Source organism: Trachemys scripta, chromosome 1 (assembly GCF_013100865.1).
Source record: "Trachemys scripta elegans isolate TJP31775 chromosome 1, CAS_Tse_1.0, whole genome shotgun sequence".
In the NCBI taxonomy this organism is placed as follows: Eukaryota; Metazoa; Chordata; order Testudines; family Emydidae; genus Trachemys; species Trachemys scripta.
In genome coordinates, this window is record NC_048298.1 from 195,511,200 (window position 1) to 195,583,288 (window position 72,089).

Here is a 72,089-nt window from a genome sequence, read left to right on the forward strand (position 1 = left end):
AAGGAGCAGTCAGACCAAGTTTACAACATAAGAACAGTGCACAACTAGACAGTGGGAGACCAAAGAACCTTAAGAGGAGGAAAGCTTGGAAAAACTGTGGAAGATGTGGCAAGATACCAAGCCAGAGCTGGCAACAATAGCCAGCAAAAGAGGCAGAATGTACAAGGTGCCACAGAAGAGACACTTTGCAAGAGTAGGCAGGTCCCCAAGAGTAGTGCAAACAATCGAAGTAGGAGTGTTGTCAGACGATAATGAGTCCATACTTCTGGGAGTAATTCTCAAGAGCACAGACAACAGCTTGGTATATAAGTATGAATCTAAAAGGTCACTGCAATTTAAAATATAGATAGATAGATAGATAGATTGATTGATCTCAGGATGTAGAGCTACAAAGACCTGCTTAGGAAAGTCAAAAGAGAATTAAAGAAAATGGAAGATTGGTGTGTGGGAATGACTGTGGTACCAAAGCCGAGTGGCAAAATCCAGATTTATGTGCACAGAGAAAGACATTTGCTTCCCACAGATGACCAGATGTTAGCTCAGTTATCAGAAGGCAAAGTCTTCTTGAAATTAGATGATACAGCAGGCGTCTGGCAAATACCCATTGCTAAATAATCTATATAATTAAGTATGTTCATTGCACTCTTTGGAAAGTACTGTTTCAGTCACCTTTCATTTGTCATATCTTCAGTACCAGAACATTTTCAAAAGAATCTCTCAGACTGTGTCAGGTTTTTCTGGCATTCTTTGCCATGCAGATGATGTGTTGGTATATGGCAGAGATTAAAATGAACATGATGAGCAACTACATGCAGTTTTGAGACAATTCCAACAAGGCATTACTTGCCTCACCTGAACCCAAACATGTTTCTGCTGTCAGAAGATTCCTGGCATGACAAGCTATATGGGGAAATTCTTAGCAGATTAGCTCATTGAACAAAACCCTTAAGAGACTCCTTAATGAACACAATATGTGGATTTGGGACAGTCCACAACAAAATGCATTTAATAAAATAAAAACTACTGACATCTCCACAATATTTGGTAAACTATCCAATAACTGTAGCAGCGAACACATCTTCATACGGTTTAGAAGCAGTGCTCACACAAAGGAGGAGACCAGAGACCTGTTGCATTCATATAAAAAAAGTCTCTCAGAAACTGAGCAGCAATACATTCAAGTGGAAAATGAGGTTCTAGAAGTCACTTGAGCCTGTGAATAGCTCAGTGTAGATCTGTTTGGCTTGAATTTTAACAGACCACAAGCCCATAATGGTATTATTGGGCTCAAAACCACTGGATGACCTTCCACCACGGATTAAAATATTTTGACTATGACTAATGTGATATTTTTTCCCTTCAACATTGCACACATGCCAGGGAATGCAGTCTCATAGCAGCAGACACTCTATCTAGCACCCCAGTTGAGCAGCCACCAACGGAAGAAGAAAAGGCTTTAGAGAAAGATGTCGAAGTCCACATTGACTTTGTTCTGGCAGCAATTCCAGCATCTGCCAATCAACTTCAGCAAATTAGAGATGAACAACAAAAGGATGAGACTGCCAGAAATTCACTCAACTTTGCCAAAGAGGGTGGGGTTGAAGGAGTCAATTTCTAACAGACCTGCTGCCATATTGGCAGGACCTAAATGACCTTCATGTGGCTGATGGCCTGCTTCTGAACAGACAGTGATGCTTATTCCTATCATACTTCAGAAAGAGATGCTCCTCAGAATCCATAAGGGACACCAGGGTATAAATGAGTGTTGTGCTAGTGCCCCAAAATATGTATGGTGGCCCAGTCTGAGATGGCAAATTCAGACCTTAGTAGAGGGCTGTGAGATATGTAACAAGGGAAAGAAAATATGGTTCTGGTGATTGTTACTCTCTAAAAAGCTACCTGACAGACACTGGCAGTGGATAGCCACAGATTCCTTTTACTGCAAAGGACACACATACATAAATACATTATTGCAGTCAACTATTTCTCCAGATATATTGACTTGGCTATACTTACACAGACTTAAAGTCACAGAAACTAGTTAATATTTGCAAGATATGGAGTTCTTGAAATCCTCATACTTGATAATACCTCTGAAACATTCTTAGCATTTGCAGAGGACTTTGATTTTGAACATCATGTTAGTAGTCCATGTTACTCCCTTCTCCCCCGAGCAATGGGGAGATAGATAGAAAGCAGGGCAGACTTTAAAAAGACTTTTGGAAAAATCAGTGGACCCATATAAGTCACTTGTGGCATATCAATTAACACTGCTTGCATCTGGATTATCTTCAGCAGAATTTCTGATCGGAAGATGACTAAGGACACCTTTACTGCGGCAGTGATACAGCTTAAACCTAAGTGGCCTAACCTGAAGGAATTTCAAAAACAGAAATAAAAACTTCCTTCAATGTTTGGCACAGAACAAAAGCACTGCCTGAATTGAGACCAGGGAACAACGTTTGGATCAGAAGCTTTTAGCACTGTTTGGAACTTGGCAGAAATTCCTAGACCCTAACTAGTGGCGGTTCCAAAAGACCTTCTCCGGAGGTATGGAGGTCCTCTTAAATATTTCCCAATGCAATGAAGAGAGGATTTAGACCTACAGGTATGCTGTCAGGAAGTGAGCCCCTTCCACAGGGCACTCCATGCACAAACTCAACAGACGTGAGAACATGGTCTGGAAGACTGATCAGACCCCCTCAATGACTTGATGTTTAGAATATGGCCCAGCACTATTTAAAAATGCAATTGATAATGTAAATAGTTTTTAAGGAATCTGACATTTATTTCAAACTGCGTGTGTATTGATTTATAACCTAGGTTTTAATTTCTTATTTTAAAGAAAGGGAGAGCTGGAGTGGTTAGAGTTCCTGGTCCTCCATATTTACCAGAGAGGACAAGGATGTGTTGCAACGGGGGGCTTAAGTAATGTAGGAACTTTCCTGGTTAGGGAGTTCTCTCATTGCTGCTTAAAGCATATCTTTTATGTCCTCATGCTATCTTCCACACTACCATCCCTGTAATAGTAGGGGATTACATGTAACCAGTTAGGGATTTAAAAAAAAAAAAAAAGGAACAGTGAAGATTTTAGACTCAGTCACAGAGCTGTTTATAGGTTAAATTCTGCTGTTGAAAAGCAGAACAAAGGGGGAGGGGAGCGAGACCTAAAACAAAAACCAGCAAATAGGAATATACACAGCCAGACATGGCAATAAAAGAAACAGCTTCATACTCTGGTGATTAAAATGAACACTTGAGCAATGGAAACAATTGGGAGTGTAGGGGGGAGGTATTCTGCTCTGTTTTACACGATCTGTTTTTATTCCATACTACCACATCTGACCCTAAGTATGTGACACAGTCAGCCATAAAAGAAAGGATAACCATAGAACTAGAGCACAGTAAAGAAAACAGAAGTTAGAATTTAAAATGTGGAGATTATGAAATAGCTGCTTCATCAGCTTCTTCTAAGATCTGTCTTTTTTTTTGTAATTACATAAGGAGTTAATGAGGCCTATTAATGTAAAACCAAAAATCAACATTCGTTGGTCAGGTTGTATTAAACCTGCAATATTTTATATACAAATCATGGCTACAGATTTTATGCATAATTAGGTTTTGAAGCGTTCCAATTACTGGCCGTCTTGGCGGTTAACCACATCATAGAGCAACCAGTGTTTTAGAGAGAATCCCTTAGAGCCCAGTTCATATACAGCCAAGGATTCTGGGGGTGCCTTGTGGACATAATTACTCACAGGCATCTTAATTTTGCTATCTTGGCAGAAGACTAATAGAATAATGCCCAGCTCTTATGTGGCTCTTTTCAGCAGTAGATCTCAAGGTGCTTTACAAAGGAGGTGAGTGTCATAGCCCTTATTTTACAGATGGGGAAACTGAGGCACAGAGAGGGGACACGACTTGCCCAGGGTTATCCAGGAGGCCAGTAGCAGAGCTAGGAATGGAATCCAAGTCTCCTGAGTTCAGGTCCAGTGATCTGTCCACTAGGCAACACTGCCTCAAGGCAATGGGCCTGCACATATTAGTAAAGTTTTCTCACATAAGTTCAGACCGCAGGATCTGGCCCTAGTGGAATAGTATTCTGATGTTGGTGATCAGCTCTGGAGGGCTGATAAATAATAAATAATAAAGGGTCTGGTTCAAAGTCCACTGAAGTCAACAGAAATCTTTCCATTGACTTCAGTGGGCTTTGGGCCAGGTTAAAACAGCAATTTGGTGTATGTGCTTTGATAAGTCTCTGTACATCTTTGTACTTTTATTTGATGCTTCTTACATTTTTCAGGAAATTATTTTAAAATGGATATTTGTCACCCTCTCTGGTTAGTTCTCTCTCTCTCTCTCACCCTCTCCTTAGCAGAGAGGAACAGTTCCAGGGCCAGCTCGGGCTCATGCTGAAGTCAGTGAGAGTTTAACTTTGATGAGAGCAGAGATGGGCCCACAGTTCTATGGCTGGTTTCAGAGCAGAGCCAGAAAGTGACTAGAAGGGCACAAGCAGGCTGTCCGTACTCAGAATCATTCATCGCTACTTTGAAATAAAGCTCCAGGGGAGGGGAAGAGAAAAGAGATTCCTAAGCAATTTTGTTCTGTTGCTAAAGGAAAATAACTACATAATGAATAATTAATAATCTGTAATACCATCCTGTAAAAACAGCAGCTGACGTCTGAGCTTCCTCATAGCATTGTTCTGCAGTGTCATAAGCTTTTCATTTAGTCCCAGATTCTCAAAAGTTATTTAGGTGCCTAATTCCCCTTGCGTGCCTAAATACCATTTGGGGATCTGGGCCTTACTCACTGAATTGTGAAATTCACTTTTCTCAATGCAATGCTCATAACTGTTTCTTCAGTTCTAATCCGAATCCTCCCAATGGAATAATTAACACTAGGGGATTACTATTAAAAAAGGAGCCAGGAATATTATGAATGCCGGACATTCGCTGTTTCCTTAGGTTTCTACATCTGCATCCTCAGTTAATAAAGCTAGAGGTGAAATTGCCTCTTTCGATGAGGAAGACGGTAGCAATGTTACTTCTACAGGAGAAGACTTTTTTTTTTCCTGAATGAAATTTTAAGTATGTCAAAGCAATTTCATATACATATCCTCATCAGTGCCACTAACAATGTTTTCCAGAATCAGGCTCTCTTTCTTTGAGATATCCCAACAATGACAGTGCCAGTGCCAATATCCTTCCAAGAAGGATGAATGTTACATTACACTTACCTATGGCAGAAAGGTGTTGTAGGGATAGTTTCATAACACTTATGTACCCCAAAGGAGGGTTGTGGGGTTTAATTTTGTAACGTTTGTAAAGTAATCAGCCTTCCCCATTTGAAAGATTCCGCCAGAGTACAAAGTGTGAGGTGCCTCCTGCTGCCCTTCCCTGTTGAGTAATACAGAAAATAAAGTTCTAAATTTATTACATCCAATTTCTATGTTTTATCTGTCACCAAAAGTGTGTATTTAATCCCTTCTGGAAAAAAGGTTTGTTGACTTGAAGATAGCTGTGAGAAACAGAGCATTTACTGTTCTCTATGTTGATGTTTCATGCCTGGGTAGGGAAGTGATGATAAAACTGCCACAAGGTTACATTTTACATACGGTATAAAAAAACAGTGGAAAGGTTTCATTATTACTGTTCTTTAGAAGCTCACTCTAGTGCCGCTTCAGTGTGTATCAAATCATCTAAAAATAAGAGTTGTGTTATTTAACAGATGGGATAGGGCTACAGACCAGGAAATTATTAAAATAAGAGACTACACAAACACCTCTTTATTGGAGAGGGATACTCCGTCCAATAGTTAAACTACCACAAACAAACTGGTAGTGTTACAGAAGTTGGGGCCTGTTTGCACCGACTAGATCTGCACAGAGGGGACTCAGCAATTGGACCTTCCCTTTCTTGAGCTGAAGGAGGTCTGGGCTATTTGTACAGCACCGTCCATGGAACTACAGAGACTTGTACATGGGGTGCGAGCAGGTCAGGATTAAAGATGGACCTGAGATCACATCCCCCTCCAACTAAAGTGAACATTCGGGCCATGTCTACACTTACCAGGATCGATGCTGCTGCGATCGATGCAGCGGGACTCAATTTAGCGAGTCTAGTGAAGACCCACTAAATCGACCACAGAGCGCTCTCCGGTTGACTCCGGTACTCCATCAGAACGAAAACATTAAGGTAAGTCAATGGGAGAGTGTCTCCCATCGATGCAATGTGGTTTAGACACCACAGTAAGTCTACCTAAGCTATGTTATTCACATAGCTGGAGTAGCGTAACTTAGGTTTACTTACCCCGGTAATGTACACAAGGCCTCAGACATGCAGCCAAGACATATTGTCAATCGTTTGCTGAGCAGCAGTAGATTTCAGTGCCTGGCAGGTTGATTTACTCTAGTTAGAGAGAAGGCAGAGAGTAAACTCTACCGCTACTTGCAACAGCTCCCCCTAAAGGCCAGTGCATCAGAAGACAAAGAACAACGCAGCATTTCTTCAAAGATTAAATTGTGCTTGCACCCTAAGAAAAAGAACTTATGAGGCTAGATCTACACGGGGGGGGGGGAATCGATTTAAGATACGCAAATTCAGCTACGCAAATAGCGTAGCTGAATTCAACGTAACCTTTTCGACTTACCCCGCTGTGAGGACGGCGGCAAATCGACCGCCATGGCTCCCCTGTCGATGGTGCTTACTCCTCCTGACGAGGTGGGACTACATGCGTCAATTCGGGGATTGATTTATCCGTCTAGATGAGACATGATAAATCGATCCCCCAGAGATCGATTTCTATCCGCCAATCTGGGCGGGTAGTGTAGACTAGTCCTGAGACTGTAACAGCACCAGCTGTTGCCCCCTTGCCATAACAATATATTAACTTTTCTGGAGAAACTCACTGCCATAGGGCCTCTCTCCCCACTTACCTTACGATTCCAGAGGGAGCTGAAGGTTGTGGAGTGTTGACAGAATGGCTATGATGGAGCCAATCTTTCAAAAAGATGGGGTGAGCAGTAGGGAGCCTGAGGACCAATATAGGAGCACCGGATCTCTTATGTGGACAGATTTGTGCCTTCAGCAGATCTTGAGGAATCCATGGAGTTTGTGGATGAATCAGGGGAATTAGCCCCAGAGGTTCCTCCCTATCCCCAGTTATAATCCACAGAAGACTTGTAACTTTTACATTTTCCTCTCCTTCAGGATCCCACCTCTCATGAGCGTCTATGGTCTGACTCTTTACAATTATTATTTCTGGAGCAGTGAGTTATCTAACCTAGCTGTCAGTACTACGTTACTGGCACTGAAGCTCTATAGATCTGAGTTTAAAAAGGGACACAGCTTATTGCTGCATTATAAGCAAGATCAAGTGAGGGAGTTCAGTAATTTTTCACACCTGTGATTGAGGCTGCCCTGACCCTGGTCAGAGCCCTGGGCAGCTCAAGATAATATAACATGGAAGCTGTTAAACCCTCTTATGTTCGTATCAGGGCCGGCTCTAGCATTTTTGCCGCCCCAAGCAGTGCAAAAAAAAAAAAAAAAGCTACGATCGCGGCGGCAGCTCTACAGCTTCATTCTACGGCGGCAATTCGGCGGCAGGTCCTTTGCTCCCAGAGGGAGCGACAGCCCCGCCGCCGAATTGCTGCCGAAAGGGCCGGACATGTCGCCCCCCTCTTCATTGGCCGCCCCAGGCACGTGCTTGCTAGGCTGGTGCCTGGAGCCAGCCCTGGTTCTTATGTTATGTACTTTAAAAAAAAACAAAACACAACACCTCCCGCCCAGATTGGCTATTTTTGCTACCATGTTTAGAATCAAGGTGGCAATTGGATGCATTGAAAGAAAAGCCTCAAGCTAATGCAGAGCAATAGTTAGGCAAATCAGAGCACAGGCAATTTTAGAAAGATATTTGATTTGATTAAATGGGTTGATAGTACTCTTGTTTGGAATGAATTCTGTGCTGTATAATGCTATGTATTTCTATAGAATTACAAAAGAGGGTGCATGCAGTCCAGAACACAGTGTATTACTGATGCACAATAAATGAAGCAAAGCCAAATAAATATTTTGCTGGATGACTCCGAAGACATTTCTTGTCTGGAATGATTGATTATTTGTGTTGAATGCATCTTGTTGCATGTTTGAATTTAATAACAATAACAACGCGAGATTGTCAAAATGACAGGCTCAGATGGAATTATTTAATTAAAGATTATCAATCAAAGACAAATACAGCACTATTCAGAATACAGAAAGAAAGCATACTATACTACTCTGTGTAATGCAGAGCTGGCCCCCACGTCCTCTCTCGGTAACTGGTGGAATGTTGGCAGGGTTCGTTCCCAATGACAAAAATTCCTTTTTGGAAGGAAAAATTCCTTTCCCAGGATGTGTACTGTTTGTAATATCTAATTTTATTTATGGATTTTCTTTTAAGGTTATTTCAGTTTACTTGAGTGATAAAATAACAGGATTTCTAATCCAGTTTTTATTATTGCCATCTGTGATAACAGGCAGTTGCTAATGAGTTAAAAACATCTTTCAATGGGTCACTATTTCATTCATTACAGAAAACATGTGCAAGAACAGATACCTCTTATCAATCACTGAACATAATTGGAACATAAGCACCTCTTATCAATTACCCAATCTTGTTTATTATAACATACTTCTATTGGCCTCTTTCGTTAGTTTCAAGGGGTCTTTTTCCTGGACGTGAACTCCCGCAGACTGAGAGGGGCTGAGGATAATTACGTACAGCCCCAAACTTAAATATATACATTCTTGAACACTGGACCCACACTAGGTTCAGGCTAAGAACAAATACTCTGAGGCCTTAGAATTCAGACACACTTTTTGCAAATATTGCAAGGATTCTGGGAGAAGAGCTAATATGCAAATAATTATGAGAGTTTAACATATTAAAATATTAATATTTACTAACAATTTGTTTTTAAAAAAATGCACAGCAGGAGAAAAAGGTGTTTCTGTGCATCAATAGTTTTCACCTGGAGGCCAAGGGTATATGTGTTGCCCAGTGTCAAATTTATAAGTATGACATTTATAACCCACAGGTGGCTTATGTTGCCTAAGCATACACCAGAGATAGAACACTGAGTAGCCATTTCTAAAACTTTTTCAGACATATGTTTCTTCCCTTCCCCCATTAGCAATGAATCCTCATTGCAGTGCATGTAAGTTAAATCTTCTGCTTTCAGACTATTGCCAGTGCATTTTCAAAGTAGGATTTATTGGTGCTTTTGTGGAGAGTGTACGTGCATTCAATGTTGATATTACCTGGTAAAAGACTGAATGCAATAACGAAAAGAGAAAGCTATAGAAAACATACAAAATCACCACCTTGAGAGAGACTAGATGGAAATGTGAGAAGAGAGCTCTGGAGCCACTGAAATATCTACCTGCCACCACAGAAATGCACCTAGAGTTCAGAATCTATAAAAATTGCTCATCTTCACTCAGGAGTGGATTTTTCTGTGTAACTTGTTTCTGGTATTCACTAATGCCCCAATACTTCTCACTATCTCTCATTAGGAGAGAGCGACAAAGAGTCCTGTGGCACCTTATAGACTTATTGGAGCCTAAGCTTTCGTGGGTGAATACCCACTTTGTCAGATGCATGTAATGGAAATTTCCATTACATGCGTCTGACGAGGTGGGTATTCACCCACAAAAGCTTAGGCTCCAATACGTTTGTTTGTCTATAAGGTGCCACAGGACTCTTTGTCGCTTTTTACAGATCCAGACTAACACAGCTACCCCTCTGATACTTCTCATTAGGAGGAGTGTCCTTCAATGTAGACCCTAATTCATCTGAATCTCACCAAACCTGGTGTTATCACATTTTTATTTCAGTAATATACTGAACAGTCAAAGTGCCAAATCATAAAAATTTAGCTGTAGGAAAATTTTATCTAGAGTAATCTAGCATCATCAAGATTTCTACACCTCTCCCACCCACATATTCAATCTTGTACCAGGGCATGTGGGGGCTTCAGGGTGATCTCCCATCTCAATGCAGCCAGTAGCCAATGGTCCCCACTGCCATGCTGGAGCCAACATTTATTTATTGACAAATAACATTTGCAGAATTTTAAAATATTGTGTGCAGAATTTTTAATGTTTTGACACAGAATTTCCTCAGGAGTAACCTAGAGGATAATATGGTTGTATGTAATAACCAACATAGATTTGTCCAGAACAAAATCAGGCAAAACCATCCTACTTTCCTTCTTTGACAGGGTTACTGTCCTAGTGGATGGGAGGCTACTGTAGATGGGGGGATAGCTCAGTGGTTTGAGCATTGGCCTCCTAAACCCAGGGGTGTGAGCTCAATCCTTGAGGGAGCCACTTAGGGATCTGGGGCAAAATCAGTACTTGGTCCTGCTAGTGAAGGCAGGGGGCTGGACTCCATGATTCTTCAGGATCCCTTCCAGTTCTATGAAATAGGTATATCTCCATATAACTTCATTTTAGTACAGCTTTTGAAACAGTATCACATAACATTCTCATATACAAATTAGGGAAATTCCTATAAAGTCGGTGCAAATTGGTTGAAAGACAGTACTAAAATAGTTGTTAACATTGGTTCACTGTCAAACAGGGAGGATGAATCTAGTGGAGTCCCCAGAGGTTTGTTCTGGGTACAGCACTATTCAGTATTTTCATTAATGACTTGAATAATGGAATGGGGAATATACTTATAAAATGTATGGATGACACCCAGCTTGGAGGGGTGGCTAGCACTTTGGAGGTCAGGATTAAGATTCAAAATGACCTTGACAAATTGGAGCATTGATCTGAGAAAAAAATCAAACACATAACTACAAAACAGGGACTAACCGGCTAGGTGGTAGTACTGCTGAACAGGATCTGAGACTTCTAGTGGATCACAAATTCAATACAAGTCAACAATGTGATGCAGTTGTGAAAAAAAGCTAATATCATTCTGAGTTGTAACAGGAGCGTTCATGTAAGATATAGGATGTAACTGTCACACTCTAGTTGGCAGTGGTGAGGCTTCAGCTGAGGTACTGTGTCCAGTTCTGGGCACCACACTTTAAGAAAGATATTGGCATGCTGGAGAACATCCAGAGGAGAGCAACAAAAATGATAAAAGTTTTAGAAAACTTGACCTATGAGGAAAGGTTAAAAAAAACTGGGCAAGTTTATTCTTGGAACAGAAGACTGAGGGGAGAACTAAGTAAGGCTAGAATTTGGTCATGGAGGTCGCAGAAGTCACAGAATCCATGACTTCCGCAAACCTCCATGACTTCACCCCTCAGTGGCTGGGAACTGTAGGATACCCCCACTGCCCACGGTGGCCGGGAGCTGCAGGGTGCCCCTGCTGCCTAGAGAGGTGGGGGCCCCAGAGCTCCCCAGTCCCCATGGGTGCAGGGGAGAATCTCCTGAAGTTCCCCAGCCGCAGCACCCCAGTCCCCACGGGTGGAGGAAATCCCCTGGAACTCCCCAGTCCCTGCAGGAAGGGAGGGGGAATCCCCCAAAGCTCCCAGCCACTGGGTAGGGGCCATAGCTCCCAGCCACAGCAGGGCAGGGTGCTGGACCCTCCTCCCTCCCCATTTGTCATGGACATTTTTAGTAAAAGTTAGGAACGGGTCACTGTTTCTGTGAATTTTTGTTTATTGCCCGTGATCGGTCCATGACTTTTACTAAAAATGCGCTTAATCTTCAGCAAGGAAGACTTAGTTAGATATTAGGAAAAACTTTCCAACTATAAGAATAGTTAAGCCCTGGAAGCTTAACTTCCAAGCTTCCTATGCTTCTAAGGGAGATTGTGGAATCCCTATCACTGGAGGTTTAAAGGTTGGACAGATACCCGTGAGAGATGGCCTAGGTTTATTTGGTCCTGCGACAGTGCTGGGTGCTAGACTAGATGACCTCTCTAGGTCCCTTCCAGCCCTATATTTCTATGAGTCTATAAACCGAACTCCTTTTTTGTATTTGTAAATTGTTTGAGAATAGTCATAATTACTTGAGTCTATTCCATGAAAAGAAGTAAAAAGAGTATTGTGACAAAACAGAAAAACTGCCACCTGGCACCGCAGGGGTTAAAAAAAACCTTTGGGTTCCACCAGCCCCATCCCGCTATACCTGCAGCAAATGCCAGGCCTGGACGGGGAGAAAAGAAGGGAGCTTGGCTCAGTTGGGGGCTGACTGTCAAGGACACAGGAGCACCCTGTCTGCCTGAAGGGACAGATCAGTGACCGGCCAGCCAGCGCAGCCACTTGAGGCAAGGAAGGGGACCCCATCCAAGGGGAGGCTGCAAATAAACCCCAGCACTTGGGGCAACTGCACTATCAGGGCCACACCCCAAAGTGAAGAGAAGTGTAGGAAGTAGCCCAGGGAAGTGTGTCTTACCTCCCCATTGGGAGGGAGACCCCATCTCCTTTTTTTAGGAGTTGATCTACACAGGGCCCTGGGCTGGGACCTGTTAGACAGGGAGGGCCCTGTGGCCTTACAGACTGATCTACTCACTAGGTTGCCCAGCCATGAAAGACCCTATCAGAAGGGTAGAGAAGCTGAAAGACTTGAGTCAAGGGTGAGCCACCTACAGGGGCCAGGAGGTAGATTTAAGGCCCTCCCTGTTGTGAGGACATTGAACTTTATATTTTTCTTTGGACTCTGTTTTCCCAGAAGAGGGTGAACTAAATTTGTGACCTGATCTGTGGGCCAAGTCACTGCCTACCAAGAGGAGGGCCATCACAGCATTGGAGTTGCCGGTGAGAGGCACGGAAGATAGGGGAAGTGGAGACCCAGCAACCAAACCACTGGGCATCACCACCAGTAAACCCAGCCCCCACCCTAGAAAACTTTATTCATCAGAGTATTCGCAAATACTTCCCCCCCTCCCTGTATTTACCCAGCTTTAGCAGAGGATGAGTGTGTAATAAGCAATGCAGCCATCTAGAGTTGAAATTGTAACTTAACATTTTTACAAGCTGAACACCAACTAAACATTTGAATACACCACCATAAATAATTTCCAAGTTCCATTTTAAGAACAAATAGCCCTGGCTGTAGTTGCAGATCCTGCAAATATCCACAGGAAAGTAGGGTCTGGCTCTTTTTAAAGTTTTATCGTTGCCTTTATGAAGCCCAGAGGAAGGTGGACAAATTAGAGGATCCTTTCAGATCTGATGAAAGCTCCTTGAGTTTTAATAGTATTCTGCTTGAAACTTCAAGTCTCATCTCTTCTCCCATTTCATTTCTTCTCTGGCTGAGGTTGTAAAATTCATTCTCTGGTTTTAGTTTGGCAATGTAGCATCAAGAGGATGCTTTTGACTCAAGTAAAATCAGTCTCTCTCTTGTAAAAATCCAGATCTCCACCTCCTAAAATTACAGTTCTATATCCTGCAGTAATGTACTAGCAACGGATTCAAATAATTCAGTGTCTGATCCTGAGTGGAAGCACTTGTTCTTCTATAGATTATAGTTCAGCTGGTGGTTCTTGTATTACACAGAAGAGTCCTTATGTCTTCCATGAAAAGTCTTAACTCTAGATTTTTTTTGCTCTGTTTTTATGTATTATCAAGACCCTGAGCTGGTCTATAAAAACTGTATACTGCTAACGTGTGTGTGTGTGCGCTTACACGTGTGTGTGTTTAAAATTCAATCTATTTATATGACTCTCACCTTCTTCAGATGAGTGGAATTAATTGATTTAAGAAGTTAGGATTCTCATCCCACCTACTGTTTAAAGAAGAAATATACTTCAAAGGGGTTTCTAAAATGGACCCTTTCTCTACCTGGTGTCCATTGGTGCATCCCTCGAGCTCCTAGGTGCTACAGCCATACAAACAATACATAACATAATAATATAAGACATGCCTCTGAAAGGCTTCCCCACAGAGCGCCTCCTATTGGGACCAACCTAGCATAAAAACAACCACCGTCTGTCTTCCTAAATGGACATTTATTTCAAAAGAAGTTTGTTGCTGATCTTGCTAAAGCCATGCTCAGTGCTGCCTTGCACCACTTTCTCCTTTCTTCTATTTCTCCCTTCTGATGTTGCCATTGAAGGGAATAGAACTGGAGGGCATACCACCTGTCTGATAGTGCTGGGTACCACACTGCTTTTAGCAGTCAGGGGCAAACCAGATAGCACAGTGCCACTGTGATGGAGCAAGACTCACCACCATGACGCCTCCTGCTGGCTGTTCTGGAATTAGCTCATGTCCTACTTCAGGGCACCCTCCTCCAGTGGTGTCTCGCTCGCCGTTACTCCCGCTTTGCTGTCTCCACCACTCTGTGACCTGCCTTGCTCTCCGGACTGTGGTATCCTCCTCTGGGCCCCACTCTGCTGTCTCCCCCACTTTCAGGGGAACTGGCAGTCTATAGTCCAGCCACTTGCCTCGGTGGCCTGCTGCAGTCACTAGTCTAGTCCCCTGCCCCAGGGACAAACTTTAGTCTGTGCTGGCCACCTCTCTTGGGGCCAGTGGGGGCATCCCTAGCACCTTATCTGCCCTTCCTCCAGGGCCTCAGTGGTCAGCCAGAAACTCCTTCTGCTTTGCTACCTTGCCCAGCACTGCTCTAGCCATGGTGCTTCTAAGCAGCTAGTCCTTCTCCCTAGCAGGCCAGGAGAGACTGCCCTCTGCTCTGTTGAGCAGCCCTTTATATATGGCCCCTGCTAGCCCTGATTGGCTGCTGCAGCAAGCCATCTCCTGATCGGCTCGCTTCTAATTGGAGGGTTCTGCGCAGGCTGCCTCTGGCCTGCTTTAACCCTTCCTCTTCCTGGAATGGGGCAACTGTCCCACTACAGCCACCACAACTCCATGCCTGTGCTGGTGGTACGTGCAGGACACATTACTGCGGCTGAGATTCATATGAGAAGCTCATGGTACAAAGGTAGCAGTTCTGCTAGGTGAGTCGCAAGGCAGCGTCTGCAGACCAGGTGATTCGGAGTGGTGTTAAGCTTGTCTCAGCTAACAGTTGGTCTTGGGGGCAATATGGGATGTGTCAGTTGCTCAAATTGGGTAGCGTGTAATTCTTCAGGAAGTGACCCCTTAGGGCCAAGTTCTCCTCTGGGCTGAACATGCTCACACCACTCACTGAAAAGAACTGAATATCCTACATATCTGAAGGCACAATTTCACCTATCATATAACTTACACATCCATCAGTGATGCCATAGGGCACTTGCTCTTGTTTGTTTTCCTCTCTTCTCCTGCCCCATTTTATTAACGTTTTGCAAAGGTTTAAGATTTCCCCCTAGGAACGCTTGCATGAGAGGAGTAAATGCTGGCGTTGCCACTTTTCATCTGTTTATTTTGGCTCGTTGCTTTTGCCTTTTTTTTCCCTTTTTCTTTTTGGAGTTATTGTGATGAGTAAACAAGCTATGATCTGTCACCCTGGAGGGAGGAAGAGAGAGACAAAGTGCAAGGAATCTGTTCTCTGCTTTTTCTCGCTGTAATTTCTATAACAACATCACTTCAAATGATTGGGCTTTTCCAGAAATAGTGCTGTGTATTTTTCTTTTAATCATTCAAGGTCTGATGTGCTTATGTCCTCACACTGAACTGGAAAATAGTTCTTAATATATATTTTAAATCCTTCAAGATCCATACCATACCATACCCCTTTAAAACAACCAATTAAGTTGTAAGCTCACTGTGTCTTTCAGATACAAGGCAATCACTGTCTCTTGCAGAGCTGATAAGGACTACAGCAACAAAAGTTCACGCTCACAGTAGTAATTTAAAGAGAGAGAAAGCAGGTGAAAGTAAAAGATTTTTTTCCCTTGAAAACTGAACAATTACAAACCTACAGCTGCTGTTACCTGCTGTGACAACTATTGATTTAAAAACATAGATGGGAGATTTCCTTAATCTTTGGGGTTTTATTTTTTTTAGTTTTAGGGTAAATGGTTTTTAGGATTTTTGTTTTTGTTGTGCTCACTGACATTAAGGGAGGAAGAATAACAGCAGGGACAGAAGATCTACACACAGTAGATGCTTTCCTGCTTTCTGCCCTGTCGATTATCTTAGCACTGACCTCTAAGAACTCTCCTCTCGAGGGAAGGATGCAATTCAGACTATATTAACTTATCCTTGAGCTTCTCCATAGCAGAGGCTCTGCTATCAGGCTTCTAACACATGTGGTTAAGCAGAGTGTGTGGTGTATGATGGCTTCATGACTCATATTGCTATCAGTGAGAAGCTAAGCTGAAAATTATTTATTTCACAGAGGATGGGGAACTGGGCAGGGATAGAGATGAAGTTAATCATTAGAGGTAATTCAATAAATTCAAGTGCGAGCAACTCCATTAACTTCAACAGAGTTGCATCTGATTATAACAAAGGCTAAATTTGGACTTAACTTCCCATACCAAGTGGAAAGACCACTCTCTGTGGGTGTAAGATCAGTGCTGTATTCGCTAACCTCCTCTTTTCTTGGGTGATTTAATTAATTAGATATGGGCCAAATTCTGCCTTCAGTTACACCAGTGTAAATTTTTTCTTTTCAGTAGTGTAACTCCAGATTACTCCACATCTACCACTGAGCGCATAGAGATACACACAAGGAGAACTTCTGGAAGACTTTAAGACAGGGATCGTCAACCTTTGGCACGTGGCCTGCCAGGGTAAGCACCCTGGTGGGCCGTGCTGGTTTGTTTACCTTCTGCATCCGCAGGTTCGGCCGATCGCGGCTCCTACTGGCCGCGGTTCACCGTTCCAGGCCAATGGGGGAGGTGGGAAGCGGCAGCCAGCACATCCTTCGGCCCGCACCGCTTCCCGCAGCCCCCAATGGCCTGGACCGTGAACCTCAGCCAGTGGGAGCCGCGATTGGCCGAGTCTGCGGACGCAGCAAGTAAACAAACCAGCCTGGCCCGCTAGGGGGCTTACCCTGGCAGGCCGTGGGCCAAAGGTTGCCAATCCCTGCTTTAAGAGATCAGTCTTTATTCCTCTATCAATGATTAATAATGCTAGAGAATGTGAACTACACCAACCCATAAGCCAGATAAGCCACACACTTAAAGTTTTGTTGAATACATCAACATCTTGAGACAAGAATGAGCAGAAGTCAGTTTGGTTTCTACCCAGGAATATGCCCAAGGGAGGCAAGCTTTTCCCTGATGATGTTAGGTGAGTGTGAGATAGAAATACAAAGAAAAATTTAAATGCGTTCTATGGATTATGAGAAGGGATTTGATAAAATCCAACAGGACAAAATGGTACATATTCTTGAAAACTATTGACTCTCAAGATATGCTATTAATTAAAAGCCTGTATTAGGGACAGAAAGCAGCAATCTGAACGAACTATGAACTATCATCAAAAAGGTGTGTACATCAAGTTTGCATTCTATCTCCACAGCTATCCAATACATATCTAGAAGGTATGATAAGGCAAAGTTTAGAAGACACCAACCAGGGCATACAGGTCAAGGGCATATACATCAATAACATAAGATACATCAGTGACCTAGTTTGCATCACTTCAACCAGGAAAGAACTTCAGAATGTTTTTATTGCTGTGAACAATGTGCGTAAGAAATATGGAAAGACAATCAACATTAAGAAGATAAAAAGTATTGGTAAGCACAGTGACAAACAAGGTAAGCAACACCAATACCTTGATGGTTGAATGGTGGAACAAGTGAATGGGTTCCCCTATTTAGGGAGTCTAATAACATGAGTTGGAAGATGTGATGAAGAAATCAAGAGAAGAATACGCTTGCAAAAAAATGTATTCAACAGCTTCCAAAGACTTCCAACAACTTGTCAAAAGTTAAAACTGCATATCCATCCAACTGCTGAACTGCTACACATCATGGACTCTCCTGTATAGATGTGAGAGCTGGACTCTGAGAGCAGGCTCAGAGCATTCAAGTTTTGATGTTACAGACGAATGTTGAAAATTAGCTGGATCACAAAACCTACAAATAAAGAGGTGATGAGAAGAATGAATTTAAAAAGTGCACAATTACTTGAGACCCTAGATAAAAGAATAACATATTCTTATGGAGACATAGCTCAACGATCGCGGAGTGACTTGCTTCCGGCACTCTTACTATCAGGCAAGATTGCTGGCAAACCAGAAAGAGAGACAGTTACATCAGAAATATCATCAGGGAGACTGGTATCCAAAAGAGAGTGGAAGTTTTACAACTTTGTCACGATTGTGAAAGATGGAAGTTGGCTGTTGACAACCTCCGCATCAGAGACATCACTTGCAGAAGAAGAAACTCCAAAGCTGGGGTTACAACACTGAAAAGAATAAATTTACACTGGTGCACCGGAAAGTAGAAGTTGGCCCGTTATAGTGCTCAAGTGTATATTTTATATAAATATTTTAGAGAGAGAGCACTACATAGGTCACTGAGCTGCAAGGCTATAAACATGCTTCTGGGGGTACTTCCGACATCCTGGTAAACTGAAAAACAAAGCTCGGGTAGTTTGTGATCTCTTAAAGGAACGCTATCAACTTCAACACTAGTCAGTTTTTTAAAATAAGTTAAAAGTTTTAGGTACTATACCTGCCCCTGAATCCCCTCGGAAGAAGTGTGTGGTTTTACTATCACATTTTTCAGTTTCAAAATGTTCTTCTTTCCTTTGTTGTTGTGTGAAAGACCCAAATAAACAGGGCCAATGGTCTAATAAATGGACCATAGGGAAGCACTGAAACTGACTATATATAATGGGCCTGTTAAATGCACAAAGTAAACTAACTGAGAAAAATAGAGAAAAGGATCTTCCCTCTCTAATCTTATCCAGTTCTAGCAGATTGTAGCTGTTGTTTGTAATAGGATGAAAAACATTTTCAGACACAAGCATGATTTAAATTGATAGTGTCACTTTAATATGTGGTTTGTGGATAACATTGTTCACAGTTTGTGTTTTATACACTAGAAGAATGGCACAAGCTCGGGGAGGAGATGGGAGAACCCAAACTCCCCATTTTTTATCCTATATAAAAATATTACGCTGACCTCCTATGTGTTCTTTTTGGAAAGGAAAAACAAAACAAAACTGAGATTTGCATCCCGGGACAGGCTTTAGTTACATGGCCAGATCCTGTTACCTTTACTTACTTGGACTTTGATCCTGCAAAGATTTACCCATATGAGTAGTTCCATTGAAGTCAATGGGACTATTTTCATTTCAGCATAAGTCATTGAAGGATCCGGGCCTTGTTGGAATAGTACCTTATTCCAAAAATAATCCCTCTCACTTCAGTGCGATTACTCACACAGTAAGGCACTACTCGGTTTGAGTAAAGCTGACAGAATCCATCCCAATGTGAATAAATGATGAATAATGCTCTTATGGCTTGCAAATATAATGAGAGGGTTATGTAATGTTAAATCCATGATGAAATATCAACTAGCAACAGTTTCAGTAGGAGGCCTTCTTCAGGATCATCTGTAAAGGGGAAGAAAGGCAGGCTTATGTATTACATAAAGCATTACCCAAAGGGAAGTTACCGGGTTTGTTTCAGAAAATAAGGTATAATAACTGATACAGGGCCAGGTTCTATTATCCTAATTCAGGAGAACTATCTGTGAAATGTACATGGCCCTCCTCACTGTAGTATCTGAGTACTTCACAATCATTAATTGATTTTTATCCTTACAACACCTGAGGTAGGAAGTATAACTATCCTTGTTTGGGGGATGGGCACTTCAGTAACTTGCCCCAGGTCACACAAGATGTCTGTGTGAGAGCCAGAATTGAATCCAGGTCCCCAGAAGCCCAATTCACAACATTAACCACAAGAGCTTCCTTCTTTCCAAGTTGGTGGTGTCATAGGTTTCACCCCCACTCTGAACTTTAGAGTACAGATATGGGGACCTGCATGTGAACCCCTAAGCTCAATTGACAGCTTAGATCTGGTCTGGCTGCCACCACTCCCAATTACTAATTCTCTTTCCTGGGTAGCCTTGAGAGACTTCTTCACCAATTCCCTGGTGAATACAGATCCAAACCCCTTGGATCTTAAAACAAGGAGAAATTAACCATCCCCCCTCCTTTCTCCTATCTTGTCCTCCCATTGGTTCCTCTGGTCAGATGTCAGCTAGGCTAGGTGAACTTCTTAACCCTTTACAGGTGAAAGAGGCATTAACCCTTAACTATCTGTTTATGACAGGTGGTATCTAGGCTGAGTTGTATTTTTCGTCTGAAGTCGTCTCATTGGCTCCATTAAGTAAAGTACTACTCAACCTGAGGAAGAGTGACAGAATCAGTCCCTTAAGGCTGAGGAGGACAAAAAATGGGGAGCAATATAAGTAAAAGATTAGAGGTACTAACGGGGCCGGCTCTAGGTTTTTTGCCGTCCCAAGCAAAAAGATTTGTGGCTGCCCCCTGCCCCAGCCCTGGGCTCCCCGCCCAAACCTGACTTCCTCATTCACCACAGCAATCCCCGTTTACACTTGCAGTGGGGATCAAACCGTTTCTCCTATATTTATTTCACTTTAGTATAAATCTGCCCCCCCCCGTCACCCCATCTTTAGTGCTCCAAATGCACATGGAAGGCATAGGGACTAACTCTCAAACCTTGTACCCGGAAAGAGAGGAGGATATAATAAAGAGGGTTCAGGCAGAGGAGTGGGTGTGGGGGTGCTTGGGGGCTCTATACTGGCAGAGAAGTGGGGTGTGATGTACTCGCGGAGGAGGGTGGAGGAGGAGAGGGGGTATCAGGAGGGTTGCGGGAGAAGAGGTGTAGGGGAAGGGTGAGTTGCGGGAGGAGAGGGCTGGGGGAGGGTACAAGGGGAGAGGTGCGGGTGAAGGGAGAGTACAAGTGGAAGGGGTGCGGCGAAGGAGCAACGGAGGGAGGTACAAGTGAAGAGGCTGCGAATGGCAGACGCTGACAGCTGCTTCCCCAGCCCCGTGCAGGCAGAGCCAAAGGACGGACACTGACCCCCAGGTGCCCGAGCTGCGGGGGTCCCCCGGTGGGGCAGTATCCCCCTCTGCCCTGCTCAGAGCTGGGCTCTGCCTCTCCCCGCCCCTGGCGTTGTGGGGGTCTGGGGCAAGCAGAGAGGGGCTGAGGCGGAGGAGGTCCGTGGCGGGCTGGGATCCAGGGGCAGGAGGGGGCAGCTCGGGCTGCCCAGCCACTCGCCCCATCAGCGCGCAAGCCGGGATCTGCACCCCCTGCCCAGCCCAGTGGCACCCTGCACAGCCCACTCGGACACGGAAACGCCACGCCGCCCTGGGGAGACTCAGAGCAGCAGCGGTGGCGGCAGCAGGACCCCTCCTCCCTCCCTGCATCCCGGGCCCCGCTTCCCTCCCTCCCTGGCTCCTCATACACTCCGGGACCCCGTCTCGCCGCCGCAGCCCGGGCTCGGCTCGAGGGGATGATGCTCTGGCTCCTCAGCGGCAGGGCTCTGGCCAGGGCCAGCTCCCAGCTTTTTGCCATCCCAAGCACACACACACAAAATGGAGGGGGCGGAACGCTGCCCCTTGGAAAGTGCCGCCCCAAGCACATGCTTGGAGTGCTGGTGCCTAGAGCCAGCCCTGGGTACTAAGCAATTTTATACTGTCTGTGTCTGGTGAAAGTTTCCCTGCTTGTGCAGAATGTATGAAGGAAGAACTGAAAAAACATTTATTTAGTTGGTGTAATTGGAGATTACCTCCTCTCCCCCCTTAGAATTCAATTCTGGCTCAGCTCTAAACACATTAAAACCTAACATGGATTATTTACCCTGCTGTGTGTTTGCCTGTGAAGCGTATTGGTGCAGCTATAGATCAGAGACAGTTTTTGAGTGTCCATCTGTAGACAGGTCGGGCCTGAGCTTCACAAGTGCTGAGCACCAGCAGTCCAGTGACCCCCGCAACTGGAGATCTGGGTGTTCATCAGCTCTATAAATTCAGACCTGAAGGCCAGCAGGTTGCGCACCCAGAAAGGGGGCACCAACAATGAGTGGACACTTAAAAATGTGGGCCATATTTTGTCCTAAGGAACACTTACACAACCCCAGGGAAATCAGTGGGATAGTAAAAGAGTAACTCAAGGCAGAACTTGGCCATTGTATACAAATGAATGGGAGATCTTGGATCAGAATCTGATGTCTGGTGGTTGTTCTAAACAATTAATACAAATTGGGCCCAGTGCCAGATTAAGCAATCACTTGTCCCTAGACAAACATACACTTCTGGGCTTCCCTACTGGCCAGGTAACTAGATGCTCCCATGGTATGGATGCATTTATATTGATCCTGTCCTGGCCAGCATAAGTGCACTAGTGATTTACTCACCCAAGCAGATCTGGCTCCTGCTGCATGGATGTTGCTTAGTTAACCCTCTCCTACCCAGCTCAGTCAGTGACTGGTTCCTGCTGAACTAATAGCCCTCTCATGTCCGCTCTCAGCTGGGCTCTCCACCATCCCTCTTCTGGCCGATTTCTCCAGGCAGGCACTCACTGCAGTGCCACATACTTGTAGCTGGTCTTGAGGCTGTCACTGAGTGAGTCCTGAAGGCAGAGCAGAGCAGACATGGGCTGCTGGAAGTGGGGCGAGGCCAGCCAGGCCCCTACAGGGCTGAGGAGTGCTGGTAAAGGAGCTGGTCCCACAGCAGTGGTGAGGAGGAGCTGTGTCGGCTGCTGCATTTCCCACTCGCTTTTGGCCTGGCTGCCCCTCCACCAGGGCCGGCTCCAGGCACCAGCGCAGGAAGCAGGTGCTTGGGGTGGCCAATGGAAAGGGGTGGCACATCCGGCTTTTCGGCAGCAATTCGGCGGCGTGTCCCTCAGTCCCTCTCAGAGGGAAGGACTCGCCACCGAATTGCCGCCAAAGAATAAAGCGGCGGCGGTAGAGCTGCCGCCGAAGTGCCGCCGATCGTGGCTTTTTTTTTGTTTTGTTGCCGCTTGGGGCAGCAAAAACGCTGGAGCCGACCCTGCCTGGCACATGGGATTGCTGTGCCAATCAGGTTGGTCCCCACACTAATTTGGGAGCTAGGTATGTGCCTAGTTTGCCTGTGCATTAATCCGGCCCTGGGTTGGGTCTTCTACAAGACATTATAGCTTGGAATTTAACACAAATAGACCACACAGTGTTTCTGACCTCCCATCCCATGCAAGTTCATTGACTTCAGTGGTGGGGAGGGGGGGCAGAATTTAGTCCAAACTGAACTGCCATGACTCTCCAGATCTAAATCCAGACAGATGACAGCCTTACCTTGGTGGCAAGAGGCAATTCATTAGGAGAAGGAAATAAGGGGGGGGAAGGGGCAACCATTGTGCTTAGCCCCTGCCATCTCAAACTAAGGCTGATTTTTAAAATGTCGTTGTTTAGACTAAAAGCTAATGAATGTATTAAGCTGCAACTGGCCGCCCACTAAAAGTATATTTCTGTATAAAAATATAGTATCATGAAAAAAATGCTCTAGTTTCTTCAGCCTGGAAAATCCACAGGAGCACTGCATAAATAATCACAAATCTGCCTGAGCACTTTCTGGAGGAGCCTCTTGCCCCAGCCTGACTCATCACAGACAAATGCTTAATAGGTTGTGGCTGGAAAATCCCAGGGAAAGCAGGCGATTTTTATGAGATGAGCACTGATTGTACAGGACCCTGCAGCTGTTGCTGACCTGTCTCTTCCAGACAAGGAGGATTATTACATAAGAGACAACGCTAGAGACATTGTATGAAAAGTTGCATTTTAATTTCTTTCCCTGTAAAAGAAAAAGATTTGCAAAAGAAACGACATGGGTAATTGGCAGTTGGCTCGTTCTGAAGCTTGTTCAGGAGAGATTCATTTTTATTATTTTCAAAATATTGTATATAGGGTCTTTACATATACGCCCCACACCCGCACATGTATGTATGGCTGCATTCCCTCCTCAGTTCCTCTCCTCCTATCCCACCCTCTTTGTCCTTAAAATGGACCGTCCTAACTGAGAGAAAGAGACTATTTGTCTTCTAAATGCTTCCTGTGCATGTCAGCAGTGGCTCTTCTCTTGTTAATTGTCTAAGCTTTTTGTTTCTTCAATATCCAGGGGTAGCATCCCTTCAGAGCATGTGTTGAAGAGTGTGAATGTAATACCATAATCCCTTAATGCTTTTGTTTGCTAAGTATTGCTTTTTCTCTCACTCCCCTGGTGATGTCAGCTGCTTCTGCTCTCTATTTTTGTCTGATTTCTCCATAAAATCCCCCCCTATAGCTGATGCAGCGCACTGAGCAGCTTGTTCGTCGGTAACCACGACAACCAGAATGACATCAGCAAAAGGATTCAACATCACAGCGAGGACTCCAATTTAATGAAATGCCACTAATGCCTTTTTAAGTGTAGTTAAAATATTTCTGATACAAAAAAGAGGGGGGGGGCGGGTGTAGTGGGGGGGGAGGAAAGTTCGCTTTTCATTTGGACTGTCTGTGCAGTGATAATACCAGGTTTTCCCCAGGCTCTGTAGGAGTGTCAGTTTGTGTCAGAAAGCATTCTCTCCTAGCCCCAAAGCATTCATCTGCACCTGCCTCTCTGCAAGAACCAGATGCAGATGTCTGGGTGGTCACTAATTGACTTGCAGCTGTGGGATAATAGTGGGACTCACCTATCCCAATTCAGTCTCCAAAGGAAACACAGCTCACTTTTGTATGTCATCATTCAATCCAGATTTACCTCTCCATGTCCTTTCATTCCTCATGCATGGAGCAAGGGTTGCTCTGCTCCAGGTCACTAGGAGTGTAGAATGTCACATTTCATTTCACTTCCAAAATGCGCTAATGTGGAGTAAAGGTCAGAGGACGCAGAGTGGGAAAATGGGGCGAGCATTCCCTGGCTCCTGGTAAACAAAGGGTTAATGTGCTCAGCTTCCTCTGTTCCCTTGCACAGGTACTCAGGGGAAAGGCTATATACTGCTTTGAGAAAGTGGGGCTTGTGGGACTGGGCTGAATTGCCAATTGGGGAATTAGTCCGTTGGCGTGAAATTATTGGATTCACTCTTTGTAAACCATCCCCTCCCCCTGCTGCGTCATTCCACCAATTTACAGGGACTATTGCAAATTCCCAAGTAGCATTGCTCCCATATAGAGGGGCAAAAAATGAACTAATTTACTCTTCAGTCCATCCCAAGCTCCTGCCAAGCCATATCCTTTCCCTTGATCCACTGCTCAGGGCCAGCTCTAGGCACCAGCACTCCAAGCATGTGCTTGGGGCGGCACTTTCCAAGGGGCGGCACTCCGCCCCCCCCCCCTTTTTTTGTGTGTGTGTTCTTGGGATGGCAAAAAGCTGGGAGCCGGCCCTGGCCAGAGCCCTGCCGCTGAGGAGCCAGAGCATCATCCCCTTGAGCCGAGCCCGGGCTGCGGCGGCGAGACGGGCTCCCGGAGTGTGTGAGGAGCCAAGAAGGGAAGGAAGCAGGGCCCGGGATGCAGGGAGGGAGGAGGGGATCCTGCTGCCACCACCGCTGCTGCTCTGAGTCTCCCCAGGGCGGCGTGGCGTTTCCCCGTCCGAGTGGGCTGTGCAGGGTGCCACTGGGCTGGGCAGGGGGTGCGGATACTGGCTCACGCGCTGATGGGGCAAGTGGCTGGGCAGCCCGAGCTGCCCCCTCCTGCCCCTGGACCCAGCCTGACATGCACCTCCCCCGCCTCAGCCCCGCGCTGCTTACCTCAGACCCCCACAGCGCCAGGGGTGGGGAGAGGCAGAGCCCGGCTCTGAGCAGGGCAGAGGGGAATACTGCCCCACCGGGGGACCCCCGCAGCTCGGGCACCTGGGGGTCGGTGTCCGTTCTCTCGGCTCTGCCTGCACGGGGCTGGGGAAGCAGCTGTCAGCGTCTGCCATTCGCAGCCTCTTCACTTGTACCTCCCTCCATTGCTCCTTCGCCGCACCCCTTCCGCTTGTACTCTCCCTTCACCTGCACCTCTCCCCTTGTACCCTCCCCCAGCCCTCTCCTCCCGCACCTCCCCCTTCCCCTACACCTCTTCTCCCGCAACCCTCCTGATACCCCCTCTCCTCCTTCACCCTCCTCCGTGAGTACATCACACCCCACTTCTCTTCCAGTATAGAGCCCCCAAGCACCCCCACACCCACTCCTCTGCCTGAACCCTCTTTACTAGATCCCCATCTCTTTCTGGGTACAAGATTTGAGAGTTAGTCCCTATGCCTTCCATGTGCATTTGGAGCACTAAAGATGGGCTGATGGGGGGGACAGATTTATACTAAAGTGAAATAAAAATAGGAGAAACGGTTTGATCCCCACTGCAAGTGTAAACGGGGATTGCTGTGGTGAATGAGGCAGTCACGTTTGGGGGGGGTATCCCAGGGCTGTGGTGGCAGGGGGTGCAGGTGGGGGAGGGCACTGGTGGGGGGAGGGAAGAGCCCAGGGCTGGGGTTTGGGGGCAGTCACAAATTTTTTTGCTTGGGGTGGCAAAAAACCTAGAGCCGGCCCTGCCACTGCTAGGCTCCAGCAAAAGAGGGGCAGTTCTTCCTCCCATTTTGCTGGGGATCAAGCAGAAGGGAGTGTTGCTTTGATTGGGTTCTCCTTTCTCTGCCTGAGCCCAGGCAGAATGAGCAAGGCACCAGTCAGTGTGCTCAGACCTTGTGGTGTGGCAGCTCTGGTACCATGAGGAAGGTCAGGTTAATAATAAAGCGGTAAACAACTGGACTGGACTTTAAAATCTGGATCTGACAGATGATAACCTTCTCTACCAGAATAGAGGCAATTCACTCACTAAGAAAGAAAAACAGGCAGTGCCTACCAACCAGGCTTGCATAGTACCGGCCCGTCTTCCCCACATAACAATTCATGTCTTTGACACAATAAACAAATACAGAACAACATCAGTTATCCCAAATGCTGGTGGGACCTCCCAAACGTGCATATTAGGGCAGCCAGCTCAGCAGACACTGAAGTCAGCGAGTGCTCATGTTCCTCCAATCCTAAGTACCGACTTCAAAGTCTGCTGTTCAAGCTCCCTTTGTTCTGAGGAGCCAGACAACTTCCCCTAGGCTGGTCAGTTCAGCCGCCCTTTAGTGGTCTTTGGGCACTGCAGGCAGACTTCAGTGCATAAAGACCAATGCGCTGCTACACGAGCTGGCCTAAGGGAAGCCAGCCAGCTCTCTGTAATGGAAGAAACCCTGCAGCGAAGAAGACACTGCTGCTCTTTCTGCTGGAAGCAGCTGGCTGGGATGACTTTGAGGATGAGTGGGTGCTGCCACAATTATCTGAACTCACTTATCTGGAGCCCTCAGGGAACACGACCCTTTTATGGATAACAGGAATTTTCAGATAAAGGATGTTACACTGCCTATAAAACTCTGAAAGGAGCTGGAGTAGATAGTAGGGTGAAGTGAGTGGTGCGGGTAGAGTTGGCCTTTGGTCATATTACTAAGTTTTGGGTTTCTTTCTTAGCTGTCTGTGAAAGATCAGTCAGCACTTGCAGCATTCCATCTCCTCACGGGCACCAGTCACTAGGGTGCCAGGCTGGCATAGGTGCTGGAACTAGGAGTGCTGGGGGTGCTGCAGCACCCCCTGGCTTGAAGTGGTTTCCATCATATACAGGGTTTACAATTTGGTTCAATGGCTCTCAGCACCCCCACTATACAAATTGTTCCAGCACCCCTGCATGCTGGCTCCCCATATATTACCGGGTCAAGTTCCAAGTTGCTGTCCTGGTTTTCAACTCCCTCCATGAAACTAGCCCTATATATCTTAGAGCAGGGTGGGCCTGGAGGCCGCATCCAGCCCTCCAAATGTTTTAATCTGGTCCTCGAGCTCCCATTGGGAGCGAGGTCCAGGTTTTGCCCCACTCTGGTGCTCCTACGCATAGGGGCAGCCCGGGGGCTCCGCACACTGCCCCTGCCCCAAGCACTGCTCCCGCAGCTCCCATTAGCCAGGAACCACGGCCAATGGGAGCCGTGGGGTGGTGCCTGCAGACATGGCTGCACACACAGCGGCCTGGCAGTGCCTTCGCATAGGAGCTGGAGTGGGGACATGCCGCTGCTTCTAGGAGCTGCTTGAGGCAAGCGCCGCCTGGAGCACGCACCCCTGATCCCCTCCCATGCCCCAACCCCCTGCCCCAGTCCTGATCCCCCTCCAACCCTCCGAACCCCTCAGTCTCAGCCTGGAGCACCCTCCTGCACCCCCAACCCCTCATCCTCAGCCCCACCCCAGAGCCCGCACCCCCTGCCAGAGCCCTCACCTCCTCCCGCACCCCAACCCCCAATTTTGTGAGCGTTCATGGCCCGCCATACAATTTCCATACCCAGATGTGGCCCTTGGGCCAAAAAGTTGCCCGCCTCTGTCTTAGAGGATACTTCCCTCTCTGTGGTAATGACCTCTCTTGACAGCTATGTTTTTCAAAAACTATATGAAACAGTCAGTCTCAAGGGTGAAGTGCATAAAAGCAAGCAACACGGCTTTCTCAAAAGTAAGACCAAGACTCATTACCGAAGGAGATCAGACACACCACAAATCTCACTGCTCTCAGCATGAAGTGAAAATCCACATCTTTGGCATGGCTTTCCTCCAGCCCCACCTACAAATATCAAAAGAGGGAAAAAAGAACTGAAGGGAGAGAAAATAGAAGGAGAAACAGGATAAGGAAAGGCAAAAATATCACCCAATTCCCCCCGGAAAAAGAAAGGAGGAAAATTAGATCTTGGGCCATTCCTGAATTTGGTTTTCAATTCTTTCAGGAGGCACTCAAATCTATGAGAATGGACACCTTTATAAAAACATAGATTGGTCTAGTCATCCATTCTATCTTTATATCTCTTCCGCAAATTTACCAGAGTCAAACATTTCTAGAGATGCTGCTGGAAACCTATTCCATGGTTTGATGTAGTTATTATCTTTCATCTTTCTAAGTAAGATGTCTAGCCATTTATCACTAACATCGCTTGTTATAGTTCACAGTTAGATTTCTGACAGGAGCTGGGATATTGAACCACTCACTCATAATATAATGGAGGTTATTTTTTTTTTTAGCCTACTGGGAAAGTAGCAAATTCATTTTACAATCCTTAATGTTAATTTACAAGGATTTACCTTGCTCAGCTCCATCTTATTTGTATGAACTCCTGTTTCTTATTATAAGGGTATCTGCACCTCTTGGCTTACAATGGGCTTTTATCTGCTCCATGAAGTAATTTTAAATGAGTACTTAAACTTGTTGCCCCCTTGTGTTCGTGAGCCAATTACAGAAAAATTAGTGTGTACAGCTCCTTTGCTGGTTTGTTTCTTCTCTTTGTAATCATTCTTCCATCAGATGATCTATTCAAGTGCTTTCATTTGTGGCTATATTATTGGTTTTGTTGGTAGGTTTTGGTGTGTGTGCTAAACTACAATAAAACAGCACCCATCCAATATTCTGGGTGTCCCTGAAAATCTTTTAAAACATACCAATAAATAGAGAGCTGTTGGAAGCTGGTCAGGAAATTTTTTTCCTATGAAAAATTTAGATAAGGGGGGGTGGGTAGCTTTCTGTGACTCTTTTCTTGGAATTTTTTCAGGTTTGCATTGCATTGGGGGGTAATTAATTGATTGACACCACATTTCCAACTAACTCTATTCATCAGTTACCCAAGATCAAGTTAAATAACCCAATGACAACATGAATATAACAAAAATTAATCAGCCTCCTCACACAATCTTCACAAGAGCCCCACAGCACTGCTATGCAGCCCTGACCCAAGACCTGACTCCTCACAGTCAAGGGAGAAAAGATATGCCTTGCAATCCTTTCTCAAGCCTACCAAACTCAGGCTGTTATGGATCAGGCAGGGAGAAGGGAGTTTCATAGGCCCACTTTATAAGTTCATATGTTATGAGTGGGTTTTACAAATCTATGATTCTATGACTCACCCTAACACTCAGAAACTCTGGGCAGTTTTAAAAAAAATCAACCTGTTTGATAAATGTTTTCTTTTCTACCCCAAAGGTGGTAATCATGCCAACAATTGCTCTGGCCAGAGGTGCAGTATGGTCAGTTTTCAGTCCTGAACCAGTGACAGGTTTAAAGGCCAATATCTCACAATCCTTCCTGCAGAACTAGATATGGGAGGTCCAAGCCCTTGGGAAGAGGAGATTCGTAGCCCTTACTTCTCAACATGGAATGTCCCAAGATGTTGAACTTTAAAGCCATAACATTTTTATGCATAGAGAAGATATTTTAGGTCTCTGACTTAGAGATGTTTTAAATGCATTAGTTATCATTTCTTTCCTTCTGAGCTATGTACACTTGGACTCTTGGTGACCGAGATACCTGGTTTTGATAGTACCGCCACACAAAAACGGTCCCAAAATATTATTTTAAAAAATTCTTTATCATATTCCTAAAATAACACTATACAGGAAAGATTACCTGCCTGTAGCCTCCTTGCCATTTGGGGGTTTGAGTAAAACAGCTTCCAGCAGTTCCCACAGACAGCAGTACAGAGGCTGGGAGAACTGAACATGAAACTGCTTCCCTAGTCTTTGCTTGATCCACAAAAACTGCCTGAAAAAAGAGCTCATCTGACAAGCAGGGAAACCAACTGCAGGCCCCAGAAAGCCTCAGTTTTGTCATCTTTTGTATATTTTACCATGAGTCTTCCAATATTTGGTGTTTTTCTTAAAACACCAGCAGCTGGAATGAAGGGATTGCGTGAGAAAACAATTTTTTAGCCCTCATGATTGCAGTGAAAAGCTTGAAAATGTGAGGCGAATTTACCCTTAAGGCTCAGAAACCAGATGAGGGGGAGGGGGAATCCCCAAACGTATTAATTTTTTTTTTATTAAGCCAATCTCATGATTTTGGGGGGCCTGACTCATGGTTTTTGAATGCTTGAAGTTCATGTGGCAGACACCACCCAAACCTGTGAGCCGAGCCTGGACAGATCCTATATTTGGGAGGAAGAGAAGGAGTTACCAAGCCAGACCATGACTGATAGGCCTGAGTGATCGGCAGAAGGGACAGGTGTTCGGAGAGAGAGTGTTGGCTGCAAGGAGTTGGATTACAGCAGCAGGTGAGGACACAGCTGCTGAGCTGCTGTCTGCCACAGAGAACCAGACATTCCATTTTGTTTTTCCTGCCTTGAAAGGGCTGCCTGTCAGCTGAGTCCAGGAGGCTTCTCCTGCACGGGGATTGAGGGTTCAGTTCAGACTTGAGACACCCGGGGACCCACTCAGCCTATACGGAGTGTTATTGGCTTCTCTCTCATCAACCTGGAACTCCACCCACCAGCTAATGCCTATGGAGGACCATTCTTGTTATTATTACCTCGTTGTTTTAGAGTATTTAAGGGAGGGAGTGTTTGATTACAGCTATGTGACTGGATAGTCACTTGTTTCTTATTGCTAAGTCTGCTACCTTTTCCTTTTGTCCCTAGTTCCTGCCCTTCCCCCTTTATTTTACCCCTTTCTTTTCCTGGAATAAATATTTGTTTATCTGTAAAATCTGTTAGTCTCCTGTCTCCTGTCATTCTGATCTGTAATGTCCTGTAACTCATAGGAGTTGTTATCGATGTATGCTCTAGGTCTGTTTCTGAAACTGGGGTCGCCGCTTGTGTAGGGAAAACCCCTGGCGGGCCGGGCCAGATTGTTTACCTACCCCATCTGCATGTCCGGCCGATCGTGGCTCCCACTGGCTGCGGTTCGCTGCTCCAGGCCAATGGGAGCTGCGGGAAGCGGTGCGGGCCGAGGGACTTACTGGCCACCGCTTCCAGCAGCTCCCATTGGCCTGCAGTGGTGAACCACAGCCAGTGGGAGCCGTGATCGACTGGACCTGCGGATGGGGCAGGTAAACAAACAGGCTCAGCCCGCCAGGGGCTTTCCCTACACAAGTGGCAACCCCAGTTTGAGAAACACTGCGCTAGGTGGAGTCTCTGAGCACCAAGAACCCAGGGCCCATTGTTCTTAAGGTAGGACACTGAGCTCCTGAGGAGGGAGGAATACGAGTCTCTAATCATCCTAGGGGATCATGGCTACCCCAGGAAGGGGCTACTCACACAAAACTTTAAGTGAAATAAAGGGTCCCCTGGCTGCTTGGCTCCCCAGCTGTCCACCTGGCAGGCTCCTCGGATCCCTGGGATACCCAACTGCCCACTAAGGTTTTTTGCAATTTTTTTCTGCAGAATGGAAGTTCCAGTTCCAGCACACATCTAAGAGATCAGCTAAATGCAAAATTAACATCCCTTCCACTTAGCTCCTAAAAAGAAGCAGAGTGAAGGATGAACTAGCCTGGGTAATGGCAGTTCCTGTAGGCCTGGACTAATCTGAATCAGCTCATTGTTCTGGGTCTGGTTTACAGATAGATTAAAAACATCTAGTCTCCAGCTTTACCAGTTTGTTATTTTCCTGAACTGCATTTACAGCTTGTGTTTGAACTTCAGTCACACATTCTCTCCCTCCTCCATTCCCCCACTCCCCAGTATTTATTAGCAAGTGCTTGGAATAAAGCATATTGTTCTGACAAGCATTTTTATCAGGGTAAATTGGCACACACTAACTGCTTTAATTGAATAGAAAAGTACAGGTTAATATGCAGATGTCTCTAATGGTTTACAAACACACGCATTTCCCTGCTGAAGGGTGAAAATATTTCACAGTGTTAAAGAGGAGACTTATTGTTTCACAATGTAAAAAGGAGACGAATGAGTTGTCCCCACTACTCCCACAGGACATTCTTGAAAACCAGATGGTTGCGTTTGCCGACGCTTTTAAAGAAAACTTTAAAGAAATATGCAAATCATGCCATTGCTTTTTAGCTTGCATATTTCCTTCTCATTCTCCCTCTCCATCACACGATTATGAATCTGTTTCCACCTATAAACAGAATATTTATTGTGAGCTTGTTTATCAGTAAATCTGGGAGCTTGGCTTTGTAATACCAAGATGCACATTTCACAGATTGAGTACTGTTATTTATCATTTATATAGTGTCAGAAGGTGTTCACAATGCTTTACATTAGGTCAATGTGTCAGACAAAGAACATAATCCCTGTCCTGAGTTTACAGATTGAAAAGAACACCATCAACCCGAAAACCACATTTCTGTCTCAAAAGGTTTAGCTACTGTTGTCACAAGTAACACCCATAACTGAAAGAAGATACTATATATGTGTATATAGGGTGTCTATATATACAGGAGACACCCTCCTAATCCTGTGTTGAGCAACAGCAGCAGCAATTCTGTTGCTCTATTATTGGTAAACACCCTCTTGCGGGGCCCGAGGAACATCATGTACATAAGCTTACTCCAGAGCAGTGCATGAAGCTGCATGAAACAAGAAGTGCAACCGACCATCAATAATAATGTAAAATTTACTATGCACAGAGTGCTGGCAAATGCATAAAGACACTGAAAAAAGGGAAAATCTATATCTGTATCTATATTCTCTCTCTCTCTCTCTCTCTCTCTCTATAGATATATATATAAATATGGCTGTTGCTGAGCATGGGCTAGGAAATTGTCTCCTTTTCCTGCATAGAACAACAGGAGCTGAAGGGAGGTGGCCAGAGGAACGTCTCCATCTTCACTCCCCAGATCCATTCATAGTGCTGGGGAGCAATGGGAGCCACAGAGTCCCCTTTACTCTCCAGAACTCTGTACAGGTGCAAGCGTAGGTGCTGGAACTAAGGGTGCTGGGGGTATGGCCGGACCCCCTGACTTGAAGTGGTTTCCGTTATATATGGGGTTTACCGTTTGGTTCAATGACTCTCAGCACCCCCACTATAAAAATTATTCCAGCACCCCTGGGTGCAAGTGAAACTTTATCAGGCCTGGGGGCCCTTTCTTCGCTCCAGATCTCTGCATTGGGCTAGGAAGCAATGGCAGTTTGGCTGGTGGGAGAGGCACTGTACTTCGGAAAGTCCTCTGCAGCTGCCAATACAGTGAGTTACAACTGGGAATGTCCATTTCACGTGACGTTTTGACATTCCAAAATCTGTTTTTGATTCAATTCCAAAGTGAAAACAAATATTTTCCAAATTTCCCATGAAACAAAATTTCCAAAATGTTTTGTTTTGGAAAAATTAACAGTTTAAGAGATTTTCAACATTTTGTTTCAATTTTGATTTTATGCCCCCCCCCCCATTTCTATACTACTTTTATTGTTTCTACCTCATTACCTGATCTATGAGTTGTGCACAACAGGACATAATATAGTTGAAATATTCTATTGTAATTTAATTTAATTTTTAAATGCGGGAGGGGTGAGGCAGGGTGCAGACTCTGAGGTGGGGCTGGGGATGAGGGTTGGGGGTGCAGGAGGGTGCTCCAGGCTGGGACTGAGGGCTTCAGAGGGCAGGAGGGGGATCAGGGCTGGGGCATGGGGTTGGGGTGTGGGAGGGGCTGAGGGATGCATGCTCTGGGTGGCGTTTACCTCAAGCAGCTCCCAGAAACAGCGGCATGTGCCTCCTCCGGCTCCTACATAGAGGTGCGACCAGGTGGCTCTGCGTGCTGCCCTGTCCGCAGGCGCCATCCACAGCTCCCATTGGCTGGGGTTCCTGGTCAATGGGAGCTGCAGAGGCAGTGCTTGGGTCGGGGGCAGTGTGCGGAGCCCCCTGGCTGCCCCTATGTGTAGGAGCGCCAGAGCGGGGCAAAACCTGGACCCCGCTCCCTGGCGGGAACTTGAGGGTCAGATTAAAATGTTTGGAAGGCTCAATGCGGCCCGTGGGCCGTAGTTTGCCCACCCCTGGTATAGGGTCTAGCATTCTGCTGATGTGCAGCTCTTCTCCAAACATTTGTGTGAGCAGAAGCCAATTATATGAATGTTCATGGAAAAGCAAACAATAATAACAAAAAGGAACATATATAGTAAGATCTAATCACAAATTGGATGTAATGAACATGCGTGTAAAAAAGTTTCTTACCAGATGCACAACTCTGATCTTAAACTACTCCTGGAGTGTTATTAATTTGCAATCTGTAAATGTCTCCCAGTCTCTATGCAATATTTGACACAAAGAATACATGGGTATGGGCACACACATAGAGAAATGCTAAGACAGGTGAAATGGTTGGACCCCCCTTCTGGGATGCCAGCTGATGTACTTGGATTTCATTGAGTTTCTCCTGCTCCACCAGCCTGGGTTCCCACTCCCTGTTTTGCTGAATTAGGCTCTCTAGCCTCTTGCAACACATACACAGGTAGGACCACACCCAGCTGCAGCCATAGACTGAAGTCAGCTCTGTGTGAGAGGACTCCTCCAGCACTCACGTGCACACCCCTTTTGGGAGATAAACCCAAAATAATACTGTCTTGCACAGTATAGAAAAATCTGCACAGCACAAGCTCATAAAAATACGCCCTCTTCCTCAATGTGAAGAGAGATGTGTACAACTTCTTGATGCCCACAGTTAGAAATTATATAAACTGGGTTTAATAATAAACAAACAAAGTAAGTTTATTAACTACAAAAGGTAGATTTTAAATGGTTAAAGGGATAGCAAACAGAACAAAGCAGATTACCTTAGTAAATAAACAAAAGCCGCAAGCTGAGCTTAACACACTAGATAGGTAGGATACAAATTAACAAATTCTCACCCTTATTGATAAATAGGCTGGCAGATTCTTAAGGCACAGGTTGCCTTGGCCATCCCAACTTTTCATACACAGGCTAAAGATTTTAGACTGGGACCACCATTTCTCACAATTCAGTCTTTGTTCCTCAAGTGTTTTCAGGTGTGTTATTGTAGGGACAGTGAGGACCCTTAGTGTTGTCATTGTCCTTCTTTTATATCTTCCTCCCATTTTCTGGAAATCTTTTTTGCTGTGACCTGAGTCAAACAGATGTGCAGGTGATATAGCAAAGTGATATATGCCATCATACATTGGCCAAACCAGACAGTCTCTATACAAAAGAATAAATGGACACAAATCAGACATCAAGAATTGTAACATTCAAAAACCAGTATAGGAGAGCACTTCAATCTCCCTGGACACTCAATAACAGACTAAAAGGTGGCAATTCTTCAACAAAAAAAACTTTAAAAACAGACTTTAACAAGAAACTGCAGAACTGAAATTAATTTGCAAATTTGACACCATCAAATTAGGGATGAATAAAGACTGGGAGTGGCTGCGTCACTACAAAAAGTAATTTTCCCTCTGTTGATATTCACCCCTTTTTGTCGACTGTTGGGAATGGGTGACGTCCACCTTGATTGAATTGGCTTCATTAGCACTACAAAAAGTAATTTTCCCTCTGTTGATATTCACCCCTTCTTGTCAACTGTTGAGAATAGGCCATCTCCACCTTGATTTAATTGGCCTCGTTAGCACTGATCCCTCACTTGGTAAGGCAACTCCCATCTTTTCATGTGCTGTAGTATATATACTGCTTACTGTATTTTTCACTCTATGCGTTTGATGAAGTGGGTTTAGCCCACAAAAGCTTATACCCAAATAAATTTGTTAGTCTCTAAGGTGCCACAAGGACTCCTCGTTGTTTTTGCAGATACACCTAACATTCTCTAAACTTAGGCCAACAAACACCCCCCTTCAAAACAAAAACAAAAAGCTGCAAGAGTAAAAAGAATGCAGGCAAAAGTCCAGCAGCAGAGTGGGGGCCATTCAGTTTATTGTGCTGAATGCAGCATGTATGATTACCTGCCTTGTGGGCAGGTAGCGTATGTGTGCATTCAGTGTAAGCAGCTCATGGTCCTAAGAGACCGAGTACTGGCTCCTCAGACCAGAGTGGCTGAATTGAAGACACTAAGGAAGACAGAGAGGTACACAGACAAGACTTTCCAGGACACAGTACAGCGGTCCTTCCTCCAGTCTGACAGCCTCTGTGCTGTTGAGGAGGATGAAAGTCTCAGGGAAGGGAAACATCAAACTGGTGTAGAGGGAAATGATCTCATAGTTGGGACCCTCCTTCCAGATGATGTCATGGTATCCTCTACCCCTTTGGGGAAGGGGACCCAGTTATTAGGAAGAGACAGGTAATAGTAATGCGAGATAGAAATATAGATAACTGAGTTTGTGATGACTAGGAATACCGCATGGTAAATTGTGTACCGGGTGTGAATGTTGCAGATCTCTTGAGACATCTAGGATATATCTACCGCTCAAAGAAAAAACAGCCAACTCGGGATAGAGGGGCTTGGGCTGCGGAACTGTTTCACTGCTGTGTAGACTTCCAGACTCAGGCTGGAGCCCAAGCTCTGGGACCCCCCCACCTCGCAGGGTCCTAGAGCCCAGGCCCAGCCCAAGCCCAGAAGTCTACACAGCAGTGAGAAAGCCCTGCAGCCAGAGCCTAGGATTACTAACTTTCTAATTGCACAAAACCGAACACCCTTGCCCTGCCCCCCCTGCACTGCTCCTTCCATGAAGCCCTGCCCTTCTCCACCCCTTCTCTGAGGCCCTGCTCCCCATTCACTCTGTCCCCTTCCCTCCGTCACTCACTCTCCTTCACTCACTTTCACAGCTCTGGGGCAGGGGGGTTGGGTGTGGGAGTGGGTGAGGGCTCCAGCTGGGGGTGTGGACTCCAGGGTGGGGCTGGGGATGAGAGGTTTGGGGTGAAGGAGGGGTCTCAGGGCCGGGACAGGGGGTTGGGGTGTGTGGGGGGGTGTGGGCTTCAGTAGGGAGTTTGGATGCAGGAGGGGACTCAGGGCTGGGGTAAGGGATTGGGGTGCGGAAGAGGGGTTCTGACCTGGGGCAGGGGTTGGGATGCAGGTGTGGGTGCAGGCTCCGGCTGGGTGGAACTTACCTCAGGCAGCTCCTGGTTGGTGGTGCAGCGGGGCAGGTCCCTGCCCGCTCTGGCTCCACACTATTCCCAGAAGCAGTCGGCATGTCTGGCCCCTAGGTGGAGGCACAGCCAGGTGTCTCTGTGCAGTGCGTGCTGCCTCCGACAACAGGCGCCACCCCCGCAGCTCCCATTGGCCACGGTTCCCAGCCAAGGGGAGTTGCGGAGCTGTCACTCAGGGCGGGGGCAGTGCGCGAAGCTTCCCTGATTGCACCTGTGTCTAGGGGCCACAGGGACATATCAGCCACTTCCGGGAGCTATGCAGCACCAGAGTAGGCAGGGAGCCTGCCTTAGACCCGCTGCTCTGCCAACCGGACTTCTACCGGTCCAGTCAGCAGTGCTGACCAGACCCTCAAGGGTCCCTTTTCGACTGGGTGTTCTGGTTGAAAACCGGATGCCTGGCAACCCTATCCCACAAGCCCAAATGAGTTGGCATGCTCCAGCCGTGGGTGTCTAGTACCAATGAGATAGGAGAGAGGTCCTGGAGGCCAAATTTAGGTGGCCAGGAAAGACATTAAAGTCCAGAACCTCCATTTTAGCACTATCTGAAATGCTTCCAATTCTACATGTAGGGCAAGGTAGACAGACAGAACTACAGGGTCTCAATGTGTGGATGAGACAATGGTGTAAGGAGGAGGGGTTTAGGTTTAATGGAAACTGGGGGACCTTTTGGGAAAGGAGGAGTCTATACAGGAAGGATGGGCTGCACCTAAACTTAAAAGGGAAATGGATTCCTGGAATGTAAAATTAAAAAGGTCATAGAGGAGGTTTTTAATTAAGGGCTGGAGGAAAGCCGACAGGTATGGAGGAGCACATGGTTCAGATAGAGACAGCCATGAGGAGAGGATCTATTCATGGGGATTCTCTAATAAAGAGAAGAGAATAGAAGTTGATAAAATACAGGTAGGAGCTGAAGAGAAACAGTCAAATGAAAGACTCTCATTCAATTACATCATATGAAGGCAGACAACTGAATAAACATTTTATAAGTGCTTGTATACAAATGCTAGAAGTGTAAATACTAAGATGGGTCAGCATGAGTGCCTGGTCTTAAATGAGGATATTGCTATAATAGGCATCACAGAAACTTGGTGGAACAACGATAATCAATGAGACATAATACCATGGTACAAAATATAATGTAAAATGTAATACCATGGTACAATATATATATATGAATGACAGAGTGTGTCATGCTGGTGGGGCAGTGGCACTATACATGAAAAAAAGCATAGAGTCAAGTATAGTAAAAATCTTAAATGAATCAGAGGCCTGGTCCATACTAACCCCCCACTTCGAACTAAGATACGCAACTTCAGCTCCGTGAATAACGTAGCTGAAGTCGAAGTACCTTAGTTCGAACTTACCGCGGGTCCAGACACGGCAGGCAGGCTCCTCCGTCGACTCCGCGTACTCCTCTCGCAGAGCAGAAGTACCGGCGTCAACGGTGAGCACTTCCGGGATCGATCCGGGATCGATTTATCGCATCTAGACAAGACGCGATAAATCGAACCCAGAAGATTGATTGCTTACCGCCGGACCTGGAGGTAAGTATAGATGTACCCAAAGTGTACCATAGAATCTCTATGCATAGAAATTCCATGCTTGAATAATAAGAGTATGGCAGTAGAAGTATACTACTGACCACCTTACCAGGATGGTGATGGTGATTATGAAATGCTCAGGGAGATTAGAGAGGGTATATAAATAGAAAACTCAATAATAATGGGGGAGTTCAAATATCCCCAAATTGATTGGGAACATGTCACCTCAGGACAGGTTGAAGAGACAAATTTTCTAGACACCAATATAGTTAAGTTCAAAGCGGGATGCAAAGGGTTGCAAAGGGATCTCACAAAACTGAGCAGCAAAATGGCAGACGAAATTCAACATTGATAAGTGCAAAGTAATGCACATTGGAAAACATAATTCCAACTATACATACAAAATAATGGGATCTAAATTAGCTGTTACCACTCAAGAAAGAGATCTTGGGAACACTGTGAATAGTTCTCTGAAAACATCGACTCAATGTGCAGCAGCAGTCAAAAAAATGAACAATGTTAGGACCCATTAGAGAAGGGATAGTTCTCTACGGGATCGCACAGAGAAGGGATAATAAGACAGAAAATATCATAATGCCACTACATAAATCCATGGTACGCCCACGCCTTGAAGTTCTGGTGGCCCCATCTCAAAAAAGATGTATTAGAATTGGAAAAGGTACAGAGAAGGGCAACAAAAATAATAAGGGATATGTAGCAGCTTCCATATGAAGAGAAATTAAAAAAACTGAGGCTGTTTTGCTTGGAAAAGAAACAACTAAGTGGGGATATGATAGAGATTTATAAAATCATGAATGTGTGGAGAAAATGTATAGGGAAGTATTATCTCCCTTTTCACGTAACACAAGAACCAGTGGGTGCCCAATGAAATTAATAGGCAATAGGTTTAAAACAAACAAAAGGAAATACTGCTTCACACAATGCACAATCAGCCTGAGGAACTCATTGCCAGGGGCTGTTGTGAAGGCCAAAAGTATAACTGGGTTAAAAAAAAGATTTAGATAAGTTCATGGAGGATAAGTCTATCAATGTCTATTAGCCAAGATGGTCAGGAATGCAACCATGTGCTCTGGCTCCCAGATGCTGGGACTGGACAACAGAGAATAGATCACTTGGTGATTACCAGTTCTGTTCATTCCTTCTGAAGCACCTGGCATTGGCCACTGTCGGCAGACAGGATACTGGGCTAGATGGGCCATTGGTGTGACCCAGTATGTCCATTCTTATGTTCTTATGCGTAAACTCACAGGGCCAGATTTTTAACTGGTGTAAATCCATGTAGCTCTAGTGACTTCAATGGAGCTATGCCAATTTACACTAGCTGTGGATCTGACCCCCAAAATCCTGTTGTGACATTATGCTCCATATTCTTTATAGAAATATGCTTATGATATGGATATGACATAACTGAGAAGTATTTTATGCAAGATGACTCATGTAAGGTATCATTAGAAAGGTTATGATTTACTGAATGTGTTTATCCAATTTGTATGCATGTATCTTTTTTGTATCTGAAGCTGGGAATATTGACCATGTCTCTGTATTTCAAATGTGAGTGGCTTATTGAAGAAATGCACACAAGCATAGGATTACCCCAGGAACCTGAAGCAAATACTCACCAGCAACTATACACTACACAACAGAAACACTAAACCAGGAACCAATCCCTGCAACAAACCCCATTGCCAACTCTGTCCGCATATCTATTCAAGGGACACCATCATAGGACCTAACCACATCAGGGGCTTGTTCACATGCACATCAACCAATGTGATATATGCCATGATGTGCCAGCAATGCCCCTCTGCCATATACATTGGCCAAACCAGACAGTCTCTACACAAAAGAATAAATGGACACAAATCAGACACCAAGAATTGTAACATTCAAAAACCAGGAGGAAAGCACTTCAATCTCCCTGGACACTCAATAACAGACTTAAAAGTGGCCATTCTTCAAAAAAAAAAAACTTCTAAAACAGACTTCAACGAGAAACTGCAGAACTGGAATTAATTTGCAAATTTGACACCATCAAATTGGGCCTGAATAAAGACTGGGAGTAGCTGGGTCACTACAAAAAGTAATTTTCCCTCTATTGATACTCACCCCTTTTTGTCAACTGTTGGGAATGGGCCACATCCACCCTGACTGAATTGGCCTCATTAGCACTGACACACACACACACCCAACTTGGTAAGGCACCTCCCATCTTGTCATGTGGTGTATATTTATACCTGCCTACTGTATTTTTCACTCCATATATTTGATGAAGTAGGTTATAGCCCGCAAAAGCTTATGCCCAAATAAATTTGTTAGTCTCTAAGGTGCCACAAGGACTCCTCGTTGTTTTTGCTCATACAGACTAACACGGTTACCCCTCTGAAACCTGTCACCAGGTTAGGTGTATCTGGCTCTCTCGCTCCCTGTTTGCGGCTCCTGTTTGCTAGCTTCTCTGGTCACTTAGGAACTTGCTTTTTAAATCCCTGTTCTCCCTGAATAGCTCCACCCTCTGGTTAAGGGCAGGAGCGTCGCCAGCTTTTCTGCTGCCCTAGGTGGCGGAAGGTCCCGCCCCGAAATGCCGCCCCCCACAGAGGCGGCAGAAGTTCCCGCCACCGAAATACCGCCGTGGTCACTGCCCCCCAAATTGTAGTGCCCTAGGCGACTGCCTAGGTCGCCTAATGGGTTGCGCAGGCCCTGGTTAAGGGCTGCTAAAAGGATTAGGGATCAAAGCTTCATGAAGAAGGTCTCAGCTTTGCCTAGTAGGCTGCTAGGTTCAGCACACGCCCCCACAAACAGATCACTCCATAAACTTCTGTCAAGCAGGTACACAGCAAGCAGTAAGCACACAACAAACAAACAGACAACAAACTCATCCCAAGGGTCATATAAAAAGCAACAAAGAGTCCTGTGGCACCTTAAAGACTAACAGATGTATTGGAGCATAAGCTTTTGTGGGCGAATGCCCACTTTGTGAGACACATGTGTCTAGACTACACAAGGCATCTGAGAATACAGTGTAGAGAACAATCCTATACTGACAGGATGGAGAGCAAAGGTGACTTAGGAGGCCTTCCTATGTTTGGTCCAGGATACTACAAGTATGACATCATTCCAAGACAGTGGACTGCTATTAATACAGGGAGATATACTCATTTCATAGAGCTAGAAGGGACCTTGAAAGATCATTGAGTCCAGCCCCCTGCCTTCACTAGCAGGACCAAGTACTGATTTTTGCCCCAGATCCCTAAGTGGCCCCCTCAAGGATTAAACTCATAACCCTGCGTTTAGCAGGCTAATGTTCAAACCACTGAGCTATCCCTCCCCTTCAAGAGTAGGTCATGAAGTAATACATCTGAATCTTCATACACAGTTTCCTATGCTTCTTCTAACGATAACAGAGATCATCAATACCTGCAAGGCTTTGCTTATTGACATCAAGGTAGGGTTGAGGGTGAGAGTGACTGATGACAGCGGCTGCTAACAGTGTACAGGAGAAATTCATTTTTGGCTTGGAACTGAACAGATGTTCTTGCCAGACCTGGTAAAATAATACAAGTGTAGGTGGAGATAAATTGGTATGGTAGGACATGTATCAAAAACCATTAGGAGTTCTCTTAAGTCAAGAATTGATAGGTCTTATAGAGGGCTAAGCAGCTTGCCTAAGGCCACAGGAAGACTTAATGTTAGAGTCAGGGTTTAAATTCTGCAGTTCTTTGCTCTCGGTTTGGTATTCAGGCCATTAGATGATGCCTTTCCTGCCAATGGATAAGTCAATAATTAATGAATGTCCCTGCTATAGGATTACTTAAGGTTCAGAGCTAGAGCACAAGAGGATTAACTAGCATTTACAATGGAAAATACAGATAAAGCCATACCTTACCTGCATAACTTAACCCCTAGTCCAATCTAAATAGTGACTATACATTTTAACTTTGACCTACAAAACTGTGCCCCATTCCATCTATAATTGATCTACACTACTTGCTTCTTCTGCAGCCTGTGGTACTTTGTTTCAAAGTTAAACGACTTCTTATATAAAAGAGGCTCAGTCCACATGAATTTCTTATAGGCCATAAGCAAATCCTCGCCCTTATCACCAAGCCATGACCTCTTGTTTTTGTTTTAAGACATTAGCCTTTTTTTTTTTGCTGTGCTCTGGAATCCTTGTGGGCCCAGTGCCTTTTCAACCTTTAATAGTCCTTATTGCCTAATTATCTGTTCTAGCGTAATCATAAAGCCTTTTAACATTTTACTTTCTCCCTCAGGAAAATATATCTCAATCTCTGCAATATGACCTTCAGCTTCTATTGTGAACATAGAGACAAAAAGCATATTCAGGCTCTTAGCAATATCAGCTTCATCTGTACTTTCCAACTGTCATCACTTAATGACTCACTACTTGCTTGTGGCTTCTTATGTATTTAAAGAACTTCTTGCTGTTTATCTTTATTTCTTTGGCTATTTCTATTCTGTTTATTAATTTAACAGCCCTTATCAACCTAATTTTTTCATGATCTTTTATCCTCCTTCACTGTTTTTAATAGTCCCGGCAAGCACTGTCCCTATCATAAATAATCCTGAAACTCTTTATTCATTTACATGAATTCCCTCAGTTCCCACTGCTTTAACAGTCACTGTCATGTGCAGACTTTGCACATACGTACATTTGTGGAGGGGACACTTCATTTATCTTCCTGTGACATGGTATAAAGGCATTCCTTAGCCCTAGCATGCAAAGGGTTACAAGGAGAATCCAGGCTCCCTGCTTATTGCATGGGTAATCTGGTGTGAGATTACACCAATACACAGAAAGATGTTGCTGGGGCAGCCAGTTAGGGGAAATCTTGCTGAAAGTTGTAAAGGCCTCTGGTAGCTGTAACCAAATGTTCTGAGCTGCTTGGTTCTTGATTTGGATAATTTTGTGTTAATAAAGCCACACCTGAGATAAGGGCCTTAGACCGAACTGTAGTTTAGGGCTTTATTTTACCCTCCCCAGCTTGGATATCTGTCCATCAGTTTATACTCCCTCTTCCCAGTGCTGATTTTCGAGGGGACTTGCATTTTCCCTTATCCTATCTACCTTGGCTAAAGTACATTTTAAGGGATTTCTCCCTTCAAGTTAGAAACAGGATGTTTTATCAGTCTGAGTGAGAATCACATGCATTCTAGACACACCTTTTTGCCTATATTCTGCATCCTCCCTCATAAAAGAGACAACTATGAGTGCTGTTTCTCAGAGACCCCGGCAGCTGGAAATACAATACCCTGCACCAAGACTGCACATTCCTTTACCACCCATTAACAGGTGAAAAACTGCAGTGCAGACTCCACCATTTTGTAACAATCTATGTCCTTGTCGGCCTAAAGACAAAGACAGTGAGGTAACTTGGAAGCCAGGGTGTCTCAAACGTCTGCTTATTGTTCTGTCCCTTGAGCCACTTCCATCTCCGTTAATCTGATCAAAGTGACCCTTCAAATTCAATTCTTTTGACTTTTCTCTTTGCTTTTCATTTTTATTTAATTTCCAAACTTAATAAAATTGTAATTATGGCTCCCTGGCCATTTTCTCCTTTACCTCTCTTTTAACAGCTTCCGAAACCTCAGCAGTTAAAAGACTTCCATATTTTATGTTCCTGATTGTCACTTTTACAGTTATTTTGTATTTCACAGTCACTGTATTAAATTAATTGTTTGGTGAAATGACCATTTCATTTGGCATTTGGAGAATAAACAATTAAGTTTTTGAGGCATTTGATAAAGTATGATCATGATTCTAGACAGATTCCTGAGCAATTTCTATAAAATAATCAAAGCGAAGCAGATTCACTTTCAACATAACTTACATTTTGTTGGCTGCAGTCTTCATTTCATCCTTTCCCAATAATTTTGTTTTATATTCACTTGGGACATGTAAATTAATGCCCATTTAAACAGAAAGCTCAAATCTGAAGAACTCATAGAATTCTAGAAGAGAGTTCCTTTTGAAAAATAGTTCAATTCATTCCTGAGCATCCTTTAAGATCAAACCTATAGAAAGGAAAATCAGGACCACTAGAATGATATATCCTTTATAACCCTTAAGCTAAACCTCTTTACCCCAGTTTACCAGTGTAGATTTACTTTTATATTATTCCAACCTCATTGTGATTCTGGGTGACAAATTCTGGAGACTCGAGGCATCTTGAATATAGAATTTTGAAAAGAAAGAATATAAAATAATTTTTTTCTTAAGTATTTTATGGTCTTTTAAACTATCACCTCTCAGGAGCTCACAGGATGACACTCTGTTAAAAAATGTTTTGTTTAAATATTGGAATTTCATATAACCAGGCATGATCCTACATATATGGACTTTGTTAGAGAATCAATTACCATTGGCTAATATAGATTTATATTCAAATTACAACAGCATCCTCTACCACAAAATGGTGATCAATTATATAATTTGCATTCATGGACAGGTAGCACTCATAGTTCACATAAATATAGGATTTCAGTGAGTTTGCAGTATTCATAGCATAATTTTAAGGGAGGCTCTATAAATGGAGATTCCCTATGTCCTAATAAGGAGGAGAAGCTGGAAGATGATAAAATACAGGTAGGATCTGATGAGAAACAGTTAAATGAAAAAAAGTCTGATTCAGTTACATCATTTAATGGCAGACAGCTAAAACGTGACAAGTTTTTAAAGTGCTTATAGACCAATGCTAGACATCTAAATAATAAGATGCGTGAACTAGAATGCCTCGTATTAAATGAGGATTAAATGAGGATATTTATTGATATAATATATTACCTTTATGGATAATAATTTCATGCTTGAATAATAAGAAGATAGCAGTAGGGATATATTACCGACCACCTGACCAGGATGGTGATAGTGACTGTGAAATGGTCAGGAAAATTAGAGAGGCTATTAAAATAAAAAACTCAATAATAATGGGAAATTTCCACTATCCCCATATTGACTGGGAACATGTCACCTCAAGACAGGATGCAGAGATAAAGTTTCTTGACACCTTAAATGACTGCTTCTTGGAGCAGCTAGTCCTGGAACCCACAAGAGGAGAGGCAATTCTTGATTTAGTTCTAAGTGCAGCACAGGATCAGGTCCAAGAGGTGAATATAGCTGGACCACTTGGTAATAGTGACCATAATATAATTAAATTTAACATCCCTGTGGTGGGGAAAATATCACAGCAGCCCAACACTGTAGCATTTAATTTCAGAAAGGGGAACTACACAAAAATGAGGAGATTAGTTAAACAGAAATTAAAAGGAACAGCAAAAGTAAAATCTCTGCAAGCTGCATGGAAACTTTTTAAAGACTCCATAATAGAGGCTCAACTTAAATGTATACCCCAAACTAAAAAAACACAGTAAGAGAACAAAAAAAGAGCCACTGTGACTAAATAACAAAGTAAAAGAAGCAGTGAGAGGCAAAAAGGCATCCTTTAATAAGTGGAAGCTAAATCCTAGTGAGGAAAATAGAAAGGAGCATAAACCCTGGCAAATGAAGTGTAAAAATATAATTAGGAAGGCCAAAAAAGAATTGGAAGAACAGCTAGCTGAAAGACTCAAAAAGTAATAGCAATTTTTTTTTAAGTACATCAGAAGCAGGAATCCTACTAAACAACCAGTGGGGCCACTGGACGATTGAGATGCTAAAGGAGCAATTAAGGATGATAAGGCCATTGTGGAGAAACTAAATGAATTCTTTGCATCGGTCTTCATGGTTGAAGATGTGAGGGAGATTCTGAAACCTGAGCCATTCTTTTTAGGTGACAAATCTGAGGAACTGTCCCAGATTGAGATGTCATTAGAGGAAGTTTTGGAACAAATTGATAAACTAAAGAGTAATAAGTCACTGGGACCAGTGTTCACCCAAGAGTTCTGAAGGAACTCAAATGTGAAATTGCAGAACTACTAACTGTAGTCTGTAACCTATCATTCACATCAGCTTCTGTACCAAATGATTGGAGGATAGCAATGTGATGCCAGTTTTTTAAAAGGGCTCCAAAGGTGATCCTGGCAATTACAGGCCAGTAAACTTGATTTAAGTACCGAGCAAACTGGTTGAAACTATAATAAAGAACAAAATTGTCAGAAACATAGATGAACATAACTTGTTGGGGAAGAGACAACATGGTTTTTGTAAAGGGAAATCATGCCTCACCAATCTACTAGAATTCTTTGAGGGGGTCAACAAGCATGTGAACAATGGGAATCCAGTGGATATAGTGTACTTAGATTTTCAGAAAGCCTTTGACAAGGTCCCTCACCAAAGGCTCTTAAGCAAAGTAAACTGTCATGGGATAAGAGGGAAGGTCCTCTCATGCATTGGTAATTGGCTAAAAGATAGGAAACAAAGGGTAGGAATAAATGGTCAGATTTCAAAATGGAGAGAGGTAAATAGTGGTGTCCCCCAGGGGTCTGTACTGGGCCCAGTCCTATTCAACATATTCATAAATGATCTGGAAAAAGGGGTAAACAGTGAGGTGGCAAAATTTGCAGATGATCTAAAACTACTCAAGATAGTTAAATCCCAGGCAGACTGTGAAGAGCTACAAAAGGATCTCTCAAAACTGGGTGACTGGGCAACAAAATGTCAAATGAAATTCAATGTTGATAAATGCAAAAGTAATGCACATTGGAAAGCATGATCCCAACTATACAAATAAAATGATGGGGTCTAAATTAGCTGTTACCATTCAAGAAAGAGATCTTGGAGTCATTGTGGACAGTTCTCTGAAAACATCTACAGCGTCAATCAAAAAAGTGGCAGTCAAAAAAGCGAACTCAATGTTGGGAATCATTAAGAAAGGGATAGATAATAAGACAGAAAATATCATATTACCTCTATATAAATCTTGATACGCCCACATCTTGAATACTGCCTGTGGATGTGGTTGCCTCATCTCAAAAAATGTATATTGGAATTGGAAAAGGTTGAGAAAAGGGCAACAAACTGATTAGTGGTATGGAATGGCTTCCATATGAGGACAGATTAATAAGACTTGGAGTTTTCAGCTTGGAAAAGAGACAACTAAGGGGGGATATGATAGAGGTCTATAATATCATGACTGGTGTAGAGAAAGTAAATAGGGAAGTATTATTTACTCCTTCTCATAACACAAGAACTAGGGGTCAATAAAGTTAATAGGCAGCAGGTTTAAAACAAACAAAAGGAAATATTTCTTCACACAATGCACAGTCAACCTGTGGAACTCTTTGCCAGAGGATGTTGTGAAGGCCAACACTATAACACAGTGCAAAAAAGAACTAGATAAATTCATGGAGGATAAGTCCATCAATGGCTATTAGCCAGGATGGGCAGGGATGGTGTCCCTAGCCTCTGCCAGAAACTGGGAGTGGGCAACAGGGAATGGATCACTCGATGATTACCTGTTCTGTTCATTCCCTCTGGGGCACCTGGTATAGGTTGCTGTCGGAAGACAGGATACTGGGCTGGATGGACCTTTGGTCTGACCCAGTATGGCCATGCTTACGTTCTTATGTTCTTAATTGTTCATCAAAGGGTTAACTATTCTGGATAGATTGAATGTTCAGAAATTCATTTCTTTTCTACTTGCTAATATTCAAAAGTAGAAAATTAAGAATAATTATATGATAATAATTAGTAATCACTTTTCAGAATGTATAGAAAACTGGATAATCTGTAGCAACACAATTCCTTATTTGTTACGTGCCAGTTATCTGTAAAAGTGGAATTTCTGAAATGGACAGCAACATTTAGTGGGAAAACTTTGGAAATAACCACCCAGGTCTGGCTTGGTGGTGTAGCAGCAGGATAACATGTTACCCCTTGGGAGTTCAGTTCTTGATCCCTGGGATCGCTGCAAAAAGAGTATGTTCCGCTCTGGGGACAAGGGTTGGAAGACAGGCACATCATACTGCTCTCACCTACCCCATCTGCAGTAGCACTGATGTGGCCTAAGGGGCTCTGTCCAAACTTCTTCATCAGAAGGGACAGCTATGAAAGAGCAGAATAAAAAAGGGAGAGGGAAATATGAAGATTCCACAGTATATCTGGGAGAAAAGAAGCAATAACACTTTATGGCGACTGCTGCAGCCACCATGCATATCAAGGCAGCTTTACCCATGGAGTCACAGATCCTCAAAGGTATTTAGGCACCTAACTTCCATTGAAATCAATCGGAGTTACACAAAATAAAATGATATATTTAGTTTAATAGAAAAGTGAATGTATAAAAAAAAACCCAGAATGCAGTACATTTACATATAGGGAAATTGTATTTATAGCACTATTCATGCTTCTTCTTTCTCCAGTTTCGAATCAAAGTAGTCAAAGCAAGTAAAGGGAATAAATTAATACCTCAAAAGTCCTGCTTTGTTAAAACAGTTAAAAGTAAATATGCATTGATGCCTTATTGGGAAACAAATGGTGTTAATAAATTTGTTTAAAAAGTAAGAAACCAGGGATTTGAGATCACTTATTGATTAAAGGAAATGAGGGATGAATATAAGACAGTAATAAATGGCTGTGCCTTGGTCACAGCAAAGTCATGTAGACAGTTAAAATCCTCTAGCAATACAGCTCATCTGATGATCCAGCTGTAATTGGGAATAAAACCAACTCACATTTTAAAGCAGTACTGTGCCTTCGGAAGCTTATTGTAGGCTCTGTTTCAAGAGGCATTTAAAAAAATCCCTTATACCCTTCCCAAACGTATCTTAATCATTTTTGAAATTGGCTATTTCTTTGAACCCTGATTTGCATTGAAACACTAGTTGACTTTTCACTTTCAGTCACAATACAATTATGATAAGGAGGAGCTACACAATATCTAGCAACATTAGACAAATCTGGGGACACAGCACACAAAATTAGCACCTAGACAAAGATCACCTTTCAAATTAGTTTTTGGGCTCTCCTTGTTCATACTTCTTCTATCATGCCTCCTCGGCACTGGTCCATATTGGGGTGTGGAGCTGTACCACCCCGGGGGTTCCCAGAATTCTCTCGCACACAGGAGAACCATAATTCCTACCATACACCTCCCATGTGATGGTCCCACACCCCAGCCCAATGGGCAAAGGGAGGAGGCCTATTACCCTGCCCCTTTGCATTTGCTATGTGTTGTGATGCTTCCCCAGAGGCGCATGATGGGGCTTTAAGAAGAAATAAAAATGCCAGACCAGTTACTCTAAAGTCTTTAAGGATTTTATGCTGCTCAGCTGGCCTGAGAGTAGCTGGTCTGGCATTTTTAATTCCCCATAAGGCCTTTTATTAACACACTCCTAGGAGCCTATATCTAATGGTACTACTACAGCATATTAGTGATCATATTGTGTGTCATGTCCACCTGGGGACATTATGGTTACACTGCAATCAAGAAGGTAACAGATGGTTCCACTTCTACTCTGGTTTCTTCCATTTTCCCCTTTCTCCATAACGGTCCTGTTGCCACTGATATTTTTAGGTAAAAGCTTGGCAAAGCTTCCTTTGAAACACTTTTCTTTAATTAGCTTGTAGAGGTCACTACAGGGTGATATGATGTTCACCTCCTGCCCCTTACTCCTAGGACTAGGGTTGGCTGAATACTGCCTAAGGTAGTAGTAACAAATCGTTGTAAAAAAAAGAGCATCGGCAACCTCTTCATTTTCCTGGAGCAGTCACACAAAAATGTTTGTGTGAAGAGAAAAAGTTGTACTAATGAAAATGTGATGCATATTCAACCCAGAAGGCTTTGCCTGGTTGTCTTGAAAGTATTTGTGCACTTGGGAGTCATCCAATCGGGAAACAGGAAAATACTTAAGTGAAAAAAATACATAGGTTCATATCGAATTGTGACTAGCAAATACTCAAGTTCTGTGGCAGGTAGATCAGGAATAATCCATAGCCTAAAACAGGTTCACATAAACCATTCATTGAATAGTTCTCAACAACGGACATTTTTCTGAGTATTCTCACTGATGATTTGTAAAGATAAAAAGGAGGTAAATCAAACAAATAGTTTACCAAGCTCTTCCCAGACTCTTCCACTAGTCACATATTACTTCCTATTTTTAAAGAATTATGTTCCTTTTTCTCAGGGATTTATTTCTTATCCTTTACTGTGTCTGTCTGTAAATATTTCATTTCTAGCACAGAAGTTGCTTGCAGCTGATTATCACTTTGGAATGGTTCCCAATACGTAAAAGATTGACAAATTTCCGCTTTTTAAATCTCCCCCAGTTTCACAGAAGACCAAGGAAGATGAAAATGGATAAACAGTCAGTCTGACTTTAGCTGAGAGGGCAACCTTCTTTTTTAGTCAATGAATAGATCCCTGACATTCTTTCTTGACAGCTTTGGGATTGGGCCTTTAGTATTAATGCCAATGCTGTGATTTAAAGCTTTAGGACAAAATTCTCCTCTTGCTAGCAGGGATGTAAATCTAATTCAAGGAAGGAATTAGATTGACTTCAGTGGCGTTTCCTGGGATTTACTTTGGTGCAAATGAGATCAGACTATGGCCCCTGGAGCTTGAAGCTCTAACACCACTGCTCACTGAATCACTGCCCCGCTTTTTTCATGTTTACGGTTATACCCTTTTCAGACACAATGTCGCTGTCACATAAAGAAAAACTCCACCCATCTGGCTGGAAATCTAGAAGCTTAAACCATCAGGATGCACTGTGGAGTCTTCCTAATAAACTGTGTTGTGTATTTGAAAATAAAGGAGTTTGTTTTGAATTATAATTGGCATTTCCGCCTGGTGAGGGCATTCATCTGGCTGAAAAGTGGTATAATGTTACCATTGCCACAACGGGAGCCAGGGCCGGCTCCAGCATTTCTGCCACCCCAAGCAAAAAAAAAAAGAAGCCGCAATCGGCAGCGGCAGTTCGGCGGCAGGTCCTTCGCTCCGAGAGGGAGTGAGGGACCTGCCGCCCCCGAATTGCCACACGTGCCGCCCCTCTCCCTTGGCCGCCCCAAGCACCTGCTTGTTAAGCTGGTGCCTGGAGCCGGCCCAGACGGGAGCTCAATGGGAGAGATTGTAAGCAAACCTGTCAGTGGATTTCAAACTTGTTGGACCATTAGATTGCAAAATGGAATGCTTAGGAACTAGATTGTGTCTGGCCCATTCGAGGGTGTCCAAAGGAGAGAGAAAGTGAGTATCAGGAACACTTTCCAACCAGGAACTTCTGGCCCAGGGCCTGGGCACAATAGGAATAGATTCATAGATTCATAGATTCTAGGACTGGAAGGGACCTCGAGAGGTCATCGAGTCCAGTCCCCTGCCCGCATGGCAGGACCAAATACTGTCTAGACCATCCCTGATAGACATTTATCTAACCTACTCTTAAATATCTCCAGAGATTGAGATTCCACAACCTCCCTAGGCAATTTATTCCAGAATCCTTGCTCTGAAAGAGCATTTGCCTCCAAGAGCTCTCCTTAGGGTACTGTATTTCTGCAGTGCCCCCAATACAGAGCTGACCATCTAGCAGATCAAAGAATCTGGCCCTAAGTCCACTTCACAGCAGTCCCTGAGGGAATGCAGTGCTCTTCAGCAGCTCTAACGTACACAGGGACTGGGTTATACAGGATCAGGGAGCCACAACCAGCTCCTTGTGTCCTCTTCACCCCCCCACACCAGAGCATCCATGTGTGCTTGGGAAGGTGGAGAATCTGGTCTAGCCCTTAACATTTAAACAAATGTTACATTTTTTATAAACAGATAATTTTGTAATAGAAAATGATTATACACTGAAATGAAAAGAGAGAAATGGCACCATCAGTTATCAGAAACAGAGTTCTGTATTGATTGTATTGTCTGGTTTACCAATGTAAAAGCTGACAGTGTAAGTACGAATTAGCTGAAGTGGTGGTTTCTCATATTAAAGCATGGTGTCATAATATTAGCATTATGATTCAGGAAACACAGTATGAATACTGCAAAGCAAGCAGATGATTCATGTGCATTAGTCACCGTCTCCTGTCATAACAATCTCTGGTCCATAGAGGTGCTCGTCATGTTCTAACTCTCAGTAGCTACTATGGTAACTTGCCACAGCTTTACCTTGCTGGGGGAACCTGTAGGTTGTAAGAGAACATCATATTCCAGTTCAGCAAGAGAATCAGGGCTGAGAATCTGCTGATGCAAGCTGCATATCATTTCCTTTCTGATCATGCATGCCTCGAATGACCTTTCTCTTACCTAATCTGAGCTGCATCACTAACATTAAAAAACTGTTGTTTGTGGTATTTTAGAGAGTTGTCAAGCTATATAAAAGTCTTCACATCCAAGGCAATTTGAAATAATTTGTCAAGTAAAATTTTGTGAGACACAGATATCTGATGCTTTATTGAAACCGAAATATAGTGCATCTACCACAATCCCTGCATCCATCTACTAATTTTGTAATTCTGTCAGAAGACACATGTTTGTCTGGTAACATTAGATGGATTTGTTACAAACCTGTTCTGCTCATCACTTGTGGCTCCCTCATTTCTTCCTCTACCTTTTAGTTTATGCACAAATGCAGTAATGGGCCTCTTTACTCAACTAATCTGCTACTTCGGATTATTCAGGGTAATATCGGCTGACTTTATTGACTGAAATACATTTTTCTTACACCTTACTCCTATTTGCACTTCTGAGCTAACACAAATGAGCTGCTATTCTTGCTGCAAAACATTGGTGAAGTTCTGATGGCAGGATATTTACTGTGGTGATGGCTGAGACAGAAAGAAACCAGTTTGATCTTCAGGTGCCAGGTTGAGTTTGCGGATTAAACCCCTCATCCTGTTCCATGTAAACTGTGCAGAACTGATCTGGAGAGAGAATAAGTATGGAACTCCATGATGCCAATTTTACAGTCACTTTTTGCAGGAGAAATTTCCTTTGACTCCTTGTAGGTCTGGAGCACTAAAATGGTCAGTTCTAAGGACCAGAGTGTGGGCTTCAATTTTCAGTGGGAGTTGAGCACCTAACTCCCTTAGGCTCCTTTGAAAATTCAGCCATTCTGTACAGTAGAGAACACTTCAGACACACAACTGTCATGCATAACTAGTAGGGCTGGCCAGAAAACAAGGATTCCATTTTGCAAAAAATGTTGAGGTTTCAGCATTCTGTTTCACTCTGCATCTGAGTGAGAGGAAGGGTATGTCTACACTACAATGTCTATGTTGGACACCCACAGCTGGCCCGTGCCAGCTGACTTGGACTCACAGGGCTCAGGCTAAGGGGCTCTTTAATTTCAGAATAGACGTTCAGGTCAGGCTGGAGCCTCGGCTCTAGGACCCTTCAAGGTGGCAGGGTCTCAGAGCTTGGGTTCCAGTCTAAGCCCAAACATCTACACTGCAATTAAACAGCTCTTTAGCCTGAGCCCCATGAGCCCGAGACAGCTGGCATGGGCCAGCCACAGATATCTAATTGCAATGTACACATACCAGAAGAGAGACTTACCCCAGAATAGCCAATAACCTAGCATTTAGGGCATTCACCTGGGATGTGGGAAATGACCCAGGTTCATGTCCCTGATCTGCCTGATTCAGAGCAGAGCCTGGGTTTCCCACATACCAGGTGAGAGCCCTAACAAACCCATTTGTGTATTAGCTTTTCTAGGGTAGCTGGAGCTGTATCTCTCTGATCTGGCAAGAAATTCCATTCAGGACCCAAGAAACCTTCCTGACGAAAGTTTCATCAAAACTGAATCATTTCTGCAAAAAGTTTCGGTTCTAATGAATTGACATTTCTCGACAAAAAAAGCTTTGTTGAAAAATTCCCATTCAGCTCTACTAACCAGTACTTCAGGGCAGCCAAGCACAGAGATTTCTTCCTTCTAGTAAGTCATCAAACATAGCTTCGGAGCTGTAAGCTGTGTGATTAGGAAACATTTTAGGCAAATGGATTCATGCAGAATTTATACAGCTAAACCAGTACATAGCATCAGTTCAGGTGGAGTGTGATTGTTCTCTCAAGATGTAAATGTCAACACAGCAAAGCAGCTTATGAGGAGGTTAAGCCACAAAAAATAGTGGCCATAACTTTGGATAGAAATCTGAGGAACGAGAAAGTTTGCATTATTGAAAAATCAATTCCAGTACTTTACCTTCTCCTGAGTCTTTCCCCGGGAGTTGGCACAACCTTTCTCCAGCCTTTATACTGTCCACTTAAGCAATACAGCGAGCACCAGCTACAACCACAGCAGCACTACATTTCTCCTTTACTCTCCACATTAACATTAAACCTTCCTAACAAGAATAGCACTCTGCAGAAAAAATGCCCTCCGTCATCAGATCTGTCAAGATTCAGTAACTATCTGTTCCATAGCAAACCATGCAACTGACACAGAACGACTCCAGGCATTATTTTGCTGAGACTACTCGTATCATACAAAGATCTGCTGGAGGCTTCAATTGCCTTAACTTACCGTAGTAAGAGATGATCTGGCTGGGTTTTCTGTGGAACAGCCAGAAAACCCTGAGGAGGAAAAAAACCAAGCAGAATGTGGGAGTCATAGACTGAATGTATATAATGCAATATTCAGAGCCTTCTGGCTAAAGATGTTCTGATGGCTTGAGGGGAGTACTAATCATATTATTAAGAAAGGATTTGGGATGGGCTATATTGATGGACAATACCAGCTATTTTCCAAGACAGAAACCTCTGAAGACACACTGCACATTTCTAGTGTGGTAATGGTTAAATAAAAGCTTTTCTGGCACCATAAAGTCCACAGCAATTTAAGCTGCAGACAGCCACACAAACAGCAATGAGATAAATGTAATAAATGGTACAGTAGAATTGGGGTCAGATGCATAGCTTATGGGCATGGTATCTTATCATTTCAGAAACCCACACACTGGAGTTGGAAAGTAAATATCCTATATCCAGTTTCAAAGCAGAAAATAATATTTTCAACAACTACAGGACAAAGTCAGGATTTTTATGTGAGGGATAAAAAATATGCCCTAGTATGGCAAAAAAGAGAGATTTTTCCTTCATGGAGAAATCAATTTTGAAGTTATACCTATTTTAGCTGTTCCCAGGAGAAAGGAGGTAAAAGGAGCGAGCCATTATAGAAAGTCAGTCCAAGCTAGGGGGTAAGGCTGGGCAAGATGTTCCCAGTAAATAGATAGTGCATCAAAAGCAGCCAGTCAAATGGATTTGCGTCATAGCCAGATTAAGGGAGAGGTTCCCCCTTTTATGTAATTGTGGGGATTACCTTCTTTCCAAGTTCTTCCAAGACACAAGGGAAGAGAAACAGAAAGCTAGGCACAGAACTGATCAGGTTTCACAGACTATTTTTTTGGGAGCAGGGTGAAGAAATGTTTTGTGTTGAAAGAACATAGAAAAAGGCACATTTTAAGCATCCACAAGCAGCAAAGGGCAGTTGGAAATTTCAGTTTGGATTATCACCCAGCAGTATGAATGTTTATTTGAACACCAGACAAACTACCCAAAGCTACCGAGTCTACCAAATTATGCTGGAAATCTCACAGGACCATTTTCTCTCATGCGACGTTTGGTTCACTCTATGATAGTATTTTGTCTCTTGTGCCTCCAGTCTTAGCTGGAACCTGGAAGCAGAGGGATGGAAATTGAAAAAAAAAGTGGAAAAGATACAGATGCGTATATAACTACTGTAGCTATAGCAAGCATCCAACAAGATACAGCTTAGAGTTGATTCAGATAAAGGTCCAGGTTAGTTTTATTCTATTTGGACATGTTCGCTCATCCCTTATCACAAAAGCAAATGGGTATTTATTGATTACTTCCATCCACACCACTGGCTTCAATGTTTCTGCTGTACCATTGCACTGATCTCTTCTGCCTAAATAACTGTATTGATTTCTTCTGCTCCTGTTATATGCTTTCTCTGATTCTCTTGTCCACCCACTTCATTTAGTCAGCAAGTTATAGGATTAGGCCCTGATCCTGCTAACACTTATGCACACAATGAATTTGCACACATGAGTACTCCTGTGACTGCAAATCTGTCGTACGATTGCTTACGTGTAAGGTTACATGTATAATTGTTTGCAGGATAGGGGCCTAATACTAGGATTACTCAAATGTGTAAAGGTTTTCATACATAATCTCTTGCAATGTCAAGGTCCTAATGGGCTTCATCAAGGCAGTCACAGACAATTCAAAACCTGTGATGGGCTTTCAGTCATTTGGTCAAAATGATATTTGGTAGCAATCTATAGTTATCAGTGATGGTAACTGGACTTTCTCTCCCTTAAATTTCAAAAGAAGTCAGAACTCACAATCATGGCCTGCTTTTCAAAAGAGCTCATGTTGGATGCATTTTGGGTGCTGAGGTTTTTTGAAAATCTGACTCTTAATTATTGCCTAACCAGGAGCTGGGCTCTTTGGAAAATCTTACCCTGGTTAAGGGTGCTGAACTCTTGAAAATCTGCCACTGTGAAAAGAATATTCATTCCAGCTGTCTCATATATATTTGGTCAAAAATGTTGCATCTAAACTTCTTACTATGGAAAATTGGGTCTTCAATTAAACAAGCATTTGATTTCTTCAGAATTTTCAATTTTTCAATGGCAAATGAAACACTTGTGGCTGAAAATAATTTTTTACTTTTTCTGGCAGTTTTTAGCTTTTGACTTTTGTTTTTTGAATGTTAAATTGACATTTTCTATGGAGAAAAAAATTTCAGCTGTAATGTTTAATAAAATTGCACTGAAAATAAATGTCCTCATGTTGTTCCAGACATGGGGTTTTAAATAAAAACCACCAAGTGTCATACCAGTAAATTCTAAATATTTTTAAATAATAGTCCGAATATATTTTTGAAGCACATCATTAATGTCTAGCCATCCTGCAGCAAAACAACTTCAGGACCAGACTTCAAAGAGAAACTGCTGAGCTTCAGTTTATCTGCAAATATGACACCATCAGCTCAGGATTAAACAAAGACTGTGAATGGCTAGCCAACTACAAAAGCAGTTTCTCCTCCCTTGGTGTTCAAACCTCAACTGCTAGAAGAGGGCCTCATCCTCCCTGATTGAACTAACCTCATTATCTCTAGCCTGACTCAGTCTTGCTTGGATATTTATATCTGCCTCTGGAAATTTCCACTACATGCATCCGACAAAGTGGGTATTCACCCACGAAAGCTCATGCTCCAATATGTCTGTTAGTCTATAAGGTGCCACAGGACTCTTTGCTGCTTTTACAGATCCAGACTAACACGGCTACCCCTCGGATACTTGACATCATTAATGTTGGGACCATATATATTAGTTTTTTATATGGGGCTGATGTCTTCACAGATAAAATCCTGGGATATATTAAAAATTGTATATGATAATAGCTTTGTCTGTTTCCATCTTGAAGGGGGAATATAGAGAGCTATAATACCGTACCAAAACAGAAAGAGAAAAAATGTATGCGTGGAGAACCTGTGCTGCCTGATTATTATTACTATGCTGTTTCATGTGTCCTCTGGGTGTTTTTTCCACTCACCTTTATGGCTCTTTCATCCAAAAAAACCAAGAATTTGTAAGAAAATTCTATAACCACAGGAGATAGATTTTCTTCTGCATATAAAAACACTCACGGCCCCGTGATGACACTGAAAGAATGGTATTGTTTAGTAGGGTTATGCGCTGATGTGCATTTGACACACATGATCAGAGCAACCCTGTTCATGCGTATTGCTTTTTTAAAAGGATGGGTGTAAGAGCCACATGAACGTTGTGTCTTTTTAAACAAGGGATCCATTGGCACTGACAAATAACGAGGAATGTGGTGAATTCAGCATGTTTTGTGCTCACAGAACATATTAAAGCAGATAGCAATTTTTCTTAAATGTGTTTGTTACTTACATATATTATATAAACTGGTCCTGAACAGTTCACTGCAAATGCCTGGGCCCTGATTCTGCAAATACTTTTATGCACATGCTTAACTATAATGCACGTGAATAGTCCCACTGAAGCCCATGGAACAACTCACATGAATAAAGCTGTGTGTGTGTTTCCAGGACTGGGCCCTTAGGTGGCAAGCTCTTTGGGACAGGTATTGTCTTTTTGTTATATATTTGTGCAGCACCTCACCTAGTGGGGCTGGGACCTGTAGGTGCTACCACAGTACAAATAAATAAAATCATAATAAGTATTACATATTCAAAACTTGAGCAGTGTGATTGGTCACCTATTTCTCATTTAATTGTTTCTGCTCCCTGTTTGGAGGCCAGAGCTGTTCACGGGCAGCAGGCCTGAGTAAACGCTGGGGCTTTGCTTTTCTCACGATGAAGGTGGGAGCTGGAGAAAAGCAGACTGAGGGAAATTTAGGATATTTAAAACTTTTTCCTTTCTTTACCATCGTGGCCTTGGCCTAAAGCATCATTCTTAGGAGAATAAGGCCTCCCTAAATTGATGGGTCCCATACCATATAAGACATGCAACATTTATTCTATGGAGTGGTCCATCATGTTCTGCCTATAGAAACAGTCCCAGCACTGTGATTGTGCGTGTGAACACACAGGGTCAGAGTTAGATTCAGACCCCTCTAATAAACTCCCTATCCAAGGCTCTGGCCAGGGTTTTAAGAAGCATTACAGCTATGTCTTACTACAGGATATAGCTAGCCTAGATCCATTCAATATAAGTTCACTGTGCAGCAGAGTGGATCCTGAAGGTAGGTTGCTGGGAGTAACTATGCTGTAGCTGAAGCAGCTGCTCCTTGCCAGTAAGTAGGGAGAGCAAAGATGATAAGCAGTGCCGTTCTGTCTGAGCCTTTCCCTGTTACTGCTAGTTCCAGTGACACAGCAGGAGGACGTACTTTTGTCACAGGTGCAGGAATGACCACGGCTTTTCTCTTTATACGTACACTGGTCAGTATTGGCCAGCACAGCTCCATGGTTCTCTTTCATTTCCCACATTGGTACTTCATTTGGGAGCTACGTCCAAGGGGGGACAAAGATGAAGACCAGTGAGGGTTATAGCAATGTGATCTCAGGCGAAATAGCGCCCATTACAGACAGTGGCTGAGTAGTGCAGGGATAACCTGCCAGGAAGAAAAAGACACAGTGGGGGGTGGGTATGTTAAAACCAAACCTTTTATACATTAAGGAGATTACCACTATCATCTGAAAGGGCAGAGCCTGTGGTCTGCTGGGTGCTCAAGGAAACAGAAGACACCAAGAAGGAGAAAAATCACATGCAGCTGGCTAAATAAAGCTGCCTGACCAGGCAAGGTATTGAAACCCTACCCTGCTCAGTTATTTTGGTGAACCTATTCCTATGGGTGGCAAAAAAAAAAAAAAAAAAACAGGTGGGAAGCCAGTGATCTGCAGCATGAAGCTGCTAAGCAGATCCCAAACAGAACAAGGCCCTATACCTCTCAGCAGCTTGTCTGTTGCTTGTCACCTATCAGCCAACCAATGATGGCAAGGCTGAGTGACAGTTGGGAAGAGATTGGAATGTTTTTAATTTATTTATTCAGACTGAGATTTTCCAAGCTGCTTAAGGAATTTGGACTAGAGTTAATAGGGATTGGGTATCCATCTCTTCCAGGTAGTTGTGAAAGTCAATTCATTTCTAAAAGCGAAAAAAAATGAAGGATAACATTTTCAAAAGCCCCTAAATCCCATAAAAAGTCACCGGGACTTAGGCTCCCGAGTGATTTAGGTGGTTGTAAAAATAGGATTTCGGGGGCAGATTTTTAAAAGCATTCAAGTGCCTAAACATGTAGCGAGGCACCGACTGTGATTTTCAAAATCAGTTAGGCAACTAGGCGCTTTTGAAACTCCTACTAGGTGCCTATCTGCATTTTGAGGTTCTTAAATAATGAAAAATCTGACCCTAGGTTCCTAAGACACTTAGTCATTTTGAACATTTTACCTTAAATGATCTGGAACCATCAAGCTGTTCTCATAGGTTAGCTGTGCAGCTGCATGATATTATCTGTATCATTTCTCTCCTTCCCCCTTGCCCTCCAGCTGTTTGTTACCCTCATTTACTGCACTTTTTTCAAAATTAAAGTGCAGATATTGATGCATCAGCACCACAAAGAAGGAAGAGGGAGCGGCATGGATGCCAATTCATAATATATGTTGGTACAGATGTACATGAAATGTTTTGGGTTTTGTTTTCACTCAGTCTATTTACTTAACTGAACCTTTACTTCAAATCTTTTTCCACTGCTGAGCCTAGAAAGGTGTTGAAAGAGGAAGGGGTGAGAGTGGTTGTATAAGTGTGTGTTTATACTAGAAATGACTTCACTTTGTTCTTTTCTTTTTTCTCCCAAAGGAAATCAAGCAAGATCCCTTTAATCGTGAAGCATGGTGGGAACCCTGTCCAGAGAATAAAAAACAGCCATTCCAGAGCCCCTTTATTTTGATGTGTGTGCTCAGGTAGTGTAACTATCTGAAAGAGTGAGTTGCGATAAAACAAGAATTCAATTGAAACATTAAGTCAGCAGTGTAGTGCATGGTAATAGTTGATGGGTTTTTTTGGTTTTGGTGTAGAGGAGGAGGCAAGAATTAAGGGGAAATGGAAGGTGGGTTTGATATTATCTTTAATAAATCAAAAGTATTCCCTTAATGTGAAAAGGCTGAGTTAATTACATCTTGGGCAGGATTCCATGTTGCAGAATGGAAATGGGAAAACAACTACACCTATCTTGAGAAAGATCCCACAGGTCTGTGCACTGGCAAATGCACACTGTACTCATATATACACAATGTGGGTCTAATTCAATTAAGTTAATGGAGTTGCACCCATTCACAGAGGGCTGAATTTGACTCCATCTATGGATGTATACTATACACTTGTGTGTGTGTGAAGGGAGAGTACTAGATACTGCTTTATTTTTTGCTGGGGAGACGGAAAGAAAAGAAAGTATAATGGAAACAGAACAACCAACATACACAAACAGGGTCTAATATATAATATATGTGCTGCAGTCAGGAAATCTCCCCTCACTCAGGACTTCAAAATGCTATAGGTAATATATGTGGCACTTCAGTTGAGATGAAGTACATATCTCCAAAGACGAAAACAGTCTCTGTTCGCACATACTGATTTTTTTTTCTTTTTCTTTTCTGGCTTTGCAGTTTGAAAATAGCTTTCACGTGGAAAGTTTTTCAATAAGCTCCATCCAGCCAAGAGAATTCTAGGTTTGTTAACAGGATATTTACTTTGAGGTAAATGCCAACTTTGGTCAAAGTTTATTGCAGTTAGTTACCTGTGGCTATGTATTAAAAATGTACCATGTGGAAAGAGAGACTGAAATTATGGCTATTTCTTGCCTGCTCATGCTCCCCAGGAAAGCTCTGTCTTTTGAGGCCCTCTGCACCAGGAAACCCAGTGGAATACCAGAGGGGAAATTTAGCTCTCTCTTCATCCTTTCACTCTATTACTCCCTCCCCCACTCCCAATAGCTGTGAGCATGCCTGTCAATTGTCTGTCATTTTGAGGAATGTCACTCATTTTAGTCCCAAAGTTAACTACATTCTACACAGATTGCATGCTTCCCTCACTTTTATTGTTGAGATTTATTGATGTTATCAGTAGCCATGCAACCAAGTTTACACTCAAGGGGCAAATTCCTCAGCGAGTTTCCTACATGAACATTTTGTGCCCCTTATTTTGTGTCTTTGATGCATGTTGTCTCCAAGTTGGGCCTTCCCAGGTTGAAGGGTATGTCTGTGAGGATTAAGGTAAGATACATTGCTGGTGTTCAAGAAAGCTGTCACAGCCAGTCACCATTCAGTGCTCTAGAGATGTGCACATCCTCAAATGACTGAAGACCTGTAGTGTTGTCATTGAGGAGAAAAAGTAGAATAGGGTGAATCAGTGAATTAATATGCTTGTCTTTCACCTCTAGAGGCCTTGACCTGTTTCAGACTTAGATTAGAGTTCACAAGTGAAATGAGTATTATAATCTTGATTTAGTCTCTGGTTGACATAAGTCCCCATCAAAAACTGACACACAATTTGTTTCCAATAGAACTGCTGCCCCTGGAAAGTTGTCAGTGCCAAAGAGGTGCCGAAGGTGTTTCAGTTCAGCAGTAAAAGAAGCTGACAAGTTGGGTGAAAGGATTTGCATTGAAACTGCCTGTGCTATATGTTCCTGTGGTCCATGACAAGAACTTCCCTGTCTCTGCAAAATTCAAGGCCATGTGATCACGGATTGCCATGCAGAAGACTTAGGCTCAGTTCCCCGTTCTGGTCTCTTGATCCCTAGCCTAGCTAGGAAGGCTGCAGAGGCAATGGCCCAGATCCTCAAACGTATTTAGGCCCCTAACTTTGATTGAGTTCATGATTATTCGCCAAGTGGAAGGGACTATTGTGCATCGTGTACTAGCAAAATTTTTTGACTTGTAAGGAGCGGTGTTTTGGGAATGCTGTCCAGTTGTTCTTGGGCAGAAAGATATTGCTGTGATGTGGGCTTTAAGGAGGAAGAGCATAAAAGTGAGAAAGTGGAAGACTCTTCAGTGGAATGGAAGACTTCCCTTGCCCCATTCCCAAGAAAGAAAAACAAAGCAGTGCTTACAAACTGTAAACATGATTACAAATTATCAAACCACCCAATCATGTCAAGTGCTTTATAGTGCAAAGCCCTTTCTAATACAGATGGGTTAAGCCATGTTCTATGTTAGGAACACTGCTCCTAATGAACAATAAACAGGTAATTGTCCAAACAGACAGATAGTTATGACAAGGTATACCCCACTGTTTTTTAGCAATATCATTTCTCAGCTAGTTAGGGGCTAGAATGTTGTAACCTTGCAAACTGCGCTGCCCCAAAAGCATGCTAGGGACTGCCTCTGACGGTCACAATTTGTTCTCCCCTTGTTCCTGGGAAAAGTAACTCACTATTGCCCATGGCCAACAGAAGATTACTTCCCTTCAGAGGTGACTTACTGAGGTGACTTAACTCTGCTGGCCATTGCATTGGGGAAGAAGAGGGATTGAAACTTCAGGTAGTTCACACAGGGGAACAATCAGACACCCTTCTTCCCTGCGCAGGCTCAATGGACAATTAACAGTACTGACCTATGTAGTTAAAATATGTCTCAGATCAAAACTTCTCTTCTGGAGAAAAAATGGAGAAAGGGCACCGACCAAACTTACACTCTCTATGTGAAATCTGGCAACTCATATAGTGCTTAGGTATTGTGCCTTTATGGATTCAGCAGATCCTGGATACAGATCTGAGGGCACCAGCGTGCCTCTTATCCGAAGTGCTGTAACACAGTGGAACCCACCATTTAAACAAAGACCTGCTAGAAGAATAGCATTTTGGTGGAGCAAAGGTTATCTGCCTAGCAGGTTTGTGCTGTTTCTCTGTGACTCCATTGTTTATGGATATAGTCATCAGTGGCTTTGTAAGGCTTGGGGAGCTCACTCACCCAAACAGCTTGTAAACCACTTTTGCCTGCTCCCTTATTCCCCAGGAAAATGAATTTCAGTGCATGTATCATGGAATGCGCTGTGTCTCAAATGGCAGAGGTCAACAAGTCTCTCCTTCTCCACAAACTGATTTCTTGCTGAGTCTCAGATACCCATTTGTAATGCACATTGGAAGCAGAGCTAAATATCAGTGAGATGCTAGCCAGAGAAGTGACTTTAAAATGATAGTGTGTAGTCCTGGTCCCATTTTTATTGCCTCTTGGGTGATTTCTGTAGCCTTCCTGTTTGTTCTGTGTACCAATGAGACTATTTTTCTGTCATTCCCATAAATTCAACCTCTGATCTGAAAAATCAATCTTTCCTCTTTCTGCCTTTTGCATTATAAAAAAGGAATCAAAGATTCTGTAACCAGAATTTAGCTGACAGTTTTGCCGATGACACAGAAGAGAGCCTTTTATACCTCCAAGGGATCTCTAGTTAACTATTTTAGGGATCTCTAGTTAACTTTTTACAGATTCAGACTAACACGGCTACCCCTCTGATAGTTAACTATTGAAAACATTAATTTTTAGTCACTAAGATAAGCAGATATAAGGTAGAGACAAACAGAGAGTAAATGCAAGGCCAAACCTGGCCCCGACTGCATTTGTTTTGTGCGACTCTGCCAAAGCATAGCAACAACAGAGCCAGTTACCCAAGGATTCCCCTAGGACTGGGCAATCCCCACGTCACAGAGGTGCAGCATAGGCTGGTGTAGTGCTGGTTTTCTTGAACCTCTGGTGTTAGGGCCATGTAGGGGGTTTTTTGGGAGTGTGAATGGAACGTGTTGTGCTCCAGAGAACCTCAGTTTGCATAACAGCCCTGGGGGAGGGGAAGGGGAAGGGGAAGGAAGTATCTACAACTAGCATAACATAGAGCAGTGCTGAAGCCAAACTCGCTCCCAGCATACTTCGAAGGCATCATGGAAGTGCCAAGTGTCTCAAAGACGCTTCTGTTCCTCTCTCTGTGGCTGCATTGTACAGACCTGGTGTAGCTCAGGATTGGGGCCTCTCTTTTATTAAAATGCCTGTGTTATTACTAGAGATGGGTGTAGCTGAACCTAGCACTCCTTCCGTCTCCCTGCCTACGTGAGCTTCATTTGGGGAGAGAAATCACAGTTCCCTTGCTTTTGGCTCCTGTTGCTTTCTGTCCGCCTAGAGCAGTGGTTCTCAAACTTTTGTACTGGTGACCCCTTTCACATAGCAAGCCTCTGAGTGTGACACCCCCCCTATAAATTAAAACACTTTTTTATATATTTAACACCATTATAAATGATGGAGGCAAAGCGGAGTTCGGGGTGGAGGCTGACAACTTGTGACCCCCCATGTAATAACCTTGTGACCCCCTGAGGGGTCCTGACCCCCAGTGTGAGAACCCCTGGCCTAGAGTCTGTGAGAGATATTATCTCTGTGGTATCCAGGGCCGGCTCCAGGCACCAGCTTAACAAGCAGGTGCTTGGGGCGGCCAAGGGAGAGGGGCGGCACCTGTGGCAATTCGGGGGTGGCAGGTCCCTCACTCCCTCTAGGAGCGAAGGACCTGCCGCTGGACTGCCGCCGCCGATCGCGGCTTTTTATTTTTTTTTTCCAATTGCTGCCGCCGATCGCGATCGCAGCTTTTTTTTTTTTTTGCTGGGGGCAGCAGAAATGCTGGAGCCGGCCCTGGTAGTATTTGAGCACCTGCCACATAAAATCAGTCAATATCAGCATAATCAGAGAAGAGCCTAGTAGACTTCATGGCATCTCTAGCACTTGTCTCTCTTCAGGGTAAAAACTCTGCTTGGGGTAGTGTTTTAGAGTGGCTGATCTCTATTAAGGAGAAATGGGGCTTTAGCCCCACCTGTGACAAGATCAACTCATCTTCCCACCTGGGAAATAATGAATGAAGTAATGAAGTGATCTGATTAACTCAGGCGAGGCCTGGGATACAATGGAGGGAGGGACAGATTCCTGGGTTAGTCCTTGAGGAAAGGCGAGTGAGTGGGAGTTTAACACTCTAGCTAGGCAGTCCAGGAATGCTAGAAGCCTGGAGAGCTGCAGCTGGCTGGAGAAAGCATCTCTAGGTGAGTGCTGTAGGGAATAAAGGGCCAGTTTGAACAGAATCCAGCTACAGGAAGGAGAACTTGGGGCTCCTGATTCCAGGAGAGTGAAGTGCTTGAGCGACAGGCAGATGCTGGGGCAAAGAGAAGCTAAAGAAGGCAGGACAGGTGTTGTCTTCAGCTGCTCAGAGAGCAGGAAGAAATAGTCCAGGGATGGCCAACCTGTGGCTCCGGAGCCACATGCAGCTCTTTAGGGGTTAATATGTGGCTCCTTGCATAGGCTTCAACTACAGGACTGGAGCTACAGGCACCAACTTTCCAATGTGCTACAGAGTGCTCACTGCTCAACCCCTGGCTCTGCCCCAGGTCCTGGTCCCACTCCACTCCTTCCCCCAAGGCCCCTGCCCCTTCCCCTGAGTCTGCTGTGCCCTTGCTCCTCCTTCCCCTGCCCCCATCCCTGAGCCTCCTGCACACCACAAAACAGCTGATCATGGTGGGCAGGAGGCACAGGGATGGAGGATTAGGTGCTGATTGGCGGGGTTGCTGGTGGGTGGGAGACACTGGGGGTGAGGAGGGGGAGAGCTGACTGGGGGCTGCTGATGTGTTACTGAGGCTCATTGGCAATGCACATTGGTAAATTCTGGCTCCTTCTCAGGCTCAGGTTAGCCATCCCTGAATTAGTCTCTCAGGGAAGGGGGCTGGGCCCAGCTGGAGTCAGGGTGGAAAAGACTTTATTTATTAATTGATTTGGACTCAAAGTAGACCCTGAACAGGGGACTTCTGTTTCATAACTTTTGGATTATGTGGAGTTCTTTAGGGCTGAATAGAAGGGAAAACTGAGGCAAGGTGCTGCAAGCTGCCCCTGGTAGGGAATTTTTTTTTAAAAGATTTTTATTAACTTTCCCTCTTCTATTTATTGGTTGGTAGGGGTGTATTGAGTGAAAAGGGGGTGTCAGTGTTGTGAGGCTTCTTTAAAGAGGAAGGATTTGCAACATTTCCTCTAGATAGCCTGATCCCCTGGACTGAGAATGCTTTGTCCCCACCTTTCAAGTCTATAGTTCTGGACTTTGTGCTCTGCATTGCCCCAGAGGAATACAACTACAGTGGTGCTTCACAGCTCAAAATTCAGTCTTCAGTGTAGCTGGGGCTTGATCTGTTCATTGCTTTGACACATTCAGCTCTCTTAAAGTCAGAAGTTCTTTTTGAGTGGCCCTAAAAGTTAAATCAACTTAGAATTTTCTTCCTTGTCCCCTTTGCTCCACCTAAGCTTGGTCTAAATACTAGAGTTGTTTGGGAATTTTCTGTTGGAGAAGTATTCTGATGAAAAATGCCCTGGCTGCCTACCTGGAAAGCTCTGGTTAATTTCGCTTTGGACCTGTAGGGCGAAACTGACATTGACAAGAGCCACCTAGGCAGGGAAGCAGGAATTCCTAGGAATTCCTTCCTGTGTGGGGAACCTTGCATTTCCTACTTTTTGTCCTGCTTTAGGATGAACTCTTTTACAAAAATGGGATTTTTGTGTGTGGGTAGGGACTCCAATTTCCTGTCCAGCTCTACTAATCAGCACTCCCACCCCTTCATCTGCTTCTCCAGCTCATGTCAATGGACCTTCTTTCATTCAACCTCTTATACCTGAAACCCCTTTCTGAGTGTCAGCCATTCTTCCACTCTGCACATTGAAACCTCTCTTAGTTGTAGAATTTAAGGCCAGAAGGGACCACAAGATCATCTAATTTGACCTGTATGTCACAGGCCACCAACACCACCCCTATAGCCTCTTAATCTGTCCTCAAAGAGGTTGTTGCTTTAAGAACAGGAGGATGGAAATAAGCGTGTACACATATGCACTATTAACGGCATGATGTTGCTGTAACCCTTGTCCTTCATTTTCACTAACCACTCAGTACTTGTCACCATCATTTATGTCCAGTCCTAGCTAAGGGTTCAATTCTACAAACCTTTACTTACATTAGTAGCCCTCTTGCAAGTATTCCATTGAAACCACGTGAGTGAGTAAGGACCACTCCAATGAACCAGGGTTTTCAGGAATGGGCCCTTGGGTTGCTGACATGATCTTTGTCAGTAAAGCATCTTGCATACTAATGGCACTGTCTAAATAAGAAATAATTAGTAGCAGAAATAATAGTTATTAACTATCTAGTTAAACGCTTACAGTATTAATCCGTCATAATTGGCTCAAATCATCCTGAAACTTTGGGAGTGTTTTTGATCCAGATCTGAATTTGACAAATTGTCCATTATTAACAGAGACCTGCTTCTAAACCTGGATCTAAACACCTTTGACCTCTAGTGTTTCTAAATCCAGATGAGGATCCAAATACTGCAACTTGAGCTTATTAGTCACGGCTACATTGATAACCACATTGCTGTCTTTTGTGTTTAGTTAAAAAAAAAAAAACTTTCTCAAAAATAAAACTAGCTTATTGTAATGTTAGGTGAGATACTTGTTGTCTTTGAGGTAAGCTGACTTTTGTGGGACAGCCAGAGAAAATAACCTGCATTGAAATGCTATCACTTTAGACCTGTATCTGTTTCCATCATTGATGCCATCTTGAAGATGACAATGAATAAATTCATTGTTAAGTCTTAAGATCATCTACAGCAAGAATCATGTTTCTTATCACAGAAAACCATGTCAGTGGAAGTGAGCATTACCAAATACAACCACATTTAATAACGTCCGCAGAAAGTTGATAGCATGCCTGGGAATGCAGCCAAGATGCTAAGCAGCTAAGGAATTAGCCAAGGAGGGACCTATTTTCAAGTGTGTTGTCAAAAACAGACTTAAGGCTTGAGGCGTCACAACAATATGTGAAGGCATTAGAGTAGAACCTCAAAGTTACAAACACCTCGGGAATGGAGGTTGTTCGTAACTCTGAACAAAACATTATAGTGGTTCTTTCAAAAGTTTACAACTGAACACTGACTTAATACAACTTTGAAACTTTACTATGCAGAAGAAAAATGCTGCTTTCCCTTTATTTTTCTAGTAGTTTACATTTAACACTGTACTGTGCTGTATTGTTTTATTTTATTTTTTGTCATCTTTGCCGTTGCCTGATTGCATACTTTCAGTTCCAGATGAGATGTGTGGTTGACTGGTCAGTTCGCAACTCTGGTGTTCGTAACTCTGAGCTTCTATTGTAGTTTCCTGAGTCAGAGAGGTGCCTATCGTATTATAAAGATATGGGCACCATATCATTGGGGTGACATGGCCTCCCTAAAGTTATATGTACAGAACTAAGCTCCAAGTTAAAATGTCTGGTCCAAATGACCTTATCACAATGAAATCAATCACACTTTATTCAGAGGTTGTTGGGTTTTTTAAAAAAAATCCCATTTCTGATTTCTTTCTGAATTAGTCCAGAGAAACTTTCTTGGACATGATTAAGGTTGCAGAGTGGCCAAAAGGGTATTTATAGAATAGAAGAAAAAGTTTTGAGGCCTCTTCAGGTTAAGAAATAAGTAAGCATGTTAGCTCAGGGTGAGGAGGCTATGGAACTTGGGGATGAGGGTGGGCAGTTACACAGTGGCTGAAGCGGCGGTCTGTGCTCCTGCTGCCTTTCCTGCACCTCAACCATACGCCAGAGCATATCAGCTTGATCCTCCAGTGGCTTCAGCATTGCCTCCTGCCTCCTCTCATCACGCTCCCGCCACCTCTCATCTCGCGCGTCCCTCCTGTTCTCGCATTCATTTTGTGCTTTCCTGGACTCTGACATTGTTTGTCTCCATGCATTCTGCTGGGCTCTTTCAGTGCGGGAGGACTGCATGAGCTCAGAGAATATTTCATCACAAGTGCGTTTTTTTCGCCGCCTTATCTGCGCTAGCCTCTGGGACGGAGATGATGGTGGTAGCATTGAAACATTTGCAGCTGTGGGAGGAAAAAAGGGAGAGTTGGGTTGACCATTTAAAAGGAGGGACTAAGGTTTTCAGGTTAATGTGTAGCACAAACCCAACTAAACTCCCCCTCACATCCAATTCTCTGGGATGATCGCTTCAGTCCTCCCCGCACAGCGTGTCTAACAGCAGGGACGATTTTTTTTCGGCCACAGGCACACAGCCCAGCAGGAACGGCCACCTCTGAACGTCCCCTTATAAAATTCCCCTATTTCAACCAGGTGACCATGAATGATATAACTCTCCTGAGGATAACACAGAGAGATAAAGAACGGATGTTGCTTGACTGCATTCCAGTAGGTTTACTGGCCGTGAATACATACCAAGTCTTCTGGGGAAATTAATCATTAAACACGCTTCCTTTTAAACTATGTATTATATTTACAAAGGTACACTCACCAGAGGGGCCTTCTCTGCCTTCAAGGTCCAGGAGCCCGGGTTGGGAGGGTAATGTCTCCCGGGTGATAAACAGTTCCTGGCTGTCAGGGAGAATGGTTTCTCCACTTGCCTGCTGTGCGCTATGTTCAACCTCCTCCTCATCATCATCTTCCTCGTCCTCAAAATCCTCATCCCTGTTGTGTGAGGCTCCCTTGCAGGAGTCCATGTACTGGGGTGGGGTAGTTGTGGGGCGCCCCCTAGAATTGTATGCAACTCATGATAGAAGCGGCATGTCTGGGGGTCTGACCCGGAGTGGCCGTTTGCCTCTTTGGTAGGCTTGCTTGAGCTCCTTAAGTTTCACGCGGCACTGCTGCGGATCCCTGTTATAGCCTCTGTCCTTCATGCCCTTGGAGATTTTTTCAAATATTTGGGCATTTCGTCTTTTGGAACGGAGTTCTGATAGCACGGATTTGTCTCCCCATACAGCGATCAGATCCAGTACCTCCCGTTCGGTTCATGCTGGAGCTCTGTTGCGATTCTGGGACTCCATGGTCACCTGTGCTGATGAGCTCTGCATGGTCCCCTGTGCTGATCAGCTTGCTATGCTGGCCAAACAGGAAATAAAATTCAAAAGTTCGTGGGGCTTTTCCTGTCTACCTGGCCAGTGCATCTGAGTTGAGAGTGCTGTCCAGAGTGGTCACAATGGAGCACTCTGTTATAGCTCCCGGAGGCCAATACCATCGAATTGCGTCCAGACTACCCGAAATTCGACCCGGCGATGTCAATTTCAGTGCTAATCCCCTTGTTGGGGAGGAGTACAGAAATTGATTTTAAGACCCCTTAAGTCGACAAAAATGGCTTCGTCATGTGGACGGGTGCAGGGTTAAATTGAACTAACGCTGCTAAATTCGACCTAAACTCGTAGACTAGGGCTTATTCTCTCTCTCACACCAACATAAGCAAATGGAGAGTAACCTCCATTAATGTCAGTGGAGCTACACCAGTGTACAGATAGCGATCATGAGGGCACAATCCAGTTCAGTGTGCCAGACCCATTAGTGCATTCTGGCTGAACGCCTCCAGTGAGGCAAAGTAGCCATAACGCTGATTAACTGAGCTGTTAAGCTAGAAGCCTGGTTCCTGCGCATCACTGGAGCA